Raw genomic sequence first — 72,089 nt, forward strand, 5'->3', positions numbered from 1 at the left:
CACACATGCCCGTCCCCTCCTTTGTCTGCCTTCCGCAGAGACTATTCCTTCTGGGACACATTGGTCCACTCTTCTGTCACTCCCAACACCTTCCCCACATACACACAGCCCCACAGCACCTTCCTATGTAACTACCGAAGGTGTAACACCTGTTCATTTCCCTCCCCCCTCCTCACTATCCAAGGGCCCTACTGCATTCGCTGATCACAATATGATTTCCTCTACCTAGGCGAAACAAAGCAGAGACTAGGTGACTGCTTTGCAGAACATCTACATTGTGCCCTCAAAAAATGACCCTGAGCTTCCAGTTACCTGCCACTTTAACATCCCACCCTGTTCCTGGGTCAACTTCTCTATCTTAGGCTTACTGCTGTACGCCAGTGAAGCTCAGTCCAAGCTGGAAGAACATGACCTCATTTTCCACTTGGGAAACCTGCAGCCCTCTGGACTCAATATCGAGTTCAATAACTTTAGGGCCTGAAGTCTCCCAAGTCCTTGCCCCCTTCCACACACCAGGCCTTGTTATCACATGGACTTCTACCACTCACAACCCATTGTTAGTTGCTAACCCTCCCCAATACCAGCTACTCAAGCTCCCATAGAACATAAAATATCAAACTCTACAGTATAGGCATGGCCCTTCAGTCCATGATGTGGTGCCGAACATGAGACCAAAGGAAACTCACCCCTTCTCCCTGCCATTGGTCCATATCCCTCCATTCCTTGCATATTCATGAGCTTATCTAAACGTCTCTTAAATGTCCCTATTGTATCTGCCTCCACCACCGCCCCCTCGCACCGTGTTCCAGGCTCCTACCACGCCCTGTGTAAAAAGAACTTACCCTTCACATTTCCTTTGTACTTTCCCCCTCTCACCTTAAATGCATGCTCCCTCGTTTTACAGATTTCAACTCTCGGAAAAAGATTCTGACTGTCAACCCTATCTATGAATCTCATAATTTTAGAGACTTCTATCAAGTCTCCCCTCAGCCTTTGATGCTCCAGAGAAAACAACCCGCATTTTTCTAGCCTCTCCTTCTAGCTCATACCCTCTAATCCAGGCAGCATCCTGGTAAACCTCTTCTGCAACCTCTCCAAAACCTCTCCATCCTTCCTGTATGTGGTGACCAGAATAGAATGCAGTACTCTCAGTGTGGCCTAACCAACATCTTATAAAGCTGCAAAATGATGTCCAAACTCTTGTACTCAATTCTCTGACCAGTAAAGGCAAGTATGCCCTTACACCTTCTTTACCAGCCTATCTACTTGGGTGGCCACTTTCAGGGAGCTATGGACATGAACCCCAAGGTCCCTCTGTATATCAATGCTGTCAGGGTCCTGCCATTGACTGTATACTTTTCCTTAATGTTTGATCTCCCAAAGTGCAGCACCTCACACTTACCCAGATTAAACTCCATCTGCCATTTCTCTGCCCATATCAGCAACCGATCTATATCCAGCTGTATCCCTTGATAACCTTCTATAATATCCACAACTCCTCCGATATTTTTATATTGTCTGCAAACTTACTAACCCACCCATCCCTATTTTCACTCAAGTCATTTGTATTTTTAACAAACAGCAGAGGTCCCAGTACGGATCCCTGCAGAACATCACTAGTCACAAACCTCTAATTGAAAAGCATCTACTGTACCATTATCCTCTGTCTTCTATGGCCAAGCCAATCCTGAAACCAATTGGCCTAGCCAGTGGGTCCCATGCATCTTAATCTTCTGGATGAACCTACCACAAGGGACCTTGTTGAAAATCAAAAGTGTGGTGCAGGAGAACTGACGTTTCAAACATAAGCTCACATTCATAATGAAGAGGTTATGTTCGAAACGTCGACTCGCCTGCTCCTTGGATGCTGCCTGACCTGCTGTGCTTTTCCAGTTCCACACTTTTTGACTCTGATCTCCAGCATCTACAGTAATCACTTTCTCCTGCACCTTGTTGAATGTCTTACTAAAACCCATGGAGGCAACATCCACTGCTCTACCCTCATCAATACCTTCATTATCTCCTCGAAAAGTTCAATCAAGTTAGTAAGACATGGCCTGTCCTGCACAAAGCCATGTTAATTAGGCCATGTTTTTCCAAATCCCTAAGAATTCTCCCCTATAGTTTCCCAACCACCCATATGAGACTCATCAGTCTGTAGTTTGCTGGTTATCCATACTTCCCTTCTTGAACATTGGAACAACATTAGCTACTCGTTAGTCATCTGGGACCTCTCCAGTGGCTGGCGAGGATACAACGATCTTGGTCTCCTCTCTTGCCTCTCTCAGTAACCGGGAGTAGGTACCATCGGGCCCTGGGGACTGACACTTTAATGTTCTTCAAGAGACCCAACATCTCTACTTTTTTGATCTCACAATGCCTCAGAGTATTAGCATGCTCCTCACTAATCTCACTATCCTCGTGTTCCTCTTCTGGGTTATTACTGACACAAAATACTCATTTAGGATCTTACCCACATCCTCGGCCTCCAAGAACAAGTTTCCTCTTTTATCCCTGAATGATCCTACCCTCTCCCTGGTTATTCCCTTGTTTTTATTGTGTCTATAGGGTGCCTTGGGATTCTCTTTAACCCTGTTTGCCAAGGTTAATCCACGGCCTCTTCTTGTTCTCCTATTTCTCTGCTTGAGTTCCTTCCTGCTTTCTTTATAATCCTCATGGATCCTGTCCAATTTTAGCTTCCTAAACCTTATGTGTACTTTGTTTATCCTTATGACTAAATTCACAATCTCCCTTGCTATCCAAGGGTTCCTTACCTTGCCATCCTTGTCCTTCCTCCTCACTGGAACATGCCGGTCCTGAACTCCTCCCAACAATTCCCACATGTCAAATGTGGACTTGCCTGATAACAGCTCCTCCCAATTAACACTCCCCAGCTCCTGATGAATACTGATGTAATTTTCCCTCCCCCAGTTTACAAGGGTCACTGCACCAGAAATATTAACATCTGTTCAGAGAAAGCAAAGTTGTCAAGTCTGCTGAGTCTTTCCAATAATTTCTGTTTGTAATTATGTAAAAGATGTGTGTGTGTGTGTGTGAGAGAGAGAGAGAGATGGAACATACTGTTATTAAGAATGAGCTCTCCTGCTCCTCAGCTGCTGCCTGACCCGCTGTGCTTTTCCAGCATCACACTGTTAACTCTGACCTCCAGAATCTGCAGTCCTCACTTTCCCCGAGTGAGCTCTGATTGTCCGGGTGCGCTGCTGTCAGCGATTGGCACATGCTGAAGGTGGAGAGGCGAGCGGTGTGTGACTAGGTAGGAACCTAGCTGCATTCATTCACCTTTATTACCTGATTACAGAGAATAAACTCTGGGGGTGGCACAATGGCTCAGTGGTTAGCACTCTACCTCCCAGCACCAGGGACCTGGGTTCGATCCCAGCCTCGGGCAACTGTCTCTGTGGAGTTTACACGTTCTCCCCGTGTCTGCGTGGGTTTCCTCCGGGTGCTCTGGTTTCTTCCCACAGTCCAAAGATGTGCAGGTCAGGTGAGTTGGCTAAGCTAAATTATCCATAGTGTTCAGAGAAGTGTAAGTGCATTAGTCAGATGTTAATATAGGACACTAGGATTGGGGAATAGATGGGTTACTCTTCAGAGGATCAGTGTGGACTTGTTGGGCTGAAGGGCCTGTTTTCACACTGTAGGAATTCTATAAACGTTATCTGACACTGTTCCTACATTACTGAAGTGATACTATGTACGTGAAGTGTCCTAGCTCCTGGTCTATTTTTTTTGGAAAACTGTGGGCTGTGGGCATCACTAGCTGGGCCCAGCATTTATTGCCCCATCCCTAGCTGCCCCTGGAGAAGGTGGGGACACGCTACCTTCTCAAACTGCTGCTGTCAATGTGCTGTGGGTTGATCCACAAGTCCCTGAAGAAGGGAATTCCTGGATTCTGATCCAGCGACAGTGAAAGAATGGCGATATATTTCCAAGTCAGGATGGTGAGTGACTTGGAGGGGAACTTGCGCTTAGTTGTGTTCCCATGTACCTGCTGCCCTTGTCCTTCTAGATGGAAGTGGTCATGTGTTTGGAAGGTGCTGTCTGAGGATCTTTGGTGAGTTTCTGCAGTGCATTTGTAGATAGTACACACTGCTGCTACTGAACATTGGTGGTGGAGGGAGTAGATGTTTGTGGATGTGGAGCCAATCAAGCGGCTGCTTTGTCCTGGATGGTGTCAAGCTTCTTGAATGTTGTTGGAGCTGCACCCATCCAGGGCAAGTGGGGAGTGTTCCATCACACTCCTGCCTTGTGCCTTGTAGATGATGGACAGGCTTTGGGGAATCAGGAGGTGAGTTACTCGCTGCAGTATTTGAACATAGAACACAGAACATTACAGCTTAGTACAGGAACTTGGCCCTCGATGTTGTGCCAACCTGTGGAACCAATCTGAAACCCATCTAATCTGCACTATTCCATTCTCATCCATATGTTTATCCAATGACCATTTAAATGCCCTTAATGTCGGTGAGTCTACTACTGTTGCAGGCAGTGAGTTCCACACCCCTACTACTCTCTGAGTAAAGAAACTACCTCTGATATCTGTCCTATATCTATCACCCCTCAATTTAAAGCTATATCCCCTCGTGCTAGCCATCACCATCTGAGGAAAAAGGCTCTCCCTGTCCACCCAATCTAACCCTCTGATTATCTTATATGTCTCAATTAAGTCACCTCTCAACCTTCTTCTCTCCAACGACAACAGACTCAAGTCCCTCAGCCTGTCCACGTAAGACCTTCCCTCCATACCAGGCGACATCTTAGTAAATCTTCTCTGAACCCTTTCCAGAGCTTCCATGTTCTTCTTATAATGTAGTGACTAGAACTGTACGCAATACTCCAAGTGCGTCTGCACCAGAGTTTTGTACAGCTGCAGCATGACCTCATGGCTCCAAAATTCAATCCAGCCACCAATAAAAGCTAACACACCATATGCCTTCTTAACAACCCTATCAACCTGGGTGGCAACTTTCAGGGAGTTATGTACACGGACACTGAGATCTCTTGCTCATCTACACTACCAAGAATCTGTCCAGTACTCTGCATCCCTGTTACTCCTTCCAATGTGAATCACCTCACACTTTTCCACATTAAACTCCATTTGCCACCTTTTGTACCAGCTCTGCAGCTTATCTCTGTCCCTCTGTAACCCACAATATCCTTCGACATTCTTCACAACTCTATCAACCTTAGTGTCATCTGAAAATTTACTAACTCATTCTTCTATGACCTCATCTAGGTCAGTTATAAAAATGACAAACAGCAATGGCCCCAAAACAGATCCTTGCGGTACACCACTAGTAACTGAACTCCAGGATGAACATTTCCCATCAACCACCACCCTCTGTCTTCTTTCAGCTAGCCAATTACTGATCCAAACCACTAAATCACCTTCAATCCCATGCCTCTGTATTTTGTGCACTAGCCTATGATAGGGAACCTTATCAAACACTTTCCTGAAATCCATAGACACCACAACAATCACTTTACCCTCATCCACCTGTTTGGTCACTTTTTCAAAGAACTCAATAAGGTTTGTGAGGCATGACCTACCCTTCACAAAACTGTGTTGACTATCCCTAATCAACTTATTCCTTTCCAGATGATTATAAATCCTATCTCTTATAACCCTTTCCAACACTTTACCCACAGCCAAAGTAAGGCTCACTGGTCTATAATTCCCACGGTTGTCTTACTCCCCTTCTTGAAAAAGGGAACAACATTTACTATCCTCCAGTCTTCTGTCACTATTTCTGTAGACAATGATGACATAAAGATCAAAGCCAAAGGCTCTGCCATCTTCTCCCTGGCTTTCCAGAGAATCCTCGGATAAATCCCATCTTGCCCAGGGGACTTATCTATTTTCACACTTTCCAGATTTGCTAACACCTCCTCCCTATGAACCTCAATCCCATCTAGTCTAGGAGCCTGTATCTCAGTATTCCGCTCGACATCATTGTCTTTTTCCAGTGTGAATACTGATGAAAAATATTCATTTAGTGCTTCCCGCATCTTCTCTGACTCAATGCACTGCGGTCCCACTGTGGTCCTCGATTGGCCCTAATCTTACTGTCATCATTCTTTTAATTCTGATATATCTACAGAAAGCCTTAGGGTTTTCCTTGATCCTATCTGCCAATGACTACTCATGCCCCCTCTTCGCTCTTCTTAGCTATCTCTTCAGATCTTTTTTGGCTAACTTGGAACTCTCAAGTGCCCTAACTGAGCCTTCATCCTACCATAAGCCTTCTTCTTCCTCTTAACAAGGGATTCAACTTCATTAGTAAATCCTGCACCTGACAATTTCCTCCCTGTCTGACAGGTACGTACTTATCAAGGACACACAGTAGTTGTTGCTTGAATAAACTCATTTCAATTATGCCCATCCCCTGAAGTTTCCTTACCAATCCTCTCCATCCTAAATCTTCTCTAACTGCACCATAATTGCCTTTCCCCCAGCAATATCACGAAAGTAAACGTAACTGAATTGTGGTCACTATCACCAATGTGCTCACCTACTGCCAAATCTAACACCTGGCCGGGTTCACACCCAGCACCAAATCTAATGTGGCTTCACCCCTTGCTGGCCTGTCTACATACTGTGTCAGAAAACCCTCCTGCATACATTAAACAAAAACTGACCCATCTAAAGTACTTGAACGATAGTATTCCCAGTCAATATTTGGGAAGTTGAAGACCTCTTGTTTGAACCAAGGCTGCAATGAGACTGTTACTCTCACCCCTATTCCTAGCCTCTGACCTGTTCTCATTGCCATTGTGTGTTTGTGGTGAATCCAGTTGAATGTCTTGTCAATGATAACTCCAAGGACGTTGATAGTCAGGGATTCAGTGATGGTAACACCATTGAATGTGAAGGGGTGGTGGTTGGATTGTCTCATATTGGTGATGGCCATAGCCTGGCATCTGTGTGGTATGAATGTTACTTGCCACTTGCCCGCCCAAGCCTGGATATTGTCCAGATCTTGTTGCATTTGAACATGGACTGCTTCAGTGACTGAGGAGTCGTGAATGGTGCTGAACATTGTGTAATCATCAGCAAACTTCCCCACTTCTGACCTTATGATGGAGGGAAGGTCATTGATGAAGCAGCTGAAGATGGTTGGGCCTAGGACACTAACCTGAGGGACTCCTGCAGAGGTGTCCTGGAGCTGAGATAACTGACCTCTAACAACCACAACCATCTTCCTGTGTGTCAGGTATGACTCTAACCAGCAGAGTGTTTGCCCCCTGACACCCATAGATTCCAGTTTTGCCCAGGCTCATTGATGCCACACTCGGTCGAATGCAGCCTTGATGTTAAGGGCTGTCCCTCTCCCCTCCCCTCTGGAATCCAGCTCTTTTGTCCATGTTTGACCCAAGGCTGGAATGAGGTCAGGAGCTGTGTGACCCTGGGGGAACCCAAACTGGGTGTCACTGAGCAGGTTACTGCTGAGCAGGTGCTGCTTGATAGCCCTGTGGATGACCCCTTCCATCACTTTCCTGACGATTGAGAGTAGACTGATTAAGTGGTAATTGGCCAATTTGGATTTGTCCAGCTTTTTGTGTAGAGGACATACCTGGGTAATTTTCCACATTGTGGGGTAGATGCCAGTGCTGTAACTGTACTGGAACAGCTTGACTAGGGGAGCAGCAAGTTCTGGAGCACAAGTCTTCAGTATTATTGCTGGAATGTTGTAGGACCCATAGCCTTTACAGGATCCAGTGCCTCCAGCCATTTCTTGATATCACGTGAAGTGAATCAAATTGGCTGGAGACAGGTATCTGTGATGCTGGGGACCACTGGAGGAGCCCACTCAACACTTCTGGCTGAAGATTGCTGTGAAAGTTTCAGCCTTGATGTGCTGGGCTCTTCCATCATTGAAGTTGGGGACATTTGTGCAACCTCCTCCTCCTCCAATGAGTTGCTTCATCATCCTCCACCAACTCGGTTGGTGTTTGTTACCAACTAGTCCTGTTTGATAGCTTCACCAGGTTGGTACCTCATCTTCAGGTCTGCCAGGTGCTGTTCCTGGCATGCCCTCCTGCACTCTCCATTGAACCAGGCCTGGCCTGATGGTAATGGGTGAGTTGGGGATATGCCGGGCCATGAGGTTACAGATTGTGCTGGAGTAGAGTTCTGCTGCTGTTTATTGTCGCACAGCGCCTCATGGATGCCCAGTGTTGAGTTGCTCAATCTGTTTGAAGTCTGTCCCATTTAGCAAATTGATAGTGTCACACAACACGATGGAGGGTATTCTCAATGTGAAGGTGGGACTTTGTCTCCACAAGGACTGTGTGGTGGTCAATCTTACTGATACTGTCATGGAGAGATGCAGATTGGTGAAGATGAGGTTATGTATGTTTTTCCCTCTTGTTGTTTCCCTCATTACCTGCCGCAGACTCAATCTGGCAGCGATGTCCTTCAGGACCTAACCAGCTCGGTCAGTAATGCTGCTGTCAAGCCTCTTGGTGTTGGACATTGAGATCCCCCACCCCGAGTACACTCTGTGCCCTTGCCACCCTTAGTGCTTCCTCCAGGTGTTGTTCAACATGGAGGATATTGGTTCATCAGCCAAGGGAGGCTGGTACGCGGTCATCAGCAGGAGGTTTTCTTGTCTGTGTTTAACATGAAGCCATGAGACTTCATGGAGTCCAGAGTCAATGTCGAGGACTCCCAGGGAACCTCCCTCCTGACTGTATCCCACTGTGCCATCCACCCCTCTGCTGAATCTGTCCTGCCGGTGGGATAGGACATATCCAGGGATGGGTGATTGTGGGGTCTGGGACATTGTCTGTAAGGTCTGATGCCATGAGTATGGCTGTCGTTTGCCCAGTCTGTGAGACAGCTCTCCCAGTGTTGGCACTAGCCCCCAGATGTCAGTGAGGAGGACCCGACAGGGTCACACAGGGCTGCTTCTGCCATTGACCTTTCCGGTGCCCAGGTCAATGCTGGGTCATTTCTTTCAGACTTTGTAGCGATTGGTAAAACTGAGTGGCTTGCTCTGCCATTGTTGAGTCAACCACATTGCTGCGAGTCTGGAGTCACATGTAGACCAAACCAGGTAGGGATGGCAGATTTCCTTCCCTGAGGACATTAGTGAGGCAAATGATTTTGTCTAACAATCAACAGCGATTTCATGATCATCAGTAGATTCTTAATTCCGTTGTTTTTAATTGAATTAAAATGCCACCATCTGCTGTGGCAGGATTTGAACACAGGTCCCCAGAACATTTGCTGGATTAATCACCTCATGGTAATGCCACTCGGCTATTGCCTTCCATATTGTTTTTTCCCTTTCCCTGGTGCAGTACAGGCCCTCGCTTGACCCTGATAGCTCCACAGCTGCCAAAAGAGCATCAGTGACAGGACTCTCCCTTAAAGAAGGTGGGGTGCCTCAGGTGGGAGTTATTTCAGACCCTCCGCCTCTGTCTCGAGGGCAGCAATGGATGGGTCATCAGCTGACCAGCCAGCAACACCTATGTCCCACCAGTGAATCAAACAAAATCACTAGGCTGCCTCTTGCAATGTCTGCAGGTTACTCAGCAACTTTAGAGAGAGTAATTCCACCCACTGTCACACAGCAAGCAGGGAAATTAGATGGGGGGGCACCATTTTACATTCTGCCTATTTTTTTGTTGTTCAGAATTCATATGGTTGAGGCTGAGTCACACACCATTCCTGTACTCAAAAGAAAGAATGTTCACCCTCTGTTTGAAGGTACATGAATTTCATCAGTGGGAAGTTGTGTCAGCTTTTGAGTACAGGAATAAGAGTGTTTTGCTGCAAATATCAAGACATCGATGGGGCCACAGCTGGAGTATTGTGGGCAGTTTTCTTCTCCTTATCTGAGCAAGGACGGTCTTGGTCTCGAGGTAGTGCAGTGAAGGTTTCCCAGGCTGATTCCGGGGAATGGTGGGACTTGTGTGAGGGGAGATTAAGTGGTTAAGATTGTATTCACTGGAGTTTAGAAGATTGAGGGAGATCTCATAGAAACCTATAAAATTCACCAAGACTGGACAAGATGCAGAAAGGATATTCCCAATGTTATTCCCAATTCCCAATAATGTAAGGATGCAGGGTAAACTGTTTATGACTGAGATGAGGAAACCGTTTTTCACCCAGAGAATGGTGAGCCAATGGAATTCCCTACCACAGAAAGTGGTTGAGGTCAAACATTGTGTTTTCAAGAAGAGGGTAGATGTTGTTCTAATGGCTAAAGGGATCAAGGGGTATGGGGGGGGGGGGTGAAGGGATATTAGGGTATTGAGCTTGATGATCAGCCAGGATTGTTTTAAATGGTGGAATAGGATGGAAGGGCCGAATGGCCTACTCCTGCTCCTATCCCCTATGTTTACTCACTCTGCTGAGTGCAAGTGATGGTGCCTACTCAGGAATCAACCATGATGTTTCTTGTCCTAAGAAATCCTAGATATTGAAAGTTATAACAACATCTCAGGATGTCAAGAATGCTGCTATTTCGAATGGAGGAAGCACAAGATGTGCACAGCATGGTTCCACAGTAGCATTGATATCATAACCAAAAACATCTGGTTTCAATGAGTAGGGTAAAGATTGGAGAGTACTGCCTTGCTCTTTACTGAATATTGCTGTAGAGTGTTTATCTCTATCTGAGACAGCAGGTGAAACAGCAGAGATAGATTGCAAGCTACACAACACAATAGCAAATCCAGACAGCTGTTGTTTCTTCTTCTCAATAGGACAAGGTAGTAAATGTAGAGCCTCCTGAGCTCAATGTTGGTGACTTTCCTGATAAAGAGGTGAGCAGCCATTTGATTCAAATAGCAAAGAGAACCTGCTACTGCCTGGAAAGATCCAAAGCTGTTAAAGGCAATCAAGAGAGTGATGACCTTATCTGCTTTAGGTGAAGTTGTCTTCATGGTCCATGTGATTTTATTTTAGCAGTGTGCCACAGTCGATTCAAGGGGAGAGATAGAGTGCAGCTTTGTGAGACACTGATTTATCAGTCTTCATGAGCAGACCCTTCGTGAGTAGGAATGTGCGTGTGGCAATGAGACACCTCTGTGATGTTGGTCTCTGCCTTCACTCTGGCCAATTCCAGGGCTACTGCCACCACTGTCTCCTCCTCTTCTTACTATAATGGAAGTACCTGCTAGGCTTAGTGCTGACCTAATAAGCAGGTTGAATTGCAGGTTCACTGTCAATCCTTTACATCCAGTACATCATGAAGTCAATTGTTGAAGAAGCTTTTGAAAACACAGCACTATAATTATTTGCATCAAGTGTGGGTTTTGATTTTGTTTCATTATGATTAAGGTATTTCCAGTTTAGAATATATGGTTCTGTGCAATTAATTATTTATAACACTGACAATGGCTTCATTATTGGAATGGCTGACAAACCTCAAAAGTAAGTCAACCAATTCAGAATTTATTATGAAGAATAATTCCTCATGAATTCCGAATATTTTCACATATGTCAACATATTGAACAAACGATATATCTGCACCAAGCAGGATGGTGTACTCATTGTAAATGCAACAATTTAAGAGCAGGGATAAACCAAGTAATCCTTAGAAAGAGAATGGTGTTTTTGTAATGAGAATGTAACCATAGTGATAGTTGATATTTAGATTCTATTTATAGTTGATGAGGACATGGTATAAGATGGAAGCAATTCTATTAACCTAGGAATATCATTATTATCCTGAAATGCTGAACAAGCATTACTGCAAATAGAATTAATTTTATATTTAATTTTAATGGAATGCTTTTCAGAAAAACATAATTGTGTTTGCATTTCTTCATCAGTTTTGGAAAACAGTCACACAGGTTCCTTCCTCTGACTGAATGAGGCGGTCTAACCTATGCATGTTCTCATGACTGTTCTTAATGCCATTCGAATAGAAAGTTACAGGAAGTATACTTAGAAAATACATGAGAGGACTGTTTGTGTGCACCCACCAACAGCACACAATGGAAACTGTTGATTGTAAAAAATACGTGACTAACATTTCATAATTTTCAGTGCAGATGATGATGAATTTATTTCTAACTAACATTTTCCCATCCAACTGGTGCTACCAGAGGAGGTGGTGGAAGCAGACACAATAGCAACATTCAAGGAGCATCTGGATGGATACATGGAATAGGAAGAAGAGGGATATGGATCCTGTAAGGGAAGGCACTTGTAATAGGGAAGAGCAAAATGAGTCAGTGCAGGATTAGAGGGCTGAAGGGCCTGTTCCTGTGCTGTATTGTTCTTTATTCTTTGTAATCTAACATTGATATCCTTTGCAAATGTTTATTTAGTTTAAAATAGATTGTACTAGTTAAGGAATAATGGCATCGACTTCAAATTCTACCCAATAACAAGCTTTGGTAGCTTGCCTCTTGGAGGTTGAAGTGAATGATGAGGGAGAAGGGGAGTACACTGTCTTCCAGGGAAATGATACATGGTTCTACACCTGTACCAAATGGCAAACCAATTTGTGTTGACTGTGGGTAGACTGTCTTACTTTCAAAGTCTCACACTGAGGTTTTGGGAATGTTGGGTTTTATAAAACCAATATACTTTAAGCTCTCTATTTAATGCCAATAGGATGGACTTAGAGGTCTAAATGATAGCGTCTTAACATTTCTACCTGGATGCAAGCTCATGATATTCACATTGTAACAGAGATGAGCTTTGAGAGCAGAAGGTTCTATAACAAGCCAATGTTGAACAGGTTCACAAGGTTTTCTCACAAATCACTGAATCTGCTAAAAATAAATTGGACCTGCAAGAATCTGAATGAGAGAGCAGACAGACCGAGGCAGCACTTGAGCAGAGCCAATGGTAACTTTATACGAACCACAAAGATACATAGGAACTCACACTCAGATCGAATAGACCAAGGTCATGGGATTTTACATCAAGCTGAAAGATTTATCCAGCTTTAGCCAAAGAGAGAAATTTCCAGGTAACCATCACTGTGAGAGTCAGTTCTGAAATTAAAAGCTACCCATATTGGTCAGGAATAAAGGAAGCATTGGGAGCAGATAGTAATTGTACATAATAATTACAGAATAATTCTTGAAGAACAAGTTTTCCACCTAAGGGAAAAAACAAAATAGATCCATGGTGAAGAATTTTCAGTCATTTTAAAACTTAAATAGTGAAATGTTTTAATAGTCTAGAGTTTAAATTTCTAGCAAAAGTAATATATAGCCAATGTTGTTTTTAGTTTATTTGTTATAAAGAAGTCTTAAAATTTAAATGTTGTATACTGTGATGCTTCTAGTCGATCATTGGGAAATGCAAGTTTTTTTTTAAAGTTATCAGTCTCTGTGTAGACCATAACAAACTGGGGGCTCATCCAGGATTTCAAATCGTCAGGCCAAAAAGGAATACCCTGGGATCTGTCAGAAATTAAAGGAGCAAAATTTCAAGACTCATTTAAACCTAATTCAAAAGCAAGGGGAAAGAAAGAGTTAAAGAAGAGAATTATGAAACTGGAACTTGAGATTCAGACATAAAGAAAATGAGAAAAGGAACGTTTAGAAAGCTCAAGCTTAAATTCCAGAGAGAAAATGAAACAAGGAAATTTGATCTTGATTGGTGAAAGACTTTGATTGTGTGAGCAGGGAGACTTGAGGATGAATCAGCGTTAATTGGTGAGGCTAGATTCAACAAGGGTGATGGATTAAAAATAAGGCATTTCAGACAGAGATGTGAAAATGTGTTTTCTTTCACAGAATTAAGAATCTTTGGAATTCCCTTCCTCAAAATGTAGTGGTTGCAGAATTTTTAAATATTCGTAGGGCAGAGGTAAACAGATTTGTCATTACCAAGAGGATGAAGGATTATCAGGGATATGCAGGAATGTAGAGTTGAAGTTAAATCAGAGCAGCTGCGATCTTATTGAAAAGCAGAACAGGCTCAAAAGTTCAACTATTCATATGTTTGCATGATTTTTGTTTCTGCTACTTTTTCAGAAGAAAGAGTCAAGGATTTAAGACCATCTGAAGAAATAAATTTCACTAAATCTCTGTTTTAAAGGTTTCCCTGATGGGCACACCTGACTCTCCTACAGAGGAGCTAACCCCCAATCCTGCCCAGTTACAGTACCCATGCTGGTGGGCAAGGCAGCCAAGCTGCTCAACCTGGAACTGCCATGGGACTTCCCATAATACTGATGGGTGGGTGCAATAACTGCACAGAGGCCAGTATCCCATCACCAAGTCACCTTTCATTACATGTGTACAGTACATGGGCTGTGACCACCCACCTCAGAGACAGTCCCTACGCTGAGGAGGCCTCCTCAATTTCCCGTTTTTTTTCTCATTCCTTTTTTTCCCCTTGTTTTTCTCCCCCTTTCTTAAACGACCGTCTAACAGCGATTTAACCCCCACACTACCGCCTAACTGCGGTTGTGCTTACTTTTTCCCCAGCACCCATGGTGTGTGTGTGCAGGTGTGAGACACAGTGAGAGACACAAGGTGCACGAATCTTTATTCAATTTCCACCACCAGGAAGATAGGAAAAACACCCGAGTGGCCAGTGACAAGTACTGCCCTTCATGTCAAAGGGCAATGCTGCGTGATCGAACTGTGAAGGGGAGGGCAGGGACTAAATCAAAATAGAGTTGGAGGGGGAAATAATGCACTCCACTCCCTGCTGTGCAATCTCCTATTTATTTTTTGTCTTTTTTTTCTTTTCTTTGTCTTTTTTAAGAGTCCTTGATACTGATCCAGCACTCTCAGAGTGAACAGAGTGTCTGACACTCCTGTTTATTTTTCTTTTTCTTTTTTTTCTGCCTAACTGCGGTGGTGCTTATTTTTTCCCCCCAGCACCCATGGTGTGTGTGTGTGTGTAGATGTGAGACACAGTGAGAGACACAAGGTGCATGAATCTTTATTCAATTTCCACCACCAGGAAGAGAGGAAAAACACCCGAGTGGCCAGTGACAAGCACTGCCCTTCAAACCACAGGGCAATGCTGTGTGATCAAAACAGTGAAGGGGAGGGTAGGGACTAAATCAAAATAGAGTTGGGGGGGGGAAATAATACACTCCACTTCCTGCTGTGCAATCTCCTATTTATTATCTGTCAGCTAGGGCTCCCTGATTGGCCCAGGTTAACAAACCAGTCAAGAATCTCCTCAATAGGTCCAATCACAACCATGGTAAATCAGGGACTAGCCCACATGCTGTATGGTATCAGACAGAGACAAACTGGTTAGAGAGTAAAGGATCTTGTACAACGTAGGCTCTGGTTTTGATTTGGTGAGGATTAATTGGATAGTGCTAAAATTCAGTGAGATAGAGTCATTTTGCCTCAACGAAGAGAATTGCTATGAAATTACAATGACTAAGAGAAGTTTGGACAATTTTATTGGTGTTCATTTGTAAATAATTAGGAGGCTTATTTCAACTTTTCAGGTTGCAGATTATAGAACATAGAACATAGAACATAGAACAATACAGCGCAGTACAGGCCCTTCGGCCCTCGATGTTGCGCCGATCAAAGCCCACCTAACCTACACTAACCCACTATCCTCCATATACCTATCCAATGCCCGCTTAAATACCCATAAAGAGGGAGAGTCCACTACTGCTACTGGCAGGGCATTCCATGATCTTACGACTCGCTGAGTGAAGAACCTACCCCTAACATCAGTCCTATATCTACCCCCCCTTAATTTAAAGCTATGCCCCCTTGTAATAGCTGACTCCATATGCGGAAAAAGGTTCTCACTGTCAACCCTATCTAACCCCCTAATCATCTTGTACACCTCTATCAAATCACCCCTAAACCTTCTTTTCTCCAAAGAAAACAACCCCAAGTGCCTCAGCCTTTCCTCATAGGATCTTCCTACCATACCAGGCAACATCCTGGTAAACTTCCTCTGCACCCGTTCCAGTGCCTCCACATCCTTCCTATAGTATGGCGACCAAAACTGCACACAATATTCCAGAAGCGGCCGCACCAGAGTCTTATACAACTGCAGCATGACCTCAGGACTCCGGAACTCAATTCCTCTACCAATAAAAGCCAGTACGCCATATGCCTTCTTCACTGCACTATTTACCTGGGTGGCAACTTTCAGAGATCTGTGTACATGGACACCAAGATCCCTCTGCTCTTCCACACTACCAAGTAGTCTACCATTAGCCCAGTAATCCATCTTTTTATTACTCTTACCAAAGTGAATCACTTCACACTTAGCTACATTGAACTCCATTTGCCACCTTTCTGCCCAGCTCTGCAGCTTCTCTATATCCCGCTGTAACCTGCCATATCCTTCCTCACTGTCTACAACTCCTCCGACTTTCGTATCATCCGCAAACTTGCTCACCCAACCTTCTAACCCTTCCTCCAGGTCATTTATAAAAATGACAAACAGCAATGGTCCCAAAACAGATCCTTGCGGAACACCACTAGTGACGGCACTCCAAGATGAATCTTTGCCATCAACTACTACCCTCTGTCTTCTTCCAGAGAGCCAATTCCTAATCCAAACCTCCAACTCACCCTCAATGCCATATCTCTGTATTTTCTGCAGTAGCCTACCATGGGGGACCTTATCAAACGCCTTACTAAAATCCATATATACTACATCTACCGCTTTCCCCTCATCTACCTCCTTCGTCACCTTCTCAAAGAATTCAATAAGGTTTGTGAGGCACGACCTGCCCTTCACAAAACCATGCTGACTATCCTTGATCACATCATTCTTATCCAGATGTGCATAAATCCTATCCCTTATAATTCTCTCTAAGACTTTGCCCACAACAGAAGTGAGACTCACTGGCCTATAGTTACTAGGATTATCCCTACTCCCCTTCTTGAACAAGGGAACCACGTTTGCTAGCCTCCAGTCCTCTGGCACTACTCCTGTAGACAAAGAGGACACAAAAATCAAGGCCAATGGCTCTGCAATCTCCTCCCTTGCTTCCCAGAGAATCCTAGGATAAATGCAATCAGGCCCAGGGGACTTATCTATTTTCACCCTTGCCAGAATTTCCAACACCTCTTCTCTACATATCTCAAAGCCATCCATTCTACTTATTCGTGCCTCAGTATTCATATCGACAACAATGTCCTGTTCCTGAGTGAATACTGACGAAAAGTATTCATTCAGCGCCTCCCCAATCTCTTCAGCCTCCACACGCAACTTCCCATTACTATCCTTGATTGGACCTATTCCTTCCCTAGTCATTCTTTTATTCCTAACATACCTATAGAAAGCCTTAGGGTTTTCCCTAATCCTACCAACTAAGGACCTTTCATGTCCCCTCCTTGCTGCTCTTAGCTCTCTCTTCAGGTCCTTCCGGGCTACCTTATAACTCTCAATCGCCCCTATTGAACCTTCACGCCTCATCTTTACAAAGGCCGCCCTCTTCCATTTAACAAGGGATTCCAACTCCTTATTAAACCACGGCTCCTTCACACGACCCTTTCCTCCCTGCCTGATAGGTACGTACTTATCAAGGACACTCAATAGTTGCTCCTTGAACAAGTTCCACATATCAATTACGCTCTTGCCTTGGAATCTACTTTTCCAATCCACACATCCTAAGTCATGCCTCAACGCATCATAATTTCCCTGCCCCCAGCTATAACTCTTGCCCTGTAGTACACACTTATCCCTCCCCATCACGAGACTAAAAATCACCGAATTGTGGTCACTGTCCCCAAAGTGCTCACCTACCTCTAGTTCTAATACCTGGCCTGGTTCGTTACCCAGAACCAAATCCAGTATGGCCTCACCTCTAGTTGGCTTATCTACATATTGTGTCAGGAAACTCTCCTGCACACATTGCACAAACACTGACCCATCTAACGAACTTGAGCTATAGCTTTCCCAATCAATATCAGGAAAGTTAAAGTCTCCCATAACAATCACCCTATTACTGTCACTCTTCTCCTGAATCATCTTCGCAATCCTTTCTTCAACGATTCTAGGACTATTAGGAGGCCTGTAAAAGACTCCTAACAGGGTGACCTCACCTCTCCTATTCCTAACCTCAACCCAAACTACCTCAGATGGCAAATCTTCATCCATCTTCCTTTCCACCGCTGTAATACTATCTTTGACAAGCAAAGCCACACCCCCCCCTCTTTTACCCCCACCTCTGACCCTACTAAAACATTTAAACCCTGGAACCTGCAACAGCCAATCCTGTCCCTGATCTAGCCATGTCTCCGTAATAGCCACAACATCGAAGTCCCAGGTACCAACCCACGCTGCGAGTTCACCTACCTTATTTCGTATACTTCTGGCATTAAAGTATACACACTTCAAGCCACTCTTCTGTTTACAGGCACGATCCTTTAAGATTGATACCATATTCCTACCCTCCCTACACTCCAGGTCCTGCACCCTAAAGTTACAGTCTGGGTTCCCATGCCCCTGCAGAGTTAGTTTAAACCCCCCCCAAGAGCACTAGCAAACCTCCCCCCAAGGATACTGGTGCCCCTCAGGTTCAGGTGCAGACCATCCTGTCTATAGAGGTCCCACCTTCCCCAGAAAGAACCCCAGTTATCCAAATACCGAAATCCCTCCCTCCTGCACCATCCCTGTAGCCACGCATTTAACTCTTCTCTCTCCCTATTCCTCGACTCTCTATCACGTGGCACGGGTAACAAACCAGAGACAACAACTATCATTAAGATTCCTGTACTTCCTGAATATGGATTAGTCCCAGAGATTTATAGATAGAAAGGTACAAATCAGAGGGAGAGACAGAATCATACTTTGGAGAATTCACCAGAGAAAGCAAATTGTATTTATTCTATACTATAGGACTAAGAAGCTGGAGCAAGGTTTTGAAACCCTAAAGAATTGTTAATGTAAATTTTACAACAGTGTTCGTTTAACAATAAGCTCCCACTTAAAAGATCACAGAGTATCGAAATGAAGGAATGCTGCTGTACTGGATTGTGGTTCTGGACTATCCCACACAACAGCAAACCTTCACCAAAAACCCACAGAAAAACCCAAAAAACAAGAGAAAAGATAATAAAGAGAACACATGTTGTATTAACAGGATAGCAGAATTGAGAGACAGATTCCTCTCAGAGTAGTCAGACATTGTGGAAGTTCAGTATGATTTAAGGAAACCAACATGTTATTGTTGTCATAGGACATGACATGCAAAACCAAATCACTGGAAGCTAGAAGCAAAGTCAGTGTCTTTTTTTGGTGGTGTTTAGTGTTTTTTCAGATAATGCAGTACAAGCAAGTGAAGCTTGTGACAAAGCAAAACTATCTAATGTACACATAGTAGGTAGCAATTATATTTGAGTTATTTTTTATTTGAAGTTGAAATGATACATTTTTGTCTGATAACAGAGCCAGAAAGTTTGCTATTCTAAGAGATTGGGGTCAACTCATTCCTTGATGTTAGCAAAAGATGTAAATTTATCTCAAGAAAATTTTCTAAAGAAAAGTGAATTGATGCAGGGTATTTATGGCAACTATTTACCTGTTCCATTGTGTACAGTGAAGCTAAAGTACATTATTGTCACTGGTTCTGTCATTGTTGGAGTGGTATAAAAATGCATATTACTGATGTTGAACTTATTTGAGGAAGTAATCTAACTGGACCTATTGTACTGACTCCAGAGATTGCCACACAATCCATTGAAATTGTTAAAGATAAGGATTTAGCAGCAACATCAAAGGACTTGGAAAAACATATGCCTGTTGCTGAATCAGTTGTGAAGACTCAAGAGGTGTCCTAAGAGGCATTAAATTAGCCTGTTCAACATTAAAATCTCAGATTGACACAACGACACAGAAATTGCTGTTTTTGTTTCTGACTCTCAGAATCTGCGATTCTTTTGTTCAGAATATTAGGTTTTACAAAATATCTGGAAATGAATTAAAACTGAATCAAATCTGGTGACAGAACCTAAGCCACAGGGGTCTAAGAATAACATAACAGGCATCCAGACTGATTAAAACAAACAGACAACTGGCTGTAATGAATGATGATATAGTGCTACTTTCAGGAAGAATTTGGGTCTGGGACAGAAATTCAAACTATAGAACGATGAAGCTTATGATGTTGTGAGAGAGAAGTTGTGTGACATTCACGATGAGGGGTGAGTAATTTTAAAAACTTCATATACTAGCTATCAAGTTACGTTGAGATTTCCTGACTTCTCCTGAGTGTGTCCTCAATGAGAGTCTTAAAGTAGTGAAGAAGAACTGTAACCTTACCTTCAAACAGGAAGGGGATGATCACCAAGCTGTGATCTTTATTTACTTCGGCATAAAAAAAAAGTATGGCCGTGGACAGGGAGGTTCAAAAACTGCTTATAAATAATCATCCCCATGACAGTGTGGTAGTTAACTCGAATGAAAAACAAAACATATTGTTAATGTGCATTGTGTAATGGGGAAGTGGAACTGGGGAAAGAACGTTACCTTTATTAAATGCAGTAAGCTAGTTGATGAGATATTTACAATTTTAAATTTTGATAGAGTTGGAAATTCATTATTTTCCTCTTTTGGGAAATGGTGTTGCAAATATGATGTTTATAAGATTGTTCTATTTTAGGCCTGTCTGTACAATGAAAGGAAAAATGGAGTAATGTTGGGAGTCACAGATTCTACTCCAATTTTGATGATCACAAAACCCAGATGGTGCGACTGCTCTTGGTTGGGGGAGGGGTGGGGGGGTGGTGTGGGAGGGGAAGGTGGAAGAGTGCATCGTCAATGTAGAAACATGCTGCAAGATGTACAGATTAGCAAGAACATTTGCATTGACTAACTGTGAAGGATATGTTCATGCCCAGAGGGAAATGTTAGGAATGTTGCAAAAGCAGAAATTGTTTTTTTATTTCTACTTCCCAGAATCCATGGTTCCTTTGTTCAGGTTTTACAAATAGCTCTACTTTAAATAATTTAATTCCAAGATAACTTGGAATACTGTGTCCAGTTCTGGTCACCCTATTATAGGAAAGATGTGGATGCTTTGGAGAGGGTTCAGAGGAAGTTTACCAGGATGCTGCCTGGACTGGAGGGCTTATCTTACTAAGAGAGGTTGACTGAACTTGGACTTTTTTCATTGGAGAAAAGGAGGAGGAGAGGGGACCTAATTGAGGTATACAAGATAATGAGAGGCATAGATAGAGTCGATAGCCAGAGACTATTTCCCAGGGCAGAGGGGTCATAGTTTTAAGCTGGTTGGAGGAAAGTATAGAGGGGATGTCAGAGGTGAGTTCTTTACACAGAGAGTTGTGAGAGCATGGAATGCGTTGCCAGCAGCAGTTGTGGAAGCAAGGTCCTTGGGGACATTTAAGAGACTACTGGACATGCATATGGTCACAGAAATTTGAGGGTGCATACATGAGGATCAGTGGTCAGCACAACATAGTGGGCTGAAGGGCCTGTTCTGTGCTGTACTGTTCTGTTCTATAACATGGAATTGTGAGGTTGGGGGGAGTGGTCTAGGGATAGATAATTATTTTCACCTGGATACAAAGCCCATATGATTCACATTATTATGGAGATGGGCTTTTAGAGGGGGAGAGCCAACAGCCTTTCATTGAAGTATTCACTTACAAGATTTTCTAAGGTATTGTGAAATATGACAGAAACAAGTAAGCCTGCAAGAATTTGAGAGCAAGAGCAGAGAAATAGACTCAGCAGAAGGCATATTCATGAGTTAAATGAAGCTGGAACATTCTCATAGCTATGGCTAGAGGGAAAAATTACCGAGGTAGCCCTAACGGGAGAGTCAGTCCTGGGAATCAAAGTTATCCAGTTGGGAAAAGAAAGGGGCCTCAGCCGTTAGAAATAAAACATTGGACTGACTTTAGGAGAATAAATTGATCAGTAAGGGATAGTATCTGGTAATAACCAAAATGCAGGGGAGGTGGGGAGGGGTGGATCTGGTTAACTTAGAAATTAAGTGGGGGAAAGACTTGGGCAGCCCGAGAGTTTAAGTTACTTACTAAATATAATAATGAGCCAAAATTATTTTAGCTTGTTTCACTGAACATCTTAAAACTTGAAATCATGTTGTGCAATCCTCCGAATCAGGTTCTGAACACACAAAATGTTAAACATTTTATAGGTTTCTACAAGAGTCATATTACTGTTAATGATGAAGTTAGTTCATCTTCTTGCATTGAATATTTTGAACACACTGCTTTTACCTTCCTGCATAATGAAATATGCAAAAACAGTGTTGGACTGGCATAATCATCTCCAACTTTTTAAATTGATTCTGTGGATTTGTGTAATTCACTGTAGATGCCTACTTTAACCCCAAGAATAAAATCTAAATATAATAAACCATTATTTTACATTAGTTATTGCAATTCCATATGAAAGAAATTCCTTGTCAATTGGGAGAGGAATGCTGGTCTTACAAATAGAAAATGGATAATTGGGTAAGAAACATTCCGACCTATGTGAGCTGAGGTCCCTTACAATAGCCTAGGGTCTACACTTAGATTCTGTTTTCTATTTGTGATGTTGGATCCATGCATTATGTAGTAGCATCTAGTTATCCATTTAACTGAAGAATGGTACTATGGAGTAGGTTGGGAAGCAAAGCAAATATTATTAACTTGAGAAAGTAACATACAATACGACAGCAGTATGTTGATGTGGTGACAATACACATATGTAAATGCTTGGGAAGGCTCTAATAGCATTCTGAAAGGTAGTCATTTATTTTAGATCCATAATTATACCTTTAGTATCATACAGTAAGTATTCTTTCAAATGTCGAGGAGCTCCTCTGTGCATTAGTCAGTTTCCGTGTTTGCTTAACTTCTACATGTATCACGTGAGGAGTATCAGCCCTGGGGAAAAGAATACTTTTCCACTTAGGGCATTCGGTTTCAACACTAGTTACTCCTGTGTAGATGCAGAAACAATTCAAAGTGGAGTTACAGTCCCACTGTTCCGCCCAGCGTCAGGCTGTCATCCCAAATTGAGAAAACTACTTCCTTCTTCCCCAAACTGACCAACATTGTTAGCCCCTCACCCCACCCCTGACTAACGTGAAGAACCTGTTGAGACTTTAGAGGCTGTGTTTATGAGAAGGCCAAACCAAATTCTCTTCAGACAGTATGGATCCAAATAACTTTACATTGCTGAGGTTGTACAGTCTTACTTTTCTTACGATAGAATATTGAAAGGAAACCTTTTTTCCAAGTCCCCATAGTAAAGTGTGGCTGTTTGGTTCATATTGGAATTTGGGATAATTATGTCATTGGATAAATAATCCAGAGGAAAGAATTCCTCTCCCATAATAGCAATTTGACCATTTGAATTCTGTTTAAAAGATAATCTGGAAATAAAAGCACTGATATAGTTTAGTAACTGAAGCCATCAGATTAGCAATGCTCAGTGGGGAAGATGGTTGTGTAGCAGTGAGGTCACTGGACTAATAACCAGATGTTCAAGCTAGTTATTATGGGATTAGGGTTCAAATCCCACAACAGCTCAGTGCAATTAATGAAATCTGAAATTAAAATCTTGCTGCATGAATCGTGATCATGACAACAATCATGGAACATTGTAAAAAACCCATCTGGTTCACTAATGTCCTTTAGGGAAGGAAACTGCCATCCTTACCTGGTCTGGTCTACACGTGACTCCAGACCCACAGCAATGTGAGTGACTCTTAACTGTTCCCTGAACTGGCCCTAGTAGACCACACCGTGCAAGGGCAACAACAGCCTTGCGACTAACACACAGTCCATGAACGGATGAAGAGACATAGATTCGTAGAGACGTACAGCACGGAAACAGACCCTTCAGTCCCACTGGAAAAAGGAGTGGAAGAGGCTGACAAACAGGGAATGGATTTGGGTTGCTAGATAAGCCAACAAGCCCCACACCATGGTGGTGAGGGTGGGGGTTTCAGTGTGTAGCTGGCCCCATTGTCACAGAAATGGACATTGCTGTGTAGATGTGCTCTATAGGCCATGGGCCCACTTAGTGCATGCTGAGAAGAGGCAGGAGGAGGATGTTTAACCAGACAGACACTCCATGTGCCACTTGACATGTGCAAAATGTCTGCAAAGGTGGAAAGAATACCTTTGTTGTCTTTTCAGGTAGCTCATTTAGGTTTTGGGAGGGCAATTGAGCTACTGCCATTGACAAAATGACATGGTAATGTGGAGACTTTGGGCATGTCCACCAATGCTTTCCTGAATGTTTTGAAAAGTTTTTGTGTTTTCCAGCCTATTTCTGAAACTCCATGGAAGGTTAGCTATATTACATACAAACATATGAACAGATGAAAAAAACCCTTTTCAAGTACCTGAGATGAAACAGGAACAACAGCCTTGCGACTAACACACAGTCCATGAACGGATGAAGAGTCATAGATTCATAGAGATGTACAGCAGGAGTAAGCCATTCAACCCCCCGAAGCCGTTCTGCCATTCAGTGAGATCATGGCTGACCCCTTTGTGTTTTCTATACATGAACTAACTGAAAAGAAAGTTCTATTATCGCCATAACCACAGTTTGGTTTGGATGGATCATGTTGGGTGGAATAGTACAAAAAAAAGAACAATCTGATTCTCAATGCCAAGAAAAGATCGGACAGTTTTCCCCTCAAGTCTGAAACAATGACTTCAAAGTTGTGCCATTGAGTGGCGGCTAATTTATTACCATACATTTGCTTATCACCAAAACCCCAACAGATCTCCTGGCATTGCATTTCCAATTCTCTTCTCTTGCAGCAAGAAACTAGTCAGTGTAAAATCCTGACAGGACCCAAGAGTGGTCGCTAAGTGCTGCAGCTCACCAAACCCCTGCCCTCACCATCCTGCCCCAGTTCTCTCTGGACAATGTCCCTGTGTGCACTGTGACCACCATTTTCCTCAACTTTCACCAACACAGGCCAGCATCGAAATAACCACCAACCAGAACACACCGTCATCTCATAGCTGCTCCCTGATCATCCCAGCTACTGCTCCACAGCATCAGCAGTGGAGCTGAGGGACAGCTACAACTCACATGCTTCTGCTAGACTACTTTGTACACACAAGCGATCAGATATGCATCAACACAGATGCTTTTGTGCTGACATGGACATGTGCATCTTGCATCCATTAACTTCCTGTTGTTTGTGCTCACTGACTTTGGCTCAGAGTTAAGGAAGCCAGACTCTGTGTGAATAACATCTCTTTGTTAGCACTGACTGACGTTAGCATTGAGGTACACGCTGCTGCCTGAATGGTTCACTTGCCTTTTGGCACAGACAAACTGGCAGTGAGCTTGTGTCATTGGGGAGTGCTGAAGCCTAAATGCATCTGTTAGTCAGGAGGTGACCTGACCCCGTAAACACACTGTCTGGGCAGCCAGCCAACTGGGACAGTCTCAGTGCAGTAAATGGCTGTGGTTGTTTACAGAGAAGGTGTTGGTTATGTTCAGGTATACAGGTCAAGTGCAAGCAATCCTGGGATTACAGTCAGGCTCACTCTCAGGGTGGGGGCACTGCTGTTACATTACTCTGGGAAGTGGTCAGTTGGGCTGTACAGCCGCATCAGACTAGAATAGGGTGAGGGTTGGTGGTAAAACCGAGGGCTGCAGGTGCTGGAAACCCGAGTCTAGATTAATGTGATGCTGGAAAAGCACAGCAGGTCAGGCAGCATCCGAGGAGCAGGAAAATCAACATTTCGGGCAAGAGCCCTTCATCAGGAAATTTTGCCCAAAATGTCGATTTTCCTGCTCCTCGGGTGCTGCCTGACCTGCTGTGCTTTTCCAGCACCACTCTGATCCAGACTAAGGGTTGGTGGTGTCAGAGCACTGTTTGGGGAGGGGATGTTGGGGAGGGGGGTGTTGGGGGAGGCTGGGTGTCAGGGGAAGGGCGTGTGTCAGGGGAAGGGCATTGTCAGGGAGACGGAAGTGTTGGGGACGGTGGTGTCGGGGTGTGTTGGGGGACGGGGGTATTGGGGGACGGGAGTGTCGGTGGAGGGGGGTGTTGGGGAGAGCGGTTTTAGGGCGGTGTTGGGGCACGGGGTGTTGGGGGAGGTCAGTGTTGGGGGAGGACTGTGTCTGGGGAGGGCGGTGTCACGGGGAGGAATATGTCCAGGTCGTGATGGGAGGATGGAGGTGTTGGGGGATGGGGTGTTGGGGGAGGGGGTTGTTGGGGGAGGGGTGTGTCTGGGGAGGGTGGTGTCCAGGCGGTGTTGGGGAGGGGGGTGTTGAGGAGGAGGTGTTGGGAGGATGGGGGTATTGGGGGAGGGGTGTGTCCAGGTGGTACCGGGATGTTCTATATCAGGGTGGGAGATCCATGGTGGGAGAGTGTAAAACCAACAAGAGCACAGCAATTTCCAAAACTCCTAAGCCCTGGGGTAACGAGGGCACACGATTAATGATGAAATTGGGTAAAGCTGTAAGGTCATGGAGAGCACAGTGACAGCAGCAGGAAAGGGAATGTGAACAATGGGGGTAATTGTGACTCACTGACAGAGCCTGCAGGTAGGACGTTGAAATTGTGCTTTGCTGGGTTGAACGTTGACTGTACGATAACTACAAAGTAGGCAGAGCAAGTTACTGTTTCATTCATTGGGGGTGGAGTAAAGAGCATTGATTTGTGGTCATCCAGGGGGCAAATCCAGCCATTGATTCAGGAATCCCACTTTACAGCCTTCAGATTATATTCCATCTGCAGATTTAAATCTGTGTTCTCACATGATCACGGGTATTACATTGCACATACTAATTGTCTCCTTATCATAGAAGCTCAGCAAATGGAACCTGAACTTCCCATTCGACAATCACATTCCATAGAAAATTCGGGAAGACAGCACATCATAACTTCCAGATTTTCATAGTGAAATATAAAGGTAGAAATCGTGTGAATTGAATGCAGACCTTTATGGGGTAGACAACTGCTTTCACAATGATTTACAGGCAGCATTCAATTCTCAATGTAACATGAAAATGTTCACTTTCCAACATACTATCGGATAAGGTCTCATACCTCAACACACCTTATTGAAGCGCACCTGACAATCCCTGGGGATCGTGATTTGGAGGTGCCGGTGTTAGAAATCCCTGGGGAAGCCTCCATGTGTCAGTGTTCTGGTTTTGAGGACTCATAAGAACATAACAAATAGGAGCAGGAGTAGGCCATCTGGCCCATCGAGCCTGCTCCACCTTCAATAATATCATGGCTGATCTTCTAATGGCCTCAGCTTCACTTACCTGCCCTCTCTCCATATCCCTTAATTCCTTTACTGTTCAAAATATTAGCTGTCCGTGCATTAAAAACATTCAATGAGGAAGCCTCAACCACTTCCCTGGGCCAGGAATTCCACAGATTCACAACCCTCTGGGTGAAGAGATTCCTCCTCATCTTAGTCTGAAATTTGCTCCCCCTTATTTTGAGGCTGTGCCCCCTGTTTCTAGTTTTACCTGCCAATGGAAATAATATCCCTGCTTCTATCTTATCTATTCCTTTCGTAATTTTATATGTTCTTATCAGATCCTCCCTCATTTTTCCAAATGAGGCTCAAGACTTTCTTCAATAACACTGTTATTTTTCTGACACTCCCCCAGAGATTATCTGCTCATGGAGCTCCCACAGATTCTGCTGTCACTGCAATCATTGTGTTCTTACCAATTCAGTGAAGATGAAGAGGGAGATAGTGATCTGGATAGCTCAGTAAGCTCAGTGAGGACACTAACCTCCAGTGACTGCTGTATACCCTTCAGACAGACAGAGAGAGAGGCAGTACAACAAGTTCCACCAAGGGGATGGAGGTGAATGATGAGACCCCACCTTTGTGGACCCTGGTGCCATTTTGAGTTTAGAAGACTGAGAGGGGATCTGATTGAGACATATAAGATTATTAAAGGATTGGACACTCTGGAGGCAGGAAACATGTTTCTGCTGATGGGTGAGTGCCGGACCAGAGGACACAGCTTAAAAATACGGGGTAGACCATTTAGGACAGAGATGAGGAGAAACGTCTTCACCCAGAGAGTGGTGGGTGTGTGGAATGCTCTGCCCCAGAGGGCAGTAGAGGCCCAGTCTCTGGATTCATTTAAGAAAGAGTTGGATAGAGCTCTTGTGGAAGGGTTATGGAGATAAGGCAGGAACAGGATACTGATTAAGGATAATCAGCCATGATCATATTGGATGGTGGTGCAGGCTCAAAGGGCAGAATGGCCTACTCCTGCACCTATTGTCTATTGTCTATTTTCTTCATTATCATTGTGGCATGCTGTGACCTTCACAAAGAAAACCGACAAAGGCAGCAGAGAGCTGGGGAGGCATTGCTGGAACACAAGAAACTCAGGGGCAGTACGGTGGCTCAGTAGTTAGCACTGCTGCCTCACAGGACTGGGGTCCCAGGTTCGATTCCAGCTTCGGGTGTCTGTCTGTGTGGAGTTTGCACATTCTCCCTGTGTCTGCGTGGGTTTCCTCTGGGTGCTCCGGTTTCCTCCCACAGTCCAAAGATGTGCAGGTCAGGGTGAATTGGCCACGCTAAATTGTCCGTAGTGTTCTGGAATGTGCAGGCTGAGTGGATTAGTGATGGGAATGCAAGCATAGAGTACGGGGGTAGTTATGGGCGGAATGCTCTTCAGAGGGTCAGTATGGACTCGATGGGCTAAATAGCCTGTTTCCATGGAGGCAGAAATCTCTTGAGAGGATATAGATAAGGTTTCTCTTTCTGAGGATAGTGATTCTGTAGAATTCTTTACTGCGCATGACTGAAGAGCTTGGGTAGTTAATTATGTTCAAGGCTGACACAGACAGATTTTTGATCAGTAACAGAGTCTAGCATTTTTGAGAAAAGGCAGGAAATTGGAGTTAAAGATTCAGATCAGCCATCATGGACCCAGTCGGCTGAATGGGCTAATTCTCCTCCTACATCTTATGTTCTCATACACTTTCCAACACCAACACCATGAGATAGAACAGCAGAATTGTCCACTCAGCCCATCAAGTCTACTCTGCCATTCAATGTTGGCACCTTGAGATCTCTGTTCAAAAGTGGGGAACAACTTGTCTTTCTTCTCAAGTAGCTCTTTAACCTTCAGAGTGGAGCACCTTGGTCTGATGGCTTTTCCAGCTGGCAGCAACAATCTGAGGTGATATACAGCTGGGTCTTAAACATGGCGCTGGGAGCAAGGGAGCCTATATCCCTGACAGTAGTGAACATTTCTGTCTTGCTAATGGTGGGCATCCACGAGAAATATGTGCAGCATCTCATTTTCATTAGTAATTTGGTGAAAAGCAGAAGTTCATGAGAGAAAACTTATGCCAGGCCTCAGTGAATCTGATGCTCTGATTTTACTTAACCAGCACACTTTAACCACACGTGGGGAACCTCAGCACAATGTTCCCAAAGCTTCCCTCTCTGTTGGGGCTCTCTGTCACCCAGTGCTTTTTTACACAGTCTTTCTACTTTTCCTGTCTGGTCTTCTGAAATCCAAGATGCACTGGCAGGAGCAGATTCCAAAGGTGTTATTAATTACATGGAGATTCAAATCATTTCCAGAAATCAGTCTCAGTCAGATTGAATTAGCAATACTCAATTGTTATAGCAATGTTTAATAAATCAGTTCACCTTCTTCAAAATTGAAGATGCTTAGTTTGTTATTATAAAGGTGATTAAAATATTTACATTTTAATCTAGTGCTGAAATTGTTGAACAAACATTAAATTATGGATACTTCACTGCAATGCAAATTATACAGATTACAAAGAGTTATAACCGCAAATAAAATGCAATTGCACATAAAAGGGTAAACATTAACATCTGCATGCTGCTGTGTACTGATAAAATAACCTTCAATTAAATGGTGTGCAGACAGATGAAGCAGAAACTGGTTATGAGATGTTTGCTCTCTTCATGATAATTCCAGATAAATTGATGTTACAAATTGTTTTAACATATGAACCTACTATAAAATTTTAAAGATAAGCTTCAGTATTAAAAATATCAACTGCACCTATAAAATTATTGTCTTTACTATTAAAAAAGAATTGCTGAGAAGCTAGGAGCTGGGAACATTAGGTATTCAAGTACAGTAACCACTTACAGTAAGTGACCAAATACATAAAATATTAAAAAGGCCAATAGAATGTGCAGGCTAATATCACGGTGACCAGAATACAAAGGTGTGGGTGTGAAGTTCCAGCTCTGATTAGACTCCATCTTGAATGTTTATTCAGTTCTTGGACTGCAGTCTTGGAGAGGATGCACGGTAGATTCCAGAATCAATAGACAATAGACAATAGGTGCAGGAGTAGGCCATTCTGCCCTTCGAGCCTGCACCACCATTCAATATGATCATGGCTGATCATCCTTAATCAGTATCCTGTTCCTGCCTTATCTCCATAACCCTTGATTCCACTATCCTTGAGAACTCTATCCAACTCTTTCTTAAATGAATCCAGAGACTGGGCCTCCACTGCCCTCTGGGGCAGAGCATTCCACACAGCCACCACTCTCTGGGTGAAGAGGTTCCTCCTCATCTCTGTCCTAAATGGTCTACCCCGTATTTTTAAGCTGTGTCCTCTGGTTCGGCACTCACCCATCAGCGGAAACATGTTTCCTGCCTCCAGAGTGTCCAATCCTTTAATAATCTTATATGTCTCAATCAGATCCCCTCTCAGTCTTCTAAACTCAAGGGTATACAAGCCCAGTCACTCCAGTCTTTCAGTGTAAGGTAATCCCGCCATTCCAGGAATTGACCTTGTGAATCTACGCTGCACTCCCTCAATAGCCAGAACGTCTTTCCTCAAATTTGGAGACTAGAACTGCACACTGTACTCCAGGTATGGTCTCACCAGGGCCCTGTACAGCTGCAGAAGAACCTCTTTGCTTCTCTACTCAATCCCTCTTGTTATGAAGACCAGCCTGCTATTAGCCTTCTTCACTACCTGCTGTACCTGCATGCTTACCTTCATTGACTGGTGTACAAGAACACGCAGATCTCTCTGTACTGCCCCTTTACCTAAATTGATTCCATTTAGGTAGTAATCCGCCTTCCTGTTCTTGCCACCAAAGTGGATAACCATACATTTATCCACATTAAACTGCATCTGCCATGCATCTGACCACTCACCTAACCTGTCCAGGTCACCCTGTAATCTCCTAACATCCTCCTCACATTTCACCCTGCCACCCAGCTTAGTATCATCAGCAAATTTGCTAATGTTATTACTAATACCATCTTCTATATCATTAACAGACTGGACTAAAGGGTTAAATTATGAGGATGGCTGAAGGAAACCATCAGAAGACAATTTATGGCTGATAGGATCCATTCACATCTGTCTTCCGTGCATTGAGTTTTGATGTTTCCTTTTAGCAAGGTGAAAGAGGAGAAAGCTCGCTGCAATTCTATTGTAGATCTGTGTTGATGCATCCTTGAGCAAAGTAATGCATTCCTGGGTGGCTGTGAATCTCTATATTTAATTAGATATTCACTTAAGTGGGACGTTTATCTGAACTTCAATTGTCACATGGTTTGTAATGACTATTTTAATTGTCTGCTTGTATCATAATAGACATGTATTGATTTAAAGTTTATAAAACAATGGGGCATTGCAACAGATTGAATTCAAACATTTATTTCTTGATTTTTAATTGAATTAATCGTTAATCTGTAGATTACATCTTCAGAAATAACATTTTACTCGCAAGAAATCAATGAGAATATTCAATAAGTGCTAAAGTAAACTAAGGAACCTAGCCAAATTCAGATTTCCTGATTAGTGCAGGTTTGATTCAAATGTTGTCATTCAACTGTAGATCTCCTTAGAAACCTTAGGTCTCTTGGCAGCACCTTCTGTGACATGTTTATGGCAAGTTAGAGGTTTATTGTTTCCAGGAACTTTTGTTAGAGCAGTTTCACTGACAGAAATAATTAATCAATATTGGATTTGGAAACATTGAGAAAAGGGTTTGAATCAGGTAGTAGCTGGGTAGGATTTCAGAAAAACAAAGAAAAATAAGATTCAGCTCTTACTTAGAACCCTGAAGGGAAACATCTTTCAACTAACATCCTGTCAAGTCCCTTAGAATCTTTAATGTTTCAATAACATCCCTTGTCGTTCTTCGAAATGCAAATGGTTACAGACCCAGCTATTCAACCTGTTGTCAGAAGACAATCTACCTATTCCAATATTCCAAAATGGTCTCACCAGAGCTCCATATAATGAAACATAACCTTATTTGTATTTATCTTTTTTTTCACACAACATTCTATGACCTTGTTCTTCATGACTTGCCGCACAGTAACTTGCTGTGATTCATGTGCAATCTCTCACCATTTAGATCATGCGTTTCTTTATTCTTCCTGTCAAAATAGACAATTTCATGTGTTTCCATATCGTACTCTATTTGCCAGATCTTTATCAATGCACTCAAATTATCTATAGCTCTTTGTAGCTGCCTTTTGTCCTCTTCATGTTTTACTTTCCAACCTATATTTGGGTCAATAGCAATTTTAGCAACCATCCATTATTACCTTCATCCAAGCCATTTATATAAATTGTAAAACATTGTGGTCCCAAGTACTGATTTGTGTGACACAACAGAAAATGATATATTTCTGCCTACTCTGCTTTCTCTTAGCCAGCCAATCTTCTACCCATGTCCACCACATTCTATTCCCAACACCATAAACTTCTAATTTTCACAATAACCTTTGATATTGTTTTGATAAAACATAGAACAGTTACAAATGTCCATTCTCCATACATAAATATATGCTGTCCTAGCTTATATTCATTCTGGATATACTAATCATAGAATTGTCAAATTTGCGACCAGAGCAGGAAGCTATTCAACCCATAATTTATGCACTCTAACCCTAAAAATTGTGAAGTTGTTGACATCTGCTTTGCTTGAAATTAGCCTGCCCTTCTCAATTTGTCAGAAAATGATGCCATAATCCAACATTATTATCCTATTACACTGTTAAGTATGTTTATCCAAGTACATCTAAAATGGAAGCACACATCAATTCTACCGAACAGCTCATAGCTGTTTGCTCATTTTTGAAGATGAAATACCATTCTATCTCAAGTGATGGGACAATGGCATGGTTGACTGTAATGACAAAGCAGCAATGCAGCTGCATGGAAATTGTTCAATAAAGGGCTCGTAAGGTCAATCTTCCCCATTATTACCAAAGTTACTCAGATACCATAAACAATTGTGATCTGGAGATACCTGAGAACAGACACTTTCAATTCTACCATTTTTTTGCAAGGTCTCTTCATTTTATTCTCTGTTTGTTTCCTCATGCTGTTTTCATAGAACACAAGACATTATAGCACAGTACAGGCCCTTTGGCCCTCAATATTGTGCCAACCTGTGGAACCAATCTGAAGCCCATCTAACCTACACTATTCCATTCTCGTCTATATGTTTATCCAATGACCATTTAAACACCCTTAAAGTTGGTGAGTCTACTACTGTTGCAGTGACACCTGTCCTATATCTATCACCCCTCAATTTAAAGCTATGTCCCCTCTTGCTAGCCATCATATCCAAGGAAAAAGGCTCTCACTGTCCACCCTATCTAATCCTCTGATTATCTTATATGTCTCAAATAAGTCACCTCTCAACCTTCTCTTGAATGAAAACAGCCCCAAGTCCCTCAGCCTTTCCTCATAAGACTTTCCCTCCATACTAGGCAACATCCTCATAAATCATCTCTGAAACCTTTCCAAAGCTTCTACATCCTTCCTATAATGTGGTGACAAGAAACTGTATGCAGTACTCCAAGTGTGGCCACACCAGAGTTCTGTACAGCTGCAGCATGACCTCATGGCTCCAAAACTGAATCCCTCCACCAATAAAAGCCTTCTTAACAATCCTATCAACCTGTGTAGCAACTTTCAGGGATCTATGTACATGGACACTGAGATCTCTCTATCATCTCCACTACCAAGAGTCTTACCATGAGCCCAGTACTCTTTATTCCTGTTGCTCCTTCCAAAGTGAATTACCTCACACTTTTCCACATTAAACTCCATTTGCCACCTCTCAGCCCAGCTCTGCAGCTTATCTATGTCCCTCTGTAACCTGCAACGTCATTCAGCACTATCCACAACTTCAATGACTTTAGTGTCATCCACAAATTTACTAATCCAGCCTTTGTATATATTACAGTGTCTCTGATAGAATAGGAAATAACAACAGCCCTTTCTGCAATGTGTTAATGAATAAATAACTGAAAGGATTTGGTTACATAAGTATAACTTCAAATAGGTTTTATGGCCTGATTCTTTTCAGCATCTGAATTATGACAGGTAATTTCAAGTTAAGTGCCATCTGTGTTATATGTTTTACATTTCATAGTACTCCTACACATGGAAACAGACCAGTCAGCCCATCAAGTCCACACCAACCCTCCAAAGAGCATCCCATCCAAACCCACCCTCTCCCTGCAACCCTGCATTTCCCTTGGCTAATCCAACCAGCCTGCACATCCCTGGGCACTCGGGGCAATTTAACGTGACCAGTCTATCTGACCTGCACATCTTTGGACTGTGGGAGGAAACCAGAGCACCCAGAAGAAACCCACACAGACAGGGAGAGAACGCATAAACGCCTCAGACAGTCGCCTGAGGCTGGAATCAAACCTGGAGCCCTGGTGCTGTGATGCAGCAGTGCTAACCACTGAGCCGCTGAACATTTTATTACATCTACTTCTAACTGTTTTATTGTACTCATTGTACAATTGTGAATGACTCAAAGTAAAGCAACCACTAATCACAATTGTAGGGGGATTTACTATTGGGAGGTTTACAATAATTTCTCAGGAGGGTGGGAACTAAGAGATAACACAAAAGTGAGACACCAAAATGCAAAAAATTCGTGGCAGAGATAAATAGTCCTCAAGTGGGAAGTGATAAAGTATTAGTTGGATTAGGATCATTTAGATTAGATTCCCTACAGCATGGAAATAGGCCTTTTGGGCCATCAAGTCCACACTGACCCTCTGAAGACTAACCCACCCAGTCCCATTCCCCTACCCTATATGTAAGCCTGACGAATGCACCTACCACTACAGGCAATGTAGCATGGTCAGTTCACCTAACCTCCACAACTTTGGACTGTGGGAGGAAACTGGAGCACCCGGAGGAAACCCACACAGACACAGGAAGAATGTGCAAACTCTACAAAGTCACCCTAGGCTGGAATAAAACATGCATCCCTGGTGCTGTGAGGTAGCATTGCTAACCACTGAGCCACCCTCAAAGAAACACAAACCCTGCAAGTGCAAATCCTAATGCTATATCTGGTCAGCATGGGGGTTGAACCCACAACTTGAGCATTGTTAGTACCACGTGCTAACCATCTGAGCTAACCCATAGCTTGAAAGTTCAGCCCAGACCATTCAGTAGAGATAAAAAACAGAGATTACTGGAAAAACTCAACAGGTCTGGCAGCATTCATTAAAATTAACTCTGAGTTCTTCCCACAGATGCTGCCAGACCTACTGAGGTTTTCCATCAATTTCTGTTTTGTTTTGGATTTCCAGCTTTTGTAATTCTTCTGGTTTTTCATTCAGGAGAGATATTCAGAAGCACTACTTCACACAGAGAGTGGGAAAGATTTAGAGCTCTCTTCCCCAAACAGCAGTGGATGCTGGATCAGTTGTTAACTTTAAATCTGAGATAGATACTTTTTTGTTAAACAAAAGTATTAAGGGATATGGGCCAAACATAGGGATATGGAGTTTGGCCACAGATCAGCCATGATCTCACTGAATGGCGGAACAGGCTCAATGATCTGAATGACCTCCTCCTGTTCCTATGTTCCTGTGATTCAAGGGTACTAATGGTGGCTAAGTCAGGGTTATAGGCATCTATGTTGGTATGGACCAGACCAAACCTCGAGAAACCATGTCAAGGAGATCACCCACACCCTAACGTTTTTTTTCTTTTAAGGACATAAGTCAGGTGTTACGTTCTGAATGCAATTTAATTGGTCAAACTATCAGGTTTAAAACAAAACACTCTTTATTCATGCATTATGGTTAAAATGCAGATGAAAGAATGAATTGGATTAACTTAACTCGAGTGGAAAACCTTATAGAATAATAGATTATTTAACTATTAAACAGTAACTGCTCCAATATAGTAACATTACATAGACACACCCTTGGCAAAGGCAAATTCAGTAAAATAGATTGTCACACATGTAATTCTCCAGTCCAGAAGGGAAAACATCAAAAGAATTCTCTGGGAGAGAGAACTGGAGTGTTTCTCTGTGGCAGGGAGAGATGGAACAGTTTTCACAGCCTTCACAGCTCCAACAGCTACTGAAAACTAAAACTAAAATCCTGGGTCAGTGAGAAGCTGACCCACCCATTCAGGCTGCTTCTATTAGATTAGATTTCCTACAGTGTAGAAACAGGCCCTTCAGCCCAACCAGTCCATACCGATCCTCCTAAGAGTAACCCAATCAGACCCACTTCCCTCTGACTAATGCACCTAACTCTACGGGCAATTTAGAATGGCCAATTCACTTAACCTGCACATCTTTGGAGTGTGGGAAGAAACTGGAGCACCCGGAGAAAACCCACGCAGACACAGGGAGAATGTGCAAACTCCACACAGACAGTTGCCCAAAGCTGAAATTGAACCTAGGACCCTACTGTGAGGCAGCCGTGCTAAACACTGAGCCATGTTCCAACTTTACCAAAAACCCCAAGGCCTTACAAACTGTTTACATTGTGGCTTGGAAGGCCGCTCAACGCGTCTGTTTTAACCTCTTTTCATTAAAAAAAGGATAAAATACACCTCTTAAAGCCATAGTATTGTCACAATTTGAATGCACGAAGTATGGTAAATAAAGTTGGTGAGTTGCAGATACCGATAGCTATGTAGGACAATGCTGTTGTGATGATAACAGGAACATTTCACAAAGAGGGTAAAGACAGGTTTCAAATACTCCTGGACACTAGGGACTGAATTTCTGTAAATTCAGAAAAGCTCTGCATCTTAACCAAAATGGCACTGCAGCCCAGAATGTGGAGGGTCTAGCCCTATGGGTAGTATAGTGACTCAGTGGTTAGTACTGCTGTCTCACAGTACCAGGGACCCTGGTTTGATTCCCACCTTGGACCACTGTCTGTGTGGAGATTGCATATTCTCCCTGTGTCTGTGTGGGTTTCCTCCCACAGTCCAAAGATGTGCAGGCCAGGTGAATTGGCTATGCTAATGTGCCAGTAGTGTTCAGGATTTGGAGATGCCGGTGTTGGACTGGGGTGTACAAAGTTAAAAATCGCATGATACCAGGTGATAGTCCAACAGGTTTAATTGAAAGCACTAGCTTTCAGAGCGATGCTCCTTTATCAGGTGGTTGTGGAGGACACAATTGTGAGGCACAGAATTTATAGCAAAAACTGCATGAATTCATATAAAACTCTGTTATCACACTTTTTAGATTAGGATCAATCTAAACACCATGGCATAGACAGAGAACACAGGGGGATAACACCTTCAACATATTGTCTAGCTATCACCATTGTTAACAGCTAACCTGAGAATGCAACATTTAAAAAAAAAGGTTTTGTGATTTACACATGAAAGAAGTGAAACTATCACTGTATTCGAACAGATGAAAGACTCAACAAACAATCAAGGTATTTTTCAATGTATAATTTCAGTTACAGCACACTAAGTTTTTGCTATAAATTCTGTGTGTTAGGATTGTGTCCTCCACAATCATCTGATGAAAGAGCGTCGCTCCGAAAGCTAGTGTGCTTCCAATTAAACCTGTTGGACTATAATCTGGTGTTGTGTGATTTTTAACTTTGTAGTGTTCAGGGAGGTGTAGGTTATGTGCCCCATTCAAGGGAAATGTAGAGTAAGGAATGGGTCTGGGTGGGATACTCTCTGGAGGGTCAGTGTGGACATGTTGGGCCGAAGGGCCTGTTTCTACACTGTAAGGATTCTGTTGAGTAGGTGTGGAGGGGCTGATAATCTCGATGGTAGGTGTTTCACAGTTCCATCGCCCGGGCTCGTGGGTGCTGGAAGATTCTTAAAGATGCAGCTGCCTTCAAACAAAGCCAGGTATGCTCACCCAGGCTTTGGAAACGGCAGTGATGAACTTTGGACATTTAGGGGGAAGTGCCTAAACTGACAAGGGTGCTTTGGTGCTACCACACACCAGGAGGTACCCTCTGGCAGAGATCAAATATCCTTTTGGAATGATTAAGATTGTTTATAGAAAGTGGATCAGGTCTTTGTCAGGAACTCAAATGGTTTGATGCCCATGGTTTTCATTCTTGCGAAATAAGCAGCCACCTGCAGCCGGTAGGAAATCTGTGCTTGTGTTTACAATATCTGTTTGTTGACATAAGCCTGAGGATTATAGGACTGTGGCTATTGACTCTATCTATTCCTCTCATTATGTGTACAAAATAATGAGAGGAATAGATAGAGTCAATAGCCAAAGACCTTTCCCCAGGGCAGGATTGACTGGTACGAGAAGTCATCGTTTAAAGATATTAGGAGGAAGCTATAAAGGAGACATCAGAGGTAGGTTCTTTACACAGAGAGTTGTGAATACATGGAATGTGTTGCCAGCTGTGATGGTGGAAGCAGAGTCATTGGGGACATTTAAGCGATTGCTGGACATGCACATGGAGAGCAGTGAGTTGAGGGGTGCGTAGGTTAAGTTACTATATTTTACATTAGGATTAAACATCGGCACAACATCATGAGCCAAAGGGTCTGTTCTGTGCTGTACTTTTCTACTGTTCTATGTTCTATTAATGCTGCCTGACTGCCTCCACAACCTATCATTATCACAGTGGAAAGACTGTCAATTCAGAGTTTGCCTGGCAGCTAATAGTGGTTATAAAGCTGTCATTGATGTGATGCTATAAATACAATGTTTGAATAAGAGACTAATAATGAAGGGATTTAGATATATTAAATGGGCTCTATTAACAAGAGTGTACTTTTGTAATAGATACTTGAAATTTTATTTTCTTTTGATTTGGTATATTACAGCATGAGCTGGCCCTAATTTGTCATATAGACTGTAAAGTGTTATGGGGATGAGTGGATCAGTTGGAGTTGGTCAGGAGGATATGTGGTGGCGAGAGGTGTAATTGAGGCATTCAGAAGGGACTTGGATCATTATCTATAAAGGAGTAAATTTGCAGATGGAGAGAGAACCAGGAATGTGACACGGGATGAATTGTTCTTTCCGAGGGGACCCCGGCACAGTGGGTCTCTGCCGTGCTATCATGTTTGTATAAAGATTACTGGCTACAATGCAGTGAATACGAAACCAGTGAGCACTAAAGAAGATGATGGTTCATGAATCAGTCAGTGTTTGGGATTGCCAATAATAAAAACAAAACATAAAAGGAAAACTCAATTAAATTAATTAAGTATTTTCATTTAAAGATCCATCATTTCCCAGGCACAATAAGCATCCTTTAAATCTCCAGGGATTAGACCATAAGACCATAAGACATAAGAGTGGAAGTGAGGCCATTCGGCCCATCAAGCCATTCAATCATGGCTGATGGGCATTTCAACGCCACTTACCTGCACTCTCCCCGTAGCCCTTAATTCTATGCTAGATCAAGAATTTATCAATCTCTGCCTTGAAGACATTTAACGTCCTGGCTTCCGCTGTGCTCCGTGGTAATGAACACAGGCCCACCACTCTTTGGCTGAAGAAATGTCTCCTCATTTCCATTCTAAATTGACCCCCTCTAATTCTAAGGCTGTGCCCACGGGTCCTAGTCTCCCCGCCTAACGGAAAAAACTTCCCAGTGTCCACCCTTTCTAAACCATGCATTATCTTGTAAGTTTCTATTCGATCTCCCCTCAACTTTCTAAACTCTAATGAATACAATCCCAGGATCCCCAGCCATTCATCATATGTTAGGCCTACCATTCCAGGGATCATCCGTGTGAATCTCCGCTGGACACGCTCCAGTGCCAATATGTCATTCCTGAGGTGTGGGGCCCAAAACTGGACACAGTACTCCAAATGGGGCCTAACCAGAGCTTTATAAAGTCTCAGTAGCACAACGGTGCTTTTATATTCCAACCCTCTTGAGATAAATGACAACATTACGTTTGCTTTCTTAATCACAGACTCAACCTACAAGCTAACCTTTAGAGAATCCTAGACTAGCACTCCCAGATCCCTTTGTACTTTGGCTTTATGAATTTTCTCACTATTTATAAAATAGTCCATGCCTGCATTCTTTTTTCCAAAGTACAAACCTCGCATTTGCTCACGTTGAATTTCATCAGCCATCTCCTAAACTGTCTAAATCTTCCTGCAGCCTGCCCACCTCCTCAGTACTACCTGGCTGCCCACCTAACTTTGTATCATCGGTGAATTCACCTGAATGTCCCCAGTCCCTTCATCCAGATCAATAATATATAAAGTGAACAGCTGTGGTCCCAATACTGAACCCTGCAGGACACCGGTTGTTACCGGCTGCCATTCCGAAGAACCTTTTATCCCAACTTTCTGCCTTCTGTCAGACAGCCAATTCCCAATCCATGCCAGTAGCTCACCTCGAACATCACGGGCCCTCACCTTACTCAGCAGCTTCCCATGAGGCACTTTATCAAAGGCTTTTTAGAAGTCGAGATAGACCACATCCACTGGGTTTCCCCGGTCTAACCTACTTGTTACCTCTTCAAAGAAGACTAACAGGTTTGTCAGGCATGACCTCCCCTTACTAAATCCATGCTGACTTGTTCTAATCCAACCCTGCACTTCCAAAATTTAGAAATCTCATTCTTAATGATGGATTCTAGAATTTTACCAACAACTGAGGTTAGGCTAATTGGCCTAAAGTTTTCCATCTTTTGTCTTGATCCTTTCTTGAACAAGGGGGTTACACAGCGATTTTCCAATCATCTGGGACTTTCCCTGACTCCAGTGATTTTTGAAAGATCACAGTCAGTGCCTCCGCTATTTCCTCAGCCACCTCCCTCAGAACTCTAGGATGTAGCCCATTGGGGCAGGAGATTGATCAATTTTTAGATATTCCACACTTTCTTCTTTGTAATGGCTACCATTCTCAACTCTGCCCCTTGACTCTCCTTAATTGTTGGGATAATACTCATGTCTTCCACTGTGAAGATTGACACCAAGTATTTATTAAGTTCTTCAGCTATGTCCTTATCTCCCAGCACTAGCTTTCCAGTATCACTTTGGAGTGGCTCAATGTCTACTTTTGCCTCTCATTTGTTTCTTATGTATTGAAAGAAACTTTTACTATCATTTCTAATATTACTGGCTAGCCTACCTTCATATTTGATCCTCTCCTTCCTTATTTCTCTCTTTGTTATCCGCTGTTTGTTTTTGTAGCCTTCCCAATCTTCTGATTTCCCAATGCTCTTGGCCACTTTATAGGATCTCTCTTTTTCTATGATACATTTCCTGACTTCCTTTGTCAGCCATGGCTGTCTAATCACCTCCCCCCCACCACCCCCTCCAGATAATCTTTCTTTTCTTTGGGATGAACCTCTATACTGTGTCCTCAATTACATCCAGAAACTCCTGACATTTTTGCTCTACTGTCTTCCCCACAAGGCTCTGCTTCCAGTCGATTTTCGTCAGTTCTTCTCTCATGCCCCTGTCATTACCTTTATTTAACTGTAACACCATTACATCCGATTTTGCCTTCTATCTTTCAAACTGCAGACTGAACTCTACCATATTATGATCGCTGCTTCCTAAGTGTTCCCTTACTTTAAGATCCTTTATAAAGTCTGGTTCATTCCATAGCACTAAACCCAGAATAGCCTGCTCCCTTGTGTGCTCCATCACAAGCTGTCCCAAAAACCCATCCTGTCAGCATTCCATGAATTCCCTTTCTTAGGATCCACCAGCAACACTATTCACCAGCCCATCTGCATATTGAAGTCCCCCATGATCACCGGGACATTGCCTTTCCAACATGCCCTATCTATTTTCTGGTACGTCTTGTGCCCTGGTCCTGACCATTGCTGGGAGGTCTGTACAGAACTCCCATTATAGTTTCTTTGCCTTTGTGGTTCCTCAACTCCCCCCACACAGACTCCACATCATCTTACCCGATGTCATTCAGTGTCATAGATTTAATTTCATTCTTAACTAACAAGGTAACCCTACTCCCTCTGCTCACCTCTCTGTCTTTTTGATAAGTTGTAAATCCTTGAATGTTTAACTGCCAGTCCTGAACCCCCTACAACCACATCTCTGTGATGCCGACCACATCATAATCATTCATGATGATTTGTGCCGTTAGTTTATCTACTTTGTTACAAATACTACGAGCATTCAGGTAAAGCGCCTTAATGCTAATTTTCCTATCCTCATGATTTTCAACTTCTCCAGTAGCATGCCCTAAGTTATCCTTCCTTTTTACTTCATTCCTAGTCTGCCTTGAACTTTAACCCTGCACACATGCTAACCTGCTGCTTATTTTTCTACGTGACTCCATATTCCCTGTCACTTTCCCTTTCCCTTCTCAATGCCGTAGTTGGCAGGCGCATATCATTTGTTGCAATATTCTTCAGCTATTTCCTCTGTTTCTACATTGAACAAGATAGAAGCTACTCAACAGAATCAGGTCGTATGGCTACTTTTGGGTATCTTCCTTTCAAATTCCTATTGAGGTTTTTATCCTGAGCAGTAAGGGCATGACTAGTCATTTACAAGCCATCCGCGTTACTTTTGTTTATTTGGAGTCAATGATGATAAAGTTCCAAAAACGAACACGTTTCAATTCAGGTTATTCAATATCCAATTCTGGTCTGATTTTTCTTTATTCTTTGTTTTGTTCTGATTTTTTTTGTGCCCTCATAACTTTATGTCTTTTTAGTGCTGTGTACTGTATCTGAACAGAACAGTAAATAAAAGATCATGTTTTGAATCTACTTCCATAACTCAGAGTCTCGTTAAAAGATATGAGATCTAACAACTTTTATTATCTTACTGTTTCTGGCTTATGTTGACAGTTCTATGGAAATTCTTTGGCCATCTTCACACTTCATGGATAGTCAGTAACAAATCGACCTTTTTATTAGTGGAGATCAAATACCATGTGCATTCCATTTGCTGTTCCTTCCTTTTAAGGAACCCAGAAGAGCAATATAAATTTTCGGTCTTGTTAAATTCGATGAAATCCACAGCTGTCCTAAAAGATAGGTGACCTGTAGACATGACCATTGCACAGAGATTGTGGCTGTTTGAAACTAGACTGACGCAGAAAGTGTGGTTATTCTTCCAGAGTCTCTGACAGAGCTTCCAAGCAGATCACTGTGCCTCGGTGTTGCTGTAAGAACATGTTTGTTTCTTTTTTTTAATGACATTTGTCTGTTCCATATAGATAACCGAACTGAGATGTTTACATAACCTGTGTGAACTGTAAATTCTCTGTGAGTTGCAATAGTGTCATATTGGATATATCTCATTCAAATGTTGATTTCCTATGTCCTATACCTCTCCTCCCTCTTTTAAATTTGAAAACACCAGGAAGCCAGCACACTATTCAGAAACTATATATGGGAACAAAAATATTGGTGGTCTCACAGGCTCTCGGGCAAATTCATCTGTATTCAAGTATATCAAAACAACACTATAAAAGTCCTTCTGTAAATCGAACAATATCTCTTCAAATTCTCTTTACGTTGCAGGCTCCAAAGTAGGGGACGTAATTCAATTTCATTGATGTTAGCTATCGCAGCACCCTTCTCATCTTATTCTACATTATCCACAGTGGATTGGAATTTGCAGGTCATATGTTTTTCAATCTCCAACTCTGGTCACTTTCATTTACAGATGGCTGGAGACTGGTTTCGTTCAGTGTGACACCAACAGTGTGGGTCTAATTCTCATCACCAGCTGAGGTTACCACAAAGGACTCTTCTTCTCAACCTCTCCCCTCACATGAGGTGACCCTCAGGTAAAATCGCCAACAGTTGTCTGTCTCTCTCGAATGATACACACACGCACACATCTAAAATACCCTCCAGCAGCATTGCCACATTTTCCACATGAGGTGTGATTAAAGTGGAACAAAGTATTTTTAAATGACCATTATAAATCTGTAATCATCTATTTATGCTCCTTTTGAAAGAAAGTCACTTGGAAAATTTACTGATGAAATCGGTGGCCTGTCATAAAAATAATGAATCAGTTTTCATGGATGCACAGTTGATCCAATAAATTCCTTCTTGCTGATTGTTGAACAGTAAATATGTGGGTAGATATGTGGGTAAATTTCGTTTTCACTGCTCACTTAGTGACATTGGCAGAGGAGGTCGTTAAGCTTCTGTAAAATTTGTCCAACTTTCTCACCATGGGTTTTAATACAAAAACAAGTTTTATTGTTAAAACTGCCAATTACTGCCCAGGCAGTCAAAGCAGAAAATATCCTGCACTTCTCCTCAATATGGAATTGGCATTTATGATATCTTTCCATTTATTAGAGATATTTGATTAGTTAGAACATTAATTATTGGGACTTTCACAATGAGTGATAACTGTTAAAAACTAAACTGATGAATGATTATTTACTGAACTAAGTGTACGACAATAAATTATCATTGTTAGATGCTGTACTACTAAAAAGCAAAAAGCTTTTCTGCGTAATTTTGCACACTGTATAATTTGTCAGAGAGCTGGTTAAAAATAATGATTGTGATGTTGTAACATTTGCCCGTCCCTCACATTATCCAGCAAATGTAAAAACCAGCAAAGCAATCAACTTTATAAAGACATTAATGGGCCTGCTGTTGACATTAATTGGTGAAAGTCAGACAGCCTGGTCATGTAAGAATATTTACTTATTGAAAAGAATTGCATTGAATTTGTAGAAATGGAAACAGAATTTCATTATATATATGTGTATGATGAACAGATCAAAATTGACTAATTGTTTCAAGAGTTATTCTGCTTGAATTGACCAGGGTTACTATTTCTCCTGGATACAGTTTCCTTTTTCAAAGCAATATCAATTATCTGTGTTTTTCCTGGATTTTATCACAACTAGGCATGAGCACATTGGTGACTGTAATGCTATAGCTCCATTTGACGTATATAAACGGGAACAATACACTGAATATATAAATTGGAACTAATTGTGAAACAATGTGCATTTAACGACACGAATCCACATGTAAAACCTTGCTGCTATATATCACTGGAATCAGTGAACTCTACATTATTTTAACGAGAGTAAATAACATCAAACACATGTTCAAATAAATAAGAAAATGATCAAATGAAAGCAAAGCTACTTTGCCGAATATTAATAACTGTGATTATATTTCATGTGCAGTTTGTGATGGAAACATATGAACAAAGCAACAGAGAAACACATTATTAAATAAAACTGTGAAAGAAACCAGTAATTACTTGCTTGCCAATATCACACCAGTGAAATCTTCAACATATTTATGAGATTGCTACACATTGCACCCAGAGATTATATCTAATGTGCTGTACGGACACACACTATACAACAATGATAATACTTCAGAGAAAACTGCACAGTTAACAAAGGAAAAAAATGCCCAATCATAAGCTGAGCAACAAAGTGACAGAGGGAAGGGAACAAAGACATATCAAGATGGTGTTGAAAATAGATGAAGTTTTCATTGACAAATATCAAAGGGTTCCGTGAAAAGCAATTCTACCAGATATGTCCAGCTGAATGTATAGCACTGATACAAGGGCTGAATGGTCTCCTTCCATGTTGTATATTCTGTAGACAGGAATACGGCAAACTGAGATGGTAATTACTTCATCTTTTGGGAAGTTCAGGTGTATTTTGAGTTTTACTATGTTTGAAATTTGGAGAGAGCTGTGCTGGTGATAATTGTTCTGGAAAAGTTTTTTAGAGGAGATTAAAAAACCAGGTTGGATTCCACTTGATGTATGGAGTAAAATGCTTGAATTGGAAAACTGGTTCTGTAATTCCCATTGTTACAGTAATACTGAGGCTGTACATAGAACATAGAAAAGTACAGCACAGAACAGGCCCTTTGGCCCACGATGTTGTGCCGAAGTTTAACCCTAATGTAAAATATAGTAACAACCTACACACCCCTCACTCACTGCAGTCGCTTAAATGTCCCCAATGACTTCGCTTCCACCACCACAGCTGGCAACATGTTCCATACATTCACAAATCTCTGCTTAAAGAAACTACCTCTGATGTCTCCTTTATACCTTCCTCTTAATATCTTCAAACTATGACTCCTCTACCTGTCAATCCTGCCCTGGGGAAAAGTCTCTGGCTATTGACTCTATCTATTCCTCTCATTATTTTGTACACCTCGATCTGGTCTCCTCTCTTCCTCCTTCTCTCCAGAGAGAAAAGTCCAATCTTATTCAACCTTTCTTCATAAGGCAAGCCCTCCAGTCCAGGCAGCATCCTGGTAAACCTTCTTTGCACCCTCTCCAAAGCCTCTGTATCTTTCCTGTAGTAGGGCAACCAGAACTGGACACAATATTCCAAGTGTGGTCTCACCAGGAACATGTAGAGCTGCAGCAAAACCTCACGGCTCTTAAACTCGATCCCCCTGTTAATGAAAGCCAAAATAGCAAATGCCTTCTTAACAACCCTATCCACTTGGGTGGCAACTTTGAGGGATCTATGTACTTGCACACCCAGATCCCTCTGTTCCTCCACACTGCCAAGAATCCTGTCTTTAATCCTATATTCAGCATTCGAGTTCGACCTTCCAAAATGCATCACTTCACATTTATCCAGGTTGAACTCCATCTGCCATTTCTCAGCTCAGCTCTGCGTCCTGTCTATGTCACGCTGCAGCCTACAGTAGCCCTCTATACTATCGATGACACCTCTAACCTTTGTGTCATCTGAAAATTTACTAACCCACCCCTCAACCTCCTCATCCAAGTCATTTATAAAAACTACAAAGAGCAGAGGCCCAAGAACAGAGCCCTATGGGACAACACTCTGTAGTTCCCATTGTTACAGTAACATTGAGGCTGTCATTCCCATTGGAGAAAGTGAGGACTGCAGATGCTGGAGATCAGAGCTGAAAATGTGTTGCTGGAAAAGCGCAGCAGGTCAGGCAGCATCCAAGGAGCAGGAGAGTTGACGTTTTGTTCCTGAAGAAGGGCTCATGCCCGAAACGTCGATTCCCCTGCTCCTTGGATGCTGCCTGACCTGCTGCACTTTTCCAGCAACACATTTTCAGCTCTGTCATTCCCATTGTTACGGTAATATTGAGGCTGTAGTTCCCATTGTTACAGTGATATTGAAGCTGTAATTCTTATTGTTACAGTAATGCACTAATTGCTATCGTTACAGTAATGCTGATGCTTTACTGTAACTAGAGTTACAGGCTGTAGTTCCAAACATAACAGTAATATCGATGCTCTAGTTCCTATCATTACAGTTATAATGAGGCTGTAGTTCTCATCGTTACAGCAATATTCTGTCTGTATTTCCCATAGTTACAGTAATATTAAGGGTGTAGTTCCCATCGCAACAGTAATATTGAGGCCGTAGTTCCCATCACTACAGTAATATTGATACTATAGTTCCTATTGAGTGTAATACAGCGGCTGTAGTTCCCATCATTAAGGTAATAGTGAGGCTGTAGTTCCCATCGTTACTGTAATACTGTGCCTGTAGTGCCCCTAGCTCAGCAGGGGGATGGGAACCTGAGGTATAATTCCAGGGTGAAAGTTGGGAGGGCATGGACAGGATTTCAGGGTCACAGGAATGTGCTGGCAGACAGCAAGCTGGTTTGAAGTATGTTTACTTCAATGCCAGGAGTATCTGGAATAAGGTAGGTGAGCTTGCAGCATGGATAGGTACCTGGGACTTTGATGTTGTGACCATTTCAGAGATACTGATAGAGCAGGGTCAGGAACGGATGTTGCAGGTTCTAGGATTTAGATCTTTCATTAAGAATGGGGAAGGTGGTAAAAGAGGGGGAGGTGTGACCTTGTTAGTCAAGGACAGTATAACGGTGGCTGAAAGAACGTTTGACGAGGACTTGTCTACTGAGGTGGTATGGGCTGAGGTTAGAAACAGGAAAGGAGAGGTCACACTGCTGGGAGTTTTTTTATAGGCCACTGCAAAGTTCCATGGATGTGGAGGAGAGGATTGGCGAAGTAATTCTGGGCAGATGTGAAAGAAACCGGGTGGTCATTCTGGGGGACTTCAATTTCCCCAACATTGGCTGTTTTTGTCCAATGTGTACAGGAGGGTTTCCTGACTCAGTATGTCAAAGGGCCGACAAGAGGAGAGGCCACACTGGATCTGGTGCTTGGTAATGAACCAGGCCAGGTGTTTGATTTAGTTGTAGATGAGCACTTTGGAGAGAGTGACCACAATTCAGTTACATTTAGTTTAGCGATGGAAAGGGATAGGTACATGCCACAGGGCAAGAGTTACCGATGGGGCAAGGGCAATTATAATGCGATTAGGCAAGAATTAGGATGGATAGAATGGGGTAGCAAAATGCGGGGGATGGGGACAATCGAAATGTGGAGCTGGTTTAAGGAACAGATATTGCATGTCCTTGATAGGTATGTCCCAGTCAGGCAGGGAGGAAGTGACAAGGTAAGAGAATCGTGGTATACTACAGAAATTGCATCTCTTGTTAAGAAGAAGGAGGCTTATGTGATGATGAGATGAGATGAGATGGTTCAGATGAAGCGATGGAGAGTTACAGATCAGCTAGGAAGGATTTAAAGAGAGAGTTAAGAAGAGCAAAGAGAGGACTCGAGCAGTCTTTAGCAAATAGAATAAAGGAGAACCCTAAAGCTTTCTATAGGGTATGTGAGGAATAAAAGGATGACTAGGGTAGGAATAGGGCCAGTCAAAGACAGAAGTGGGAAGTTGAGTGTGGACCCTGTGGAGATCAGAGAGGTGCTAAACGAAGATTGCTCATTGGTTTTCACTCAGGAAAAGGAGAATATTATAGAGGAGAAGAATGAGATATGGGATATTAGACTAGAAAGGATCGAGGTTAGTTACGCACAGGTGTTATCAATCAATTCTAGAAAGAGTATTAGTAGACAAGTCCCCTGGGCCGGATGGGATTTATCCGAGGATTCTCTGGGAAGCTAGGGAGGAGATAGCAGAGCCTTTGGCTTTGATCTTTGAGTCATCATTGTCTCTAGGTTTAGTACCAGAGGACTGGAGGATTGCAAATGTTGTGCCCTTGTTCAAGAAGGGCAGTAGAGATGACCCAGGTAATTATAGACCAGTGAGCCTTACTTCTGTTGTAGGAAAGGTTTTGGAAAGGAATATTAGAGATAGGATTTATAATCATCCAGCAAGCAACAATTTGATTTCAGATAGTCAACATGGTTTCGTCAAGGGCAGGTCATATCTCACAAACGTCATTGAGTTCTTTGGGAAGGTGGCCAGGCATGTAGATGAGGGTAGAGCAGTTGATGTGGTATACATGGACGTCAGTAAAGCCTTTGATAAGGTTCCACAGGAGGCTATAGGAGAAAATGCAGAGGCATGGAATTGAGGATGACTTAGCACTTTGGATTGGAAACAGGCTTTCTGAAAGAAGGCAGCGAGTGGTGGTTGATGGAAAATATTCAGCCTGGAGTCCGGTTACTAGTGGTGTGCCACAAGGATCTGTTTTGGGACCACTGCTGTTTGTCACTTTTATAATTACTTAGGCACAGGTGGATGGATTAGTAAATTTGCAGACGGCACTAAATGTTGCAGGTTGCAGGGGGACTTGGATAAACTGCAGAATTGGGCTGAGAGGTGGCAAATGGAGTTCAATGCAGCTAAATGTGAGGTGATTCACTTTGGGAAGAATAACAGGAAGGCAGAGTACTTGGTCAATGGAAAGAATTTTGGTAGTGTGGATGTGTAGAGGGATCTTGGAGTCCATGTGCATAGATCTCTGAAAGTTGCCACCCAGGTAGATAGTGCTGTTAAGAAGGCATACGGTGTGTTAGGTTTCATTGGTAGAGGGATTGAGTTCCAGAGCCGCAATATCATGCTGCAACTATACAAAACGCTGGTGCGGCCACACTTGGAATATTGTGTACAGTTCTGGTTGCTATATTTCTGGAAGGATGTGGAAGCATTGGAAAAGGTGCAGAGGAGATTTACCAGGATGTTGCCTGATCTGGAGAGAATGTCTTATGAGGAAAGGCTGAGAGACTTGGGTATGTTCTCATTGGAAAGAAGAAGGCTAAGAGGGGGATTTGATAGAGACATACAAGATGATCAGAGGATTAGATAGGGTAGACAGTGAGAGTCTTTTTCCTAGGATGATGATGTCAATGTGAACGAGGGGGCATAACAACAAATTGAGGGGTGATAGATTTAAGACAGACATCAGAGGCAGGTTCTTTACTCAGAGAACGGTAAGGGCATGGATGCCCTACCTGCCAATGTAGTTAACTCAGCCACATTAGGGAGATTTAAATAATCCTTGGAAAAGCACATGGATGATGATGGGATAGTATAGTTGGATGGGCTCAGATTATGTACAGGTCAGTGCAACATCGAGGGCCGAAGGGCCTGTTCTGTGCTGTATTGTTCTATGTTCTATGTTCTAACATTACAGTAATACTGAGGCTGTAGTTCCTATCATTACAGTAAAATTGAGGCTGTAGTTCCTATCATTACAGTAATACTGCAGCTGTAGTTTGCATCATTACAGTAATATTGAGGCTTTAGTTCCCATCGTTACAATAATACTGAGGCTGTAGTTCCAGTCATTACAATAATACTGAAGCTGTAGTTCCCATCATTGCAGTAATATTGAGGCTGTAGTTCCCATCATTGCAGTAATACTGAGGCTGTAGTTCCCATCATTACACTAATGCAGTGGCTGTAGTTCCCATAATTAATGGTAATATTGAGGCTGTAGTTTCCATGGCTACAGTAATACTTCGGCTGTTGTTCCCATCATTACATTAATATTGAGGCTCTAGATCTAATTGTTACAGTAAAATTCAGGCTGTAGTTCCAATTGTTACAGTAATACTGAGGCTGTTGTTCCCATCGTTACAGTAATACTGAGGCTGTATTTCCCACTGTTACAGTAATACTGAGGCTATTGTTCCCATCGTTATAGTAATACTGAAGCTGTATTTCTATCATTACAGTAATACTGAGTCTGTAGTTCCCATCACAACAGTGGTACTGTGGTTGTAGTTCCCATTGTTACAGTGATATTGAGGCTGTAGTTCCTATCGTTACAGTAATATTGAGTCTGTAGTTCTCATTGTTACTGTAATATTGAGGCTGTTATTCCTTTTGTTACAGTAATAGTGAGGCTGTAGTTCCTGTCATTACAGTAACATTGAATCTGTAGTTCCCATCATTAGAGTAATATTGAGGCTGTAGATCCCATTATTACAGTAATACTGAGGCTATAGTTCCTGTCATTACAGTAATATTGAGGCTATAGTTCCCATTGTTATGGTAATATTGTGGCTGTAGTTGCTATTATTACAGTAATACTGAGGCTGTAGTTCCCATCGTTACAGTAATACTGAGGCTGTATTTCTATCATTACAGTAATACTGAGGCTGTAGTTCCCATCACAACAGTAGTACTGTGGTTGTAGTTCCCATTGTTACAGTGATATTGAGGCTGTAGTTCCTATCGTTACTGTAATATTGAGTCTGTAGTTCTCATTGTTACTGTAATATTGAGGCTTCCTTTTGTTACAGTAATAGTGTGGCAGTAGTTCCTGTCATTACAGTAACATTGATGCTGTAGTTCCCATCATTAGAGTAATATTGAGGCTGTAGATCTCATTATTACATTAATACTGAGGTTATAGTTCCTGTCATTACAGTAATATTGAGGCTATAGTTCCCATCGTTATGGTAATATTGTGGCTGTAGTTGCTATTGTTACAGTAATACTGAGGCTGTAATTCCCATCATTACGGTAATATTCAGAGTATAATTCCCACCATTACAGTTATACTGAGGCTGTCGTTACCATTGTTACAGTAATATTGGGGTTGAAGTTCCTACTATTATGGTAATAGTGAGGCTGCAGTTCCCATTGTTACGACTATATTGTGGCTGTAGTTCCCATCGTTATGGTAACATCATCCTGCAGTCAGAGTCCTCCTCCTTCACCCACCTCTTCAAAGACAATGAGAAAAAAAGAAGTAAAAGAGAAACAGCAAAAGTTAAAAGGAAGCAGACAGGAGGGATGATCCCTGAGCTCAGGCCTGTGACTCCTCCGCTATCTTAAATGTCACTCCATGGCTCATGTCACCTGTGGAACAGAATAGCCCAGGTTTGAATAACGTCAGATGTTTAGGTTACTTACAGTGTGGCAACAGGCCCTCCAGCCTAACAAGTCCACATTGACGCTCCAAAGAACAACCCAACCAGACCCATTCCCCTACTCGTAACACTACGGGTAATTTAGCATGGCTAATTCACCTGACCTGCACATTTTTGGACTGTGGGAGGAAACCCACACAGACACGGGGAGAATGTGCAAACAGTTGCCTGAGGCGGGAATTGGACCCGGGTCTCTGGCACTGTGAGGCAGCAATGCTAACCACTGAGCCACCGTGCCACCCTCTGACATTGGTATCCTGCAGTTGTCCTAAATTACTTTAGAAAGTCAGAGATAATGTTTGATGCATTACTTCATCTTCTTAAGATATTGAGGACACATTGCACATATTTCAAAACCTGGACATGTCTGTGAATAAGGGTCTGATGCCAAAAGTATTTTGCGAGATATTTTGTTCATAGAACAAGTTTATAATCAGAAAATAAATGCACTTCTTTGTTCTTGCTGAGGTACTTACATTTTTCAAACAAGCATTAAATTCAATTGGCGCTACTCCAGGCCTGGAATCATGCATAACACATATCAGCCACCATTATTAGCCTTGACATAATGGCAGCTTCCTTGCCTCTGAATCATATAAGTTGTGGATTGAAGCCTTTTGAAAGACCTAATCTTGGTTGATATTCCAGTCGAATATGGAGAGAATATGCACTGTTGCAGTACCAGCTTTCAGATCAAACTACATGTCCCTTCTCAGGTTGATTTAAATATTCCGTTCTCACCATTCTAACATCACCCAGAAAGTTCTTCATTAAAAACAAAATGAAGAACTGCAGATGCTGTAAATCAAAAACAATAATAGGAATTGTTGGAAAATCTCAGCAGGTCTGGCAGAAAATGAAATACTTGGGGACCCTGTGTCCTTCAGGACTCAGTATCGAGTTCAATAACTTTAGGTGCTGAGCCCCTTCTCCCGGGCCTTTACACTACCGCCACTCACTGGGCCTTACTATCACATAGGCTGCTACCAACACCACTAACCCATTGTGAGCCACCACCATCCCGACTAGCAGCTACTTATTCTCCCAGACTGACCTTTACTCATTCATAGAGTCATAGAGTCCTACAGCAGGGAGACCCCAGCCCTTCAGCCCAAACTGGTCCATTCCGACCAAAATGTCCATCCACGATAACCCCCTTTCCCTGCATTTGGCCCATATCCTTGTAAACCTTTCCTATCCATGTATTTGCCTAAATGCCTTTTAAATGTTGTTAATGTACCTACCTCAACCACTTCCACTGGCAGCTCATTCGACATGCGTACCACCCTCTGTGTAAAATAGTTGCCCCTCAGGTTCCCTCTTATTCTTTCCCCTCTAATCTTAAACTGATGCCCTCTAGTCCTCAATTCCCCAACCCTGGGAAAAAAAGACTGAATGCACTCACCCTATCCATGCCTCTCATGATCATATACACTTCTGAGATCACCCCCACCCCCTCAGTCTCCTATGCGCGAAAGAAAAAGGTCCTAGCTTGTCCAACTTCTCCCGATAACTCAGACCCTTGAGTCCTGGCAACATCCTTGTAATTTTCTTCTGCACTCTTTCCAGTTTAACAACATCCTTCCTATAGCAAGGTGACCAAAACTGAACACAGTACTCCAAGTGTGGCCTCACCAACATCCTGTACAACTGCAACATAACTTCCCAACTTCTATACTCAGTGCCCTGACTGATGAAGGCCAGTGTGCCAAAACCCTTCTTCACTGCCCTGTCTACCTGGGACTCCACTTTCAGAGAATTGTGCACCTGAACTCCAAGGTCCCTCTGTTCCACTACACTCCTTAAGGCCCTACCGTTCACCATGAAATTCCTCCCTTGATTTGACTTTCCAAAATGCAAGCCCTCACACTTGCCTATATTAAACTCCATTTGCCATTTCTTGGCCCGCTACCTCAGCCGATCAAGGTCCTGCTACAATTGCTGATAACCTTCCTCACTATCCACAATACCACCTATTTTAGTGTCATCAGCAAACTTACCAATCATGCCTTGAACACCCTCATGCAAATCATTGATACAGATAACAAACAGCACTGGGCCCAGCACCGACCCCTGAGGCACTCCACTAGTCACAGGCCTCCAGTCCAACAAGCATCCTTTCACTATTACCCTCTGCTTTCTACCATCAAGCTGATTGTGTATCCAATTTGTCAGCACCTCCTGGACTCCATACGCTCTAACCTTCCAGAACAGCCTCCCATGTGGAATCTTATCAAATGCTTTACTGAAATCCATGTAGACTATGTCTACCACCCTGCCCATGTCAATCTTCCTGGTCACTTTATCAAAGAACTCTAACAAATTTGTGAGGCATGATCATCCATGTACAAAGCTATGCTGGCTACTCCTAATTTAACCCTGTCTTTCCAAGTGCATGTATATCTTATCTCTCAGGATCTTCACACGGAACTTACCTACCACAGATGTTAAGCTTCCTGGTCTATAATTCCCAGGGTTTTACTGCAGCCCTTCTTGAATAAGGGCACAACATTTGCAAACCTCCAGGCTTCTGGGATCTCACCTACGGCTAACCATGATACAAAAAATATCAGCCAGGGCCCCTGCAAATGTTTCTGTAGCCTCTTGCAGGACCAGGATATTTATCCACCTTCATACATTCTAATACATCCAACACTTCCTCCACTGTTATGATTTGGAGGTGCTGGTGCTGGACTGGGAGGTACAAAGTTAAAAATCACACAACACCAGGTTATAGTTCAATAGGTTTAATTGGAAGCTCGTGTACTTCCTGTTGGACTATAACGTGGTGTTGTGTGATTTTTAACTTCCTCCACTGTGATATGGAATGACCCCAAGATATGAATACTAATTCCCCCAAATTACCAAGTCTGCATGTCTTTCTCCAAAGTAAACAGAACTAGGGAGGAGATTGCAGAGCCTTCGGCTTTGATCTTTATGTCGTCATTGTCTACAGGAATAGTACCAGAAGACTGGAAGATACCAGATATTGACCCCTTGTTCAAGAAGGGGAGTAGAGACAACACTGGTAAATATAGACCAGTGAGCCTTACTTCAGTTGTGGGTAAAGATAATAAGAGATAGGATTTATAATCATCTAGAGCGGAATAAGTTGATTAGGGATAGTTAACACAGTTTTGTGAAGGGTAGGTCATGCCTCACAAACCTTATTGAGTTCTTTGAGAAGATGTCCAAGCAGGTGGATGAGGGTAAAGCGGTTGATGTGGTGTATCTGGATTTCAGTAAGGTGTTTGATAAGGTTGCCCACGGTAGGCTATTGCACAAAATACAGAGGCATGGGATTGAGGGAGGAAAGAAAGTTAAAATGTGACTTAATAGAGACATATAAGATAATCAGAGAGTTAGATTGGGTGGACAGGGAGAGCCTTCTTCCTCGGATGGTGATGGTGAGCACAAGGGAACATAGCTTTAAATTGAGGGATGATAGATATAGGACAGATGTCAGAGTTAGGTTCTTTACTCAGAGAGTAGTAGGGGCATGGAACACACTGCCTGCCATAGTAAACTCGCTAACCTTAAGAGCATTTAAATGATCATTGGATTGGCATACGAACATGAATGGAATAGTCTAGGTTAGATGGGCTTTAGATTGGTTTCACAGATCGATGCAACATTAAGGGCCAAAGGGCCTGTAATGTGCTGTAATGTTCTATGCTCTATGTTATAAGTATTTGTTGAGGACCTCACCCATCTCTAGTTCCACACATACATGCCCACTATGGTCATTGAGGGGGTCCTATTCTCTCTCTAGTTATTTCTTTTCCTCTTATATACTTAAAGAACCTCTTTGGATTCACTCTAATCTTCTCAGCCAAGGCTATCTCATGCCCCCTTTTTGCCTCCTGATTTCCTTCTTCAGTAAACTCCTCTAACCCCTGTATATCTCGAGGGACTCCCTTGCTCCCAGCTACCTGGACCTGAGCCAGACCCCCTTTTTTCTGGTCAAAACCTCAATCTCTCTTGTCATCCAAGGTTCCTTGTTCCTACCAACCTTTCCCTTCACCCTCTCAGGATATAGACCTTGAACTCTAGTTATCTCACTTTTAAAGGCCTCCTACTTGCCGTAGGACCCTTTGCCTACAAACAAACTACACCAACCAACCCCTGCAAGCTCCTGTCAAACTCCAGAAAAATTCACATTGTCCCAGTTTAGAGCTTGATCCTGTGGAGCACTTTTGTTCCCCTCCATAACTATTCTGAAATGAATAGAACGATGATCACTGGTCCTAAAGTGCTCTCCCACTGTTAATCTATCCAGCCCTATTTTCCAAGAGGAGGCCGAGTTCTGCCCCTTCCTGAGTAGGTCCCTCTATGTACTACTTGAGGAATCTTTCTTGAACGCACTTAACAAATTCCACCCCCTCTAAACCCTTGACACTATGGCAATCTCAGTCTATGTTTGGAAAATTAAAATCCCCTACTATGACAGCCCCTATTGCATCTGCAAGTCTCCCCAATCTCCTGGCATATTTGTTCCTCTATTTCCTTTGTCTCACTCTCTGAGCTTCACCTATCATTTACTCCTCCCCCCTCCCCAACACCATCTTCAGCACATGAACCAATATTTTCCCAGCTAAAATCAGTTCTGGAGAAAGGTCACACGATCTGAAACATTAACTCTATTTCTCTCTCCCCAGATGCTGGCAGACCTACTGAGTTTCTCCAGCACTGTCTGTTTTTGTTTAGAATTCTTCACACCTTGACCAACATTTATCAAACTCCATAAAACTGGTTAGGCCACAGATGGAATACTGTGTGCAGTTCTGGTCCCCACACTATCAGAAAAACGTGATTGCACTGAAGACAATGCAGAGGAGATTCACCAGAATACTGCCTGGGATGGAAGATCTCCGTTATGAGGAGAGACTGGAGCAACTGGGGTTTGTTTTCCATGGAGCAGAGGAGGCTGAGGGTGGATCTGACTGAGGCAAACAAAACTATGAGAGGCACAGGCAGGATAGATTGTGAGAATCTTTTCTCCATGGCAGATGTGTCTGAGAGCAGATGGTGTAAGATTAAGCTGAGGAGTAAATGGTTTAGAGGAAATCTGAGGAAATACTTTTTCACCCAGAGGGTAGCAGAAATTTGGAATGTGCTGCCTGAGAGGGTGGTGGATGCAGGTACTGTCACAACATTTAAGAAGCATCTGGATGGACACTCAACGGGGCACAGTAAGCTACGGACCAAGTGCAGGTAAATGGGATTAATGTACTTTGATGTCTGTTTGTCAGCATAGACATGGTGGGCCGAAGGGCCTGCTTCTAGTCTGTATGACTCTATGTAGAGCTACTTTGCATGCGGACGGAACAGGAGATGACATCATGTACTCAATGTGAGTTGTTCTGATGAATGGTTTACACAAGAAACATTAGCTTGTTTGATCATTCCATGGATATTCTCAGACCCCTCAAGTGTTTTTCAGTATGTTCTCATTTTGTTTCTTAATATCCAGCATCTCCAGTTTCTTTACTTCTTGTCAATTAAAGTACTTTATTTGCATTAGTTAATGTCTTTTAGGATGAGCTACAATGATAACTGTCGGGAAATAGAATTACACAGCTTAACTGTTTTGGTGAACTCAGGAGGACGTTCATGTTGAATGAAGTTAAAAATCACACAACACCAGGTTATAGTCCAACAGGTTTAATTGGAAACACTAGCTTTTGGAGCGCTGCTCCTTCATCAGGTGATTGAATGAAGTAGGGTTGGCAGTGTAAGCTGGAAGTTATGGTAACTGTACATAGAATGTAATTGGGTGAAAGTGAGGACTGCAGATGCTGGAGATCAGAGTCAAGATTAGAGTGGTGCTGGAAAAGCACAGCAGGTCAGACAGCATCCGAGGAGCAGGAACATCGGTGTTTCAGGCAAAAGCCCTTCATCTTAGAATGTAATTGGCAAGGTGTTGTTGGCACATTCTTGTCTGGTATTTTAACATTTTTATTCATAAGATGTATTTTGTCCCATAACAGAAGGTACAGATTTTGTTTATAAAACTTGTATCCCTCATTGCATGGGATATGAAATAGATTCAGACAAAAGTTTGTTGACGACACCATTTTGGTAGAACGGATATCAAATAACGATGAGTCAGAATACAGAAAGGAGATCGAGGGTTTGGTGACATGGTGCAGGGAGAACAACCTCTCTCTCAACGTCAGTAAAACTAACGAATCGATCATTGACTTCAGAAAGAAAGGAGAAGACCATGCCCCCAACTGAGAATGAGATGGTTGAGAGCGTCAAGTTCCTCAGAGTGACTATAACCGACAGCCTGTCCTGAACTTCCTGCGGAGATGTGATGGTCAGGAAGGTACAACGATGCCTCTTCTTCCTCAGGTGGCTCAGGATATTCATGACCATAAGGACCCTCACCACGTTTACAGATGCACCACAGAAAGCATACTGTCCAGGTGCATAATGGCCTGCTACAGCAACTGCTCTGCCTAACCCTAAGAAACTACAGAAGGTGGCGTGCACAGCTCAGGCCATCACAGAACACCACCCTTACATCCATGGACTCTATTCACATAGCTCAATGCCACAGAAAGGCTGTCAACATCATCAAAGGCCCCTCCCACCCCGGGAATGATCTCCTCCAACCTCTTCTGTCAGGCAGAAGATGCAGAAACTTAAACACATGCACCAACAGGTTAAGGAACAGCTTCTTCCCGGCCATTAGTAAACTGATGAATAAGCTCTCTAGCCTCAAATAATGCTGATCTTGTCAATGTTGATCTTGTCTAGTGCACGTTCTGTGCAGTGAAACCTGTATGCCTTACTCTGTCCCAAATTTTCTCACCCTATGATCTGTATGTCCTTGCTTACTGTGATCCGCCTATACTCCTCACAAACAAAGCTTTTCACTGTAATTAGGTACACATGACAATAAATCAAATCAATCAATCAATAAATATGACCATACCTCAAGATCACTCAGATACCATACCTGAATACTAGAGCTGGTCAGACCTGAGCAGATGTGAGCATCATAATGAAGGCAGAATGGAATGTTCTATTTCTAGTTAAAAGAACTGCAGATGTTGGAAATCTGTAACTGGGGAAGAGAACTGACGATCACTTCACACTATGGTAATCCAATTCGTGACCAAACTAGACCAATGTTCATAGAATAGCTACTAAATAAACAGAAATAAATGCATTTCTCAGGTCCAACCCAGTCTTACGTGGACAACTGGCAATCTGAAATATTAGCTGATATTAGAACTTTCTTCACTCATTCACGTGATGAGGGGGTCACTGACTAGGGCAGTTAACAGTCAACTACATTGCTATGGGTCTGGAGTCATGTACAGGCCAGACCAGGTAAGGGTGGCATTCGCAAGCCCCATGGTTTCTTCAATGGACTCATGGCTATCATTAGCCTCTTAATGCCAGATACTTTTGTTATTGAATTCAAGTTCCACCATCTGCCATGGCATGATAGAAATCCAGGGCCCCAGGATGTTACTCCCGGGGTCTCTGGATTAACAATCCACCTCGGATGCTGCCTGAACTGCTGTGCTTTTCCAGCATCACTCTATTCCAGAATCCAACGATAATACCACTAGGTCATCACCTCCCCTTAAATATAAAACAGAAAATGGAAGCAAAAGCTAGGAATTCAGGGAAAAGCAAAAATATTGGCGATGCTGTAATTCTGAACTGAAAACAGAAAATGTTGCAGAAATTCCGCAGAGTCTGGCAATATCTGTGGAGGGAGAGACAGAGTTAATGTTTTGAGTCCAATATTATTTTTGATCAGAATGGTTATTCTGGATTATGTAGGAGATGGGTTCCTCAAAAATCAATGCTCGCATCACTGCTGTTCAGAATATATATTAACAATTTGGATTTTTTAAGCAAACACTCTATTTCTCAATCTGCAGATTACATCAAATTGAGGGTGTGCGTTTTGCACTAAAGTTTGAGACATTAATAAAGCTGCAGAATGAGTAAGTTAAGGAAGTTGAATAAAAATAAATCTGAGGTAGTTTATTTTCCTGGGGAGGTCACGTTATTCAGAGGGTGAAAATCTGGGTGGGGTAAATAAACGAGTATATCAATTACTGAACATTTGGTCACAGATTAGTAAGCGCATTAACAAAAGTGAACCAGGCACTAGGTTTTGTCTCTGAAAGGGTAGAACTGAAAAGCAGGGAAATTATTTAAATCTGTATTGAATCACTTTGGTCAGATCACTACCTCTGGTTAGTGTATTATTGTGATGAAGTTTTATAATGTATCATTACCACTTAGAAATTTGGATTCTAAAGTAGAGGTAAATGGGTTTTTGACTTTAATTCTGTGAAATTGACTCATTTTTAAAGATGTCAGAAAGTCATTTTTTTTTAACAGAGAGTTTAGTGCAAGGAGAAATGTTGGAACAACACGGCATTTTCCTTAAGGGTCAATGAGAAAAGCTCATGGGTCAACCATAATTTCAATCTCTGGGAGAGATGGAGAGAATCACACCGGGTGAATTTCTCTGTCAACAATTTTCTAATAGGGTGCAGGGGCCCCTCTCGAGGCTCTGCAATTAAGGAATGCTTCCCATCCAGCCTTAATGTGTTGTCTGGACAGGGAGCTGGGCAGGGTGGGATTCAGGCCTTGGTCAGGAACAGGGGCTGTCTCCCTCTAGGGTCCTTCTTTCATGCCAGTCACCCCCATCAAGGTCTACCCCCTGTGGATGCTCTCTCTCCCCAGTCCAAGTCTTTCCATCAAGATCCATATCTTCCACTGGGAGGTCATATTCCCTCCTGGCCCGGAACTTTAGGACTTCCATTCTGGGGATTTGGCTGCAATTATTGTGAGCAGGGCAGAGCGTGATGTTAATTTCTCAGCTGGGCAACGTGCAGCTCCCAAAGGTACACTGGTTTCACACTTCTTAAGGTGATGGAAGAACTCCAAACTGACCAAGAAAGTTTTGCCCACTGTCATCTCATCCACCCTTTGTGGGTATCTAGTACTCCTGCAGCTCACCCTGTTATAGGGAGGTTATTATTAAACTGGAGAGGGTTCAGAAAAGATTTACCAGGATGTTGTCAGGAATGGAGCGTTTGAGATGTAAATATGGATGAGAAATACTGAGACTGTTTTCCCGGAACATTGGAGACTGTGGGGGTGTCCTTATAGAGGTTTATAAAATCATGACGGGCATGGATAGGGTGAATAGACAAGGAACTTTCTTCAGTTCAGGGGAATCTAAAACTAGAGAGTCTATTTTTAAGATGAGTGGAGAAAGATTTATAAAGGACATGAGGAACACCTTTTTTTTGACACAGAGAGTGGTTTGCATGTGGAATGAACTTCCAGAGGAAGTGTTAGGTGCAGGTACATTTTCAGCATTTAAAAGGCATTTAAATAAGTTCATGAATAGGAAAAGTTTGGAGGGATATTTTCCAAATGCAGACAAGTGAGATTAGTTTAGTTTGGGAACATGGTCAGCATAGACTGGTTGGATTGAAGGGTCTGTTTCTGTGCTGTAAGACTCTATGACTCTGCCAGTCATTTACTGTCAGCCAACTGACTTTCAGATACACATTAAACTAGGCTGCAGTCCTAGGACAAGCCAAACAGAGACATGCACGAAAATTCCGAGAAGCATAGCATTCCAGCCAGAACTTTATTAACAACACTTTGACTTGGATCCCATTTACCATCCCCAGAGAACAGGGACAGGAAATGTCATCACCATAGGAAATGATGTCACCACAGGAAATGACATCACCAACTCAAAAAACCCAAACACAGAAATAGAAAGCAGGCCATACCACCAGTGCTTCATCTGGAGGCTCACTGATGATGTTACCTAATATGGTGATGGAATGTGTGGAAACGAACCTTCCAGCTCAGCGAGCAAACTATATCCAAAGTGCTGTTAGATTCTGAATCTCCACCTTTACATTTACCAGACATAGTGGTTTGTTCCAATTTGTAGAGTCACAGCAGCAATGTTTTTTTTACTGTTACCAATTACCACTTATGTTATTAAGCAAAAGGCCATACAAAATGCATATTTGGATTTGTTTTTGACTGGCATGGATATTTACTGGTGTATGTGATGGATATTTGTCTCTTACTCCAAGTCACTTGGGTATTCTGGCAATGGTTATCAGTGGTTGATGCTGTTGAATGTTATAATGTTAGCAAATGAGCACACTGTTAACAGCCTCCCACTGTTCACACAGTGCTTGATGGAAGAAATCTATCTCAATAATGTTAAAAATCACACACCACCGGGTTATAGTCCAACAGGTTTATTTGGAAGCACTAGCTTTCAATCTGCTGTTGTGTGACCTTTAATTTTGTCCACCCCAGTCCAACATTGACTCCTCTACATCATACCAGGAGAAAGTGAGGACTGCAGGTGCTGGAGACCAGAGTTGAAAAATGTGTTGCTGGAAAAACACAGCAGGCCAGGCAGCATCCGAGGAGCATACCAACCTCATTCCTGAAGAAGGGCTTATGCCCGAAACGTCAATTCTCCTGCTCCTTGGATGCTGCCTGGCCTGCTGTATTTTTTCAGCACCACATTTTTCCTCTGCATCATATCTTAGTAATGTGACAGTAGATGCATTGATCACAGACAACATTGTGAAAAGCTGTGCAAGAAAATGATTACACCAACACTTGCAGCAACCACCATTAACTATCAGTATTGTTTGTCATAAATAAATGCATCTCACTTACATTAGAAGAAAGGTTATAAAGTGCCTTCAATCCTTCTGAAATATTAGAGCACATTTTTTCATCACATTTTACTTTTCAAATCTCTGCTGGCCTTGACAAAGTATTCTTGATGAAGGGCTTTTGCCTGAAACGTCGATTTTACTGCTCCTCGAACGCTGCCTGAACTGCTGTGCTTTTCCAGCACCACTCTGATCTTAGCAAAGATCATATCATACCTCAGGAATTTTACTCTGGAGGCTTAATCATGTTCTTCCACTACAGGCCGAAGCTAATATGGATAATATCCACTCAAGTGGCATGAATATGTTCAAATTGGTTTCAGAAATACTTTCTACTATTCAGAACAAGTAGATTTTCCCTTACAAAACCATTACCAGTGCACATCAAGAGAGATATTTGCTTTTCTATAAACCAGGATGCTAATCTCACTTCTTAAAATTTATTTTAATGGTAACAAAAATACCATCTAATTGCTTAAGATTTTCATCACTAAATTTACTTCAGAAAGTTTAGTTAACCTTAGCAGCACAGGGCAATCAAGAATTACTTGCAGCACTTACTCGGAGTTTCCCAATTGCCTTCAAGAGACTTCTTCAATCAAATAAAGGCCAAAGATTTTAACCGAGTTCCTCAGAGTTCGACAGAATTTGGGACAGGTTTATACATTATGTACATGTTGTTGAAGGTGAAAGTTGAGAAGCCTAACGTTCTTAAATGTACACTTCCACATTTTGAGACGTTAATTTATTGATCAATAGACATTAGAAACAAAGGGTGGTATCTTCCCAAGCCCTGCAAAATATGAACATGACAGGAAAGTTTGGAGAATCATGTGAGATAGGCTGTGAGGAGCTTCACGCCATCAACGGCTAAAAGTCAGATTTTCTACCCAAGTGTTGAACAATGAGATAACATTATGTCTCGCGAGTGATGAGAGTCAACATTGCTGCCTCACAGTGCCAGGATCCCAGGTTCGATTCCAGCCTCAGGCAACTGTCTGTGTGGAGTTTGCACATTCTCCCCGTGTCTGTGTGGGTTTCCTCTGGGTCCTCCAGTTTCCTCCCACAGTCCAAGGATGTGCAGGTTAGGTGAATTGGCTATGCTAAATTAGCCATAGTGTTCAGGGATGTGGTAGCTAGGTGCAATGGTCAGGGGTAAATGTAGAACAATAGTGGAATGGATCTGGGTGGGATACTCTTTGAAGGGTCGACATGGACTTGTTGGGCCTAATGGCCTGTTTCCACACTGTGGGGATTCTAGGTCAGTCCAATCAGCATATATTAACATCCTCATTACCATGTCGACTCACAGAAATGATTTTCAGTCTCCCATTCTCCCACCTGCTGGATAGAAACCAAAAGGCAATTCCCAACATGGAAGTTAGAGTGAGTATCCAGAAATTCCAGTTTGTTCCTCCAAACATCCATCGGTCACTAACATCTCAGGGGACACTCTGTGGGCAGTGACCCTCCCTTGAAACCCTATTCCCCCCACCCCAACCCTTACACTCATCCACTAAGGTTTCCAGGACCCTGTTAGACCATAAGAAATAGGAACAGGAGTAGGCCATTTGGCCCCTTGAGTCTATTCCACCATTCAATAGGATCATGGCTGATCCAACATTCCTCATGCCCATTCACCTGTTTTCCCTGTAACTCTTAATTACCTCAATTGATTTGATTTATTTATTATCACAAAAGAATCTGTCTGTTTTAGCCTTAAATATACACAAGAGCTCTGTCCCTGCAGATCTCTGTGGTAAGGAGTTCCAAAGACTCTCAATCCTCTGAGAGAAGAAATCCCTCCTCATCTCAGTCTTCAGTTGGTGCCCCTTTATTCTGAGACTGTACCCTCTGGTCCTACACTCTCCCATGAGGGGAAACAAGCATCTACTCCCTCCCCCACCAACACCCAGTCGCAGCAGTGTGTACCATCTACAATACGCACTGCAGAAATTCACCAAAGATCCTCAGAAAGCACCTTCCAAATCCACAACAAATTCCATCTGGAAGGACAAGGGCAGCAGATACATGGGAACATCACCACCTTCAAGGTCCCCTCCAAGCCAGTCACCATCCTGACTGAGGAAGATATCACCCAGTGTCACTGGGTCAGAATCCTGGAATTCCCTCCCTATGGGCTTGTGGGTCCACCCACCCACAGCGGTTCAAGAAAGCAGCTCATGCCCACCCTCCAAAGGGGCAACAACGGATGGGCAATAAATGCTGGGCCCAGCCAGTGATACCCAGATCCCACAGATGAATGAAAAGAAATGAATAAATGAACTGCCTCCAATAAAATGGTGCCTTTCCTGAAATAAAGGACTCAGTACTTCAGTACTCCAGATGTGGTCACACCCAGCAGCCTGTACAGCTGCAGTAAGACTTCCCTACCTTTATACTCCAACCCCCTTGAAATAAGAGCCAACATTCCATTAGCCTTCCTGATTCTCTGCTACTCCTGTGTGCTAGTTTCTGTCTTTCACCGACAAATACCCATTTGTCATAGAAGCGTCCAGCACGAAAACAGACCCTTCGGTCCAACTCGTCCATGCTGACCAACTGTCCCAAATCTAGTCCCATTTGCCAGCACTTGACCCATATCCCTCCAAACCTTTCCTATTCATATACCCATCTAGATGCCTTTTAAATGTTGTAATTGTACCAGCCTCCACCACTTCCACTGGCAGCTCATTCCAAACGTACCACCCTCTGCATGAAAACATTACCCCTTAGGTCCCTGTTATATCTTTCCCCTCTCAACAAGCTTTCTGCAAATTTTTTCCATTTAAGATTAGATTCTGTACAGTGTGGAAACGGGCCCTTCGGCCCAACCAGTCCACACCGACCCTCCGAAGAGTAACCCACCCAGACCCATTTCCTTCTCACTAATGCACCTAACACTAGGGGCAATTTAGCATGGTCAATTCACCTGACCTGTACATCTTTGGACTATGGGAGGAAACCAGAGCACCCAGAGGAGACCCACGCAGACATGAGGAGAATGTGCAAACTCCACATAGGACAGTCACCCGAGGCTGGAATCGAACCTGGGACCTTGGCGCTGTGAGGCAGCAGTGCTAACCACTGAGCCACCGTGCTGCCGCATTCTGTTATTTTTCTCCCTTCCAAAATGAACTTCACATTATCCTCCATTTGCTAACTTGTCGCCCACATTCATAACCTATCCATATCTCTCTGTAAACTGTTGGTATCTCCCTTGCAACCTGCCCTTCCACCTCTTTTAGCGCTGTCTACAAATTAGTATAATACATGCACTTCCTTCCTCCTAGTCATTAACGTATATTATAAACAGTTGTATTCCCAGCAATGATCCCTGTGGAACCCTATTGGTCACAGGTCACCAACCTGAAAAAGAACACCTTATCCCCACTCACTGTTTCCTGCCCATGAACCAATTCTCTATCCATGCCAATATCCTAACTCCAACACTGTGGGTTCTTATCTTATGATAAGAGCTTTTGTCAGGTACCTTGTCGAACACCTTGTGGAGTTCCAAATACAACATATCGACTGGTTTCCCTCTATCCACTCTGGGTGAGACTTCCTAGAAAACTCTAATAAATTAGTCAGATGTGATTTCCCTTTCATGAAGCTATGCTGACTCTGCTTGATTGGATTATGATTTTCCTAATGTTCTGTTATGATTACCTTATTATTTGATTCCAATACTTTTCCAACAATAGATGTTAGACTAACTGGTATTGTTACCTGCTTTTTGCCTCTCTCCCTTTTTTAATAGGGGTGTCCAATCTTCTGATACTTCTCCAGACTCTTCATGTGCTCCCATACTTTTCCACAACATCAAATTTCCACATAGCAATGTGTGTCTGTAACTCCCCAGTTTTATTTGCTGAAGTCCATGCACCCATGTACTTGGAAAGTAATCCTGATTTAGTCCCCATTCTTTTCTTCCTTACTTTGCCTTCACCTGCTATTGTCTAAATCAGTTCCATTTGCATCTCTTATGTATTTGTGAGCCCTAGTCTTCTCCACTATCCTCCATTGGTTCCCACACCGACTGATGAGCTGTTTTCACACATTCCCATTACCACGAGGAGGATAGCAGGCAATGGACTCAGTCCCCAGCTCTGTTCATGTGCAGTCCATCCATCTTACACAGGAATCGAACCAACATATCCAGGATTCTCAACTGATACAGAAACAGAAACATTTCACAGGGTCACTTTTCAGTTGAGAAACAGCTCAGTAAAAATGTGTTTATCAGCCCAAAGGTACAATTTGATCACAACTGGTAGGAACCACATGAACTTAAAGATCAGGACTTCAGGTTACAGTAAGGGCATGTACCATAACCATCAAAAATAAGAAATAAATCTTCATTTTACACTTTGTTTGAAACTGTTACAACCTTACATGGTTCGACAGTTTATTCTGATTTCTGTAATAAGAGCTGTGCTGGGAATAGGTAATTGGAACTATGTTGAAAAATATTGACCATTTTATGTTAATGGTTAAGACTTGTAGTTCTCATTTAATCACCACAGATGATGTGTTAATAGCCAGTATAATCAACTCATATTTATTTATTTCCTTAATTCGTGACGTATGTAACTCCTCAACATGATCTTATTATTGGAGTACTAGTGTCGCAAATCTCTCCAAATAAAACAAAATGACTTATTTCTGATAATTTCTCATTCCATGGATTCTATGGTCACAGAGAGTAATATAATCACAAAGTGCTGCTATGATGCCATATTCTACAGTTTATTTTTATCTGGTGTGGCACAGTGGCTCAGTGGTTAGCACTGCGGCCTCACAGCACCAGGGTCCCAGGTTTGATTCCGCCCTCAGGTAACTGTCTGAGTGGAGTTTACACATTCTCCCCCCATCTGCGTGGGTTTCTTCCGAGTGCTTCCCGTTTCCTGCCACAGTCCAAAGATTTGCTGATCCGGTGAATTGCCCATAGTGTTAGTTGAAACGGGTCTGGGTGGGTTGCTCTTCGGAGGGTCGGTGTGGACTGGTTGGGCCGAAGGGCCTGTTTCCACACTGTAGGGAATCTAATCTGCAAAGTTTATGAGTAACTAGAACCATAGGAATCTTTCCTTGGTTTGTGATTAGTTTTTATATGCAATAAAATTAAATATGAATCAGAGTATCCTGCGTATGAAGATATAATAAGTGCAGAATTTATAACAAACAAATTAACCAACTGAAATATTTCAGAACGGTTGACATATCATTATTTCATTGTTTCATTAGTTTTGTTTCCCATTTTTATTTATATATGTTCCCCAATATTTTAATTATTGTATTATCTAATACTGTCACTGTCTAAGTGAGCTAAAAGCTGAGCTAACTGCTAAAACAAAATATAATATTTAACAAAGACAATAGAATCATGAATATATGCTGAATGACAGCCTGCCTATTAGTTGAATTTTAAATGTATACATTTCTCTTTACACTTACTGGAAAATGACATCTGATTATTTGGAGAAGAAGTGACAGAGAGGTAAGTAGAATAGTGGAATGATATTCATATAACCTTAATCATTAAAAATACAAATTGAACACAGCTGATTTCTTGTTAAGTGCAGCTTTTAAAAATTATTTTAAAAATAAATATTTGAACCAGCTATTTGTCTCAGAGAAGAAGCAAACAGTATTTTCAGCATTTTTATTAAGCAGTGGAAGGAAGTCATTTTCTCCACAACAACATCTCATAAACAATTCTGACAGCATAATAAACTATAAAAAGCTGCAGTGAAAACTATCCCTCCATGTTATAACCATACAAAATGGAAAAGCAGAAGAAAACATTTATCACGGAGGTTATTATCACTGTTACCATGGAAACGTTGTTGCAATGGTAATATCACCATGGTTCTATTGTTTGTTATCATCTTTCTTGATTTTACATTATTGAAATTGTAGTTAATTACACTCTATGTGATGAAAAATGCAAGCTGTCATAGCAACAAAGTCAAATATTCTTAATCACTTCTCCTCCTCAAATATAATTGTTTGTCTGTAAAATACGTTTTGAAGCCAGCAACACACCATGAAATTATGATTACATGAAATGTTTTATAAAATAGATGTATATAAACTGCAGATAGCCAATGAATTTTACAGGTTCATATTCTAAATGTCCAGATACCAGGCAATGTCTTGTAAAGAGCATCTGCTATTTTTAAGCACTCACTTTCAAACATTCCTGTTTATGCCATTATTCGATACATCCTTTATTTTCTCTTTGTTTGCAAAATTATGTGAGAAGATTCATTATCATTTATTGAGCATGATCGTTTGATATTAAAGTAAATCTAATCAATGGAACCAGGCAGAAAACAAATGGGAGAAATTACTTAGGTTGCATTTACTGATAAATTATGATAAACTTTGCGTTGGTTTCATGCTGATCTTAACAATGGCAACTTAGGTTGAGATGTCCTTGGAATCTCATTAACGTACACTGATTTTTTTTTTAATGGTGCAAAGTGAATGGAAAATCAACATGCAAAGCTGTCCCTTCTTATTACAGCAGATTCTGCCGCCATAAAAAGTAATTCACATAAAATTTTAGGAGAAATATGAAAATATATTTATAAAATATTATAAAACATCTGAAATAGTCATTTTGTATGCCAGCCAATCTAACATTTCAAACATACAGTTATATCCAATCAGAACCATCATAAATGCAGACTTGTAGGAGCAGGAGCTACCATTTTGCCCCTCAATCCTGTACATTTGTTGTAAATTATGGAAGATCAATATCTCAACTACATTGGCTCATCTCTGTTCCGTGTCCTTTACTGAATGAGTGTTGATGTTATTAACTGACTGAGTGCACACTGGGTGAGTGATCCCTATTTCTGTATCTTTTGTGTGAAAATATGAGTTCTGATTTTAAAATTAGGTCTAGTTCTACAATTATATTCATTGATTCTGGATTCCACCACCAAAAGGAAAAATGGGTATAGTTTTGACACAGTGGGAAGTGTGCTTTATGACTGGGTGGGAAACTTTGCGATGTGACCAGCAGGAGGCAATTAAGAACAGGAAGTTGGAAAGATGTACAGTAAGAACAGGAAGTTGGAAAGGTTTACAGTAAAGGCGATTGGTATGAGGCTGGGACATGAGAGAGGAGAAAGTGAGGACTGCAGATACTGGAGATCAGAGCTGAAAATGTGTTGCTGGAAAAGCGCAGCAGGTCAGGCAGCATCCAAGGAGCAGGAGAATCGACGTTTCGGGCATGAGCCCTTCTTCAGGAATGGGACATGAGAGAGCTAGGAGCATGGACAGAGGCACTGAGAGAAAGGTGACAGGTGGTGTGGAGAACAAGAACAACCCTTTATTTTGATGCACTGTTAGTAAGAGGGGCCATTAAACAATTGTTTACATTGACCAAGCAGGAATGACCTCACAGTTAGAGGGGACCCCACTCCACTCCAGTGGCTACAGTGGGACTGCAGGGGTCTGTGTGCCAGCTCCCCCCTTGGACGCTGGAACCTCCAGCTCCAGTGTTCCACTTTGGGTTGGGGGGTGGGATCACTGGGCATCTGCTACCTGGCCACTGGCACCATCTCCCTGTGCACTGGGGAGGGTGGTGGGGAGGTTCGGTGGTGAGCCACCCAGCACTGTCACAATTTCATAGGCCCCAGCCAGCTATTGATTCAGCTACTAACAAATCAGACAGTTGCCAGTCTCCATTGGCCAGGAAGCTGAGCTGCTGTTCTGGGAATTCTTGGCAGCGGAACTGACATCCTGACAGGATTTCCCACCTTCCGGAGAGTGGAACTGTGAAGTTCCACCACGATTTCTCTGCATCTTTCCTGCTGAACTGATTTATCATTTTAAACCGCTTCCGCTGAGGTTGTGTGCACTGGATCGGGTCACACAAGGGTAACCAAATGAAACCACGTCACCCCAACCCCTACACATCAGCACCTTCACTTCCATTCCTAATCCTGCAGCTTTCAGAGAGTGAGAGGTGAACTGGTCCACTATGTTGACTGGCCTTTGTTTGTTTAAACCTTGACAGCCCCAACCTGTCAGAAAGAGGGTCAGTCACATTGGAAACATTTTATGCAATGAGAAAAGTGGGATTATTTTCAAAAAATCTACTGCAGAACAATTACATTTTAAAAACATTAATGTTTCTTGACCTCATCCCAGGTTTCAGCTCTCCACCTGCCCTGACTGATTTAACTACGCCGACACCATGCACTTTTCACTAAAGTGGGGTCAGACTGTGACGTGTCTCCATTGGACACCTGCCTTTTTTCCCTGGAAATAAAACTGCCCTTGGTTAGATCGTCCCGGAATCCTTGAAACCCAACCATAAACATTCCAATACACAGAATGTTTGAAAAACCCCTCTTCAGGGCAGTCTTACCAGACTCAAAGCATTAACTCTGTTTCCTTCTCCATAGATACAGAGTTTCTCCAGTGTTCTCTATCTTTGTTACAGATTTCCAGCATCTGTCATATTTTCTCCACAAGCATTCAACTTATTTTCATATTTATATGATTGAAACACCAGGTAGTGTCATTCTGGTAAATGTTCAAGCCTTCTAGGCCAATATATCTTTTCTGAGATTGTGACTCAATGATGTGTTGTATGAGGGCAGACCTATGTTAATGGGTTAATGCCAATCATTAACAGTATTGCAGGTGATGAAAGGTAATTCCCACGTTGCAGCCCAGAGCCAGTTTCAGTCCCTTTATGTGTGCAGTGTGATCGATAATGAGACAGACTTGCATTATCACCTGAATGTGGAGGCAGGAGGCAAGAAGGACACATCAACTACAAATGGTCGGTTCCTATGTCTGCTCAGCACTCCATTCCCCATCCTTATATTTGCATAAGGGTTGTTGCCAATGCCAGACCTCCAATCCTATTCATTGGCCAGTCACATACAGCTCCCTGATACATGACATGGCAATGAGAGCTCAGGGTCAATCTCAGGGGAACATTGGGGCTCAGTAATGAGTTACAGGGTTGGTTTCCTGAATTAGCAAATTCCCACACCAATGATGTTTCATTGTCAAACTGGAGAAATTCACTTACACAGACTTATATTTGGGGGTGAAAATACCATGGGTTGAATTTTCTAAATTTT

This window comes from Chiloscyllium punctatum, chromosome 5 (genome assembly GCF_047496795.1).
Source record: "Chiloscyllium punctatum isolate Juve2018m chromosome 5, sChiPun1.3, whole genome shotgun sequence".
Classification (NCBI taxonomy): domain Eukaryota; kingdom Metazoa; phylum Chordata; class Chondrichthyes; order Orectolobiformes; family Hemiscylliidae; genus Chiloscyllium; species Chiloscyllium punctatum.